Genomic DNA, 72,089 nt, shown 5'->3' on the forward strand with positions numbered 1-72,089 from the left:
GGGGAGTGCATTATACAATATGGAGGGCTGTGGGGCACATTATACAATATGGAGGACTATGGGGAGTATATTATACTATATAGAGGGTTATGGGGAGTGCATTATACAATATGGAGGACTATGGGAAGTATATTATACTATATAGAGGGTTATGGGGAGTGCATTATACTATATGGAGGGCTATCGGGAGTGTATTATACTATATGGAGGACTATGGGGAGTGCATTATACAATATTGAGGGCTATGGGGAGTGCATTATACAATATGGAGGGCTGTGGGGCACATTATACAATATAGAGGACTATGTGGAGTATATTATACTATATAGAGGGTTATGGGGAGTGCATTATACTATATGGAGGGCTATCGGGAGTGTATTATACTATATGGAGGACTGTGGGCCTCATTATACAATATGGGGGGCTGTGGGGCACATTATAAAATATGGAGGACTATGGCATGTATTATACTAAACAAGCAAAATGCTGCCTATTCATCGAGTAATTGGATTGTTTATGCCAGAACAAAAATCCTTGTTCTCAGCAGCACATCGGCCGGTGTAACCTGCAGATGTGCTGCTGATAACATGATGCTGTATGGGGACAGATTGATCTATTAGTGATTGTTCTGTATCCATCATTCTTCCTCAGCTGGTGTAAAGAGGTCGGGAAACAAGCGCCAAACGGCTTCAGTATTGTGGATTGTGCTCGTTTAGCGGCCTGATCTCAGCGCATGTACATACAAGCTAAATGTTTGTGTGGTGCTGTATGTCAGCATTTGGGACCCCACTTTAAACTTTTCTCCAGGGCCCCACTTTATCTAAAATCGGCCCTGCACCCATTTAAATGGTTCCCGTCCGCTGCACAGACTGGGAGAGAGAGGGGAGACTATTTGTGGCTTATGTAGTGGCGCTCAGTTTTGTGGACATCGGAGGGAAAGTTTTCTTTTAATTTATGAAATTCAATTCATGTGCTAAATGTAAAAAAATATTAGTAACAATTCAACTTTATTTTAATCCTTAGGTTATGGGTGAGGATCTTTTGGCAGAAAGAACAGAGGAAGGACAAATGGACACAAAAACCACTCAGACATTGGCCTCTTACATAATGCCGTCTGACGCCGAGTTCAGAGTCAAATGGTTTCAGAAAGCGACCACTTTCCTAATGAGCAGCGAGTAAAGATGATCAGCTCTCCGCCATCACTGACTGTCTGCCAACTGGAGCTTGTCCATCTCTAATCATTCCTGCTCAATGGGGGCCACAATATTTTGACTTCACAGTAATCACTGACATCTTTTCGGAGTATATTGTATACATAGTGATCTTTATACGGCTGGAGCACTTACAGTAGCCAATCAGATGGCATGCAGGTAGCGTTGTGCGAGATCCAGTGTGCCGTCCTGCTTCTATCATTAGAGGGTCCTGCTAGAGAACAGCGGCCACACTATTATACTGTGTCCAGAGTTACAGGAGTCTGTCAGATGGGGACTGCTACGTTGCAAAAAATGCTTAATAAGTTATTTTTTTTCAAACTGGATTGATATGCAAAATATTTTTAATAAAATCATTTTCTTATACTTGCAGGGTTTCTGCTTATTCAGTAATGTTGTAGCTGTTTTCTCTCACGCTGTGGATGATTGTAAATGAATACAGTTTCCTACATAATCATTGCAGCGGATCAGTTAAAAACGGGTGCCGTATGTGTTGTACCCAGGGCCGGCATCACCACCCGGGCAAGTGCCTGGGCCCTGAGCGAGCAGGGGGCCCACTCACCCTCTGGGACACCAGCGCGCTATGGGGCCCATGAGTCAGCGGGGCCTGATGCCAGCGAATGGGCACTTGCACTGGGTCTTCCCCAGTGCTTTAAACTGTTTGCAATACTTACCTCTCCCTGTTCCTCTGCTGCTCCTCTGTCTTCTGCGTCTTCTTACTCTGTGACATCTCAGGGCAGAGGGTGCAATGACGTCACTACAGAGCGCCCTCTGCTGAGCAGTCCCAGTGCAGAGAGTCAGAAGACGCTGATGAGACAGGCCTGCTTCCAGCAAGGAGCGGTGAGTATTTGATTTTTTTTTTTTATGTTATGAGTATTATATGGGGCTCATTATCTATTGAACAATATATGGGGCCCATTATGTATGGAGTATTATATAGGGCTTATTATCTATTGAACAATATATGGGGCTCATTATGTATGTAGTATTATATGGGGCTCATTATCTATTGAACAATATATGGGGCCCATTATGTATGGAGTATTATATAGGGCCCATTATCTATGGAGCATTATATGGGGCCTATTCTTTATGGAGCAATATATTGGTCCCACTATTTATGGAGCAATATATAGGGCCCATACTGTATGGAGCAATATTTGGGCTCCATTATTCTGTATGGAGCATTATATGGTACCCATTATGTATGGAGCAATATATGGGGCTCATTTTACTTTATGGAGCAATATATGGGATCCATTATACTGAATGGAGCAATATATGGGGATCATACTGTATGGAGCATTATATACGGTCCGTTATTCTGTATGGAGCAATATATGGTGCCCATAGTACTGGATGCAGGACCATGTGCTGCCCATAATACTGGATGGAGGACCATGTGGTGTCCATAATACTGTATGGAGGACCACGTGGTGTCCATAATACTGTATATGGAGGACTACGTGGGGCCCATAATACTGTATAGAGGACTATACTGTCTGGTCTGCACTGTGCGCTGGGAGGACTCGCCGGTTTCTGAGCTGTTGTAGACTTTACAATAGATATCACTCATGTAATGTGAGAAGTCAGTGAAATCTTTAGCATTGTACTATACCTATATTTCTGTGCATCATGAATCGTGGTAGGTGTGAAAGGGGCCCACTGAGACTTTTGCCCGGGGCCCATGAAATCCTGGAGCCGGCCCTGGTTGTGGCATCTATTTCTTTTTGTACTGGATGCATGAGTTTTAATGGCGAATTTCTTTAAAAAAACAGTGGGATAAACAGTCATCTGAACTTGTCCCTTAACTTACATTGGTCTGTGAGGTGATCTGAAAGAAGAAAATCCAATGTTGACTTCTAGAACATTTGGGGTAACTTTCCCGCATTGGTCTCTACATAATCTGTGAATTCAGGGAACTGCTAGATCTGCGGCAGATAAAAGAGGGATTATATCAAAATGCCATCATGCAGACCAGCAAGTGACACATCGCTGGGATAAGGTCCTCTGCCCCGACTTGTTGCTTTTAGATTACATAGCATAAACCTGATGACAGTTTCCCTGTAATAAAATCCCAGAGCTTCTCACATGGGAAATCCAGCGGGTGGCAGATACTGGCCTGGAATCCTGCAGATACACAGCACTGCCGTCGCCTATACACTGCATTGTGAAAGGATTTGGCCCCCTTGAACTTTTCTACCTTTTGCCACATTTCTGGCTTTAAACATAAAGATATAAAATTCTATTTTTTGGGGGAAGAATCAACAACAAGTGGGGCACAATCGTGAAGTGGAATGAAATTTATTTGCTATTTTAAACTTTTTTAACAAATTAAAAACTGAAAAGTGGGGCGTGCAATATTATTCGGCCCCCTTGAGTTAATACTTTGTAGCGCCACCTTTTGCTGCGATTACAGCTGCAAGTCGCTTGGGGTATGTCTCTATCAGTTTTGCACATCGAGTGGCTGAAATTCTTGCCCATACTTCCTTGCAAAACAGCTGGAGCTCAGTGAGGTTGGATGGAGGGCGTTTGTGAACAGCAGTTTTCAGCTCTTTCCAAGATTCTCGTTTGGATTCAGGTCTGGACTTTGACTTGGCCATTCTAACACCTGCATATGTTTATTTTTGAACCATTCCATTGTAGATTTTGCTTTATGTTTGGGATCATTGTCTTGTTGGAAGATAAATTTCCGTCTCAGTCTCAGGTCTTTTGCAGACTCCAACAGGTTTTCTTCCAGAATGGTCCTGTATTTGGCTCCATCCATCTTCCCATCAATTTTAACCATCTTCTCTGTCCCTGCTGAAGAAAAGCAGGCCCAAACCATGATGCTGCCACCACCATGTTCGACAGTGGGGATGGTGTTTTGAGGGTGATGAGCTGTGTTGCTTTTACGCCAAACATATCGTTTTGCATTGTGGCCAAAAAGTTTGATTTTGGTTTCATCTGACCAGAGCACCTTATTCCACATGTTTGGTGTGTCTCCCAGATGGCTTGTGGCAAACTTCAAACGAGACTTTTTATAGATATCTTTGAGAAATGGATTTCTTCTTGCCATTCTTCCATAAAGCCCAGATTTGTGCAGTGTATAACTGATTGTTGTCCTATGGACAGACTAACCCACCTCAGCTCTAGATCTCTGCAGTTCATCCAGAGTGATCATGGGCCTTTTGGCGGCATCTCTGATCAGTCTTCTCCTTGTTCGAGATGAAAGTTTAGAGCAGTGTTTCCCATACTCCAGTCCTCACAGACCCCACAGGTCATGTTTTCAGGATTTCCATAGTATTGCACAGGTGAGAAAATTCCTGATGCCTTGATGATACTTCCATCACCTATGCAATACTAAGGAAATCCTGAAAACACGACCTGTGGGGGTCCGTGAGGACTGGAGTTTGGGAAACACTGGTTTAGAGGGACGGCCGGGTCTTGGTAGATTAGCATTGGTCTGATACTCCTTCCATTTCAATATGATCGCTTGCACAGTGCTCCTTGAGATGTTTAAAACTTGGGAAATCTTTTTGTATCCAAATCCGGCTTTGAACTTCGCCACAACAGTATCTCGGACCTGCCTGGTGTGTTCCTTGGTCTTCATGATGCTCTCTGCACTTGAAACAGAACCCTGAGACTATCACACAGCAGGTGCATTTATACAGAGACTTGATTACACACAGGTGGATTCTAGTTATCATTACCAGTCATTTAGGACAACATTGGATCAGTGGATTCTATTTATCATTACCAGTCATTTAGGACAACATTGGATCATTCAGAGATCCTCACTGAACTTCTGGAGTGAGTTTGCTGCACTGAAAGTAAAGGGGCCGAATAATATTGCACGCCCCACTTTTCATTTTTTATTTTTAAGTTTAAAATATCCAATAAATTTCATTCCCACTTGTTGATTCTTCCCAAAAAAATGTGAATTTTATATTTTTATGTTTGAAGCCAGAAATGTGGCAAAAGGTAGAAAAGTTCAAGGGGGCCAAATCCTTTCACAATGCAGTGTATCTACCACTCGCCGACCTCCCTCTGTGAGAAGCTGATGGTTATTAATTCTGGAATACAATGTTTTATTATAGCGGTGAGTGCTGCATTCACTTCTTACACTCATTCATGTGGATTTGTCTGATTAGTGACCTGCACCAGCTTATATCATGGGGCTGCTCAGAGTATAAAAATTTACCAAAAAGGTCTGTTCTGTTTATTTTCTTTCGGTTTCCATTTTTTTTTACTTTTTTTTTTTCTTTACGTGGATCTTTCTGTAAAAGAGAAATAAAAAATAAAATATAGTCAACCTCTGGTATGCTCTACTACCATGAGATCCCCATAATAAAGGCAGAATTTAATAAAGGGTTACACATTTATCCAAGACATTGAAAGTTATGGTTAAAAAGGTAAAAAGACTTTTCTTTTTTTGCAGCAAAATTGGCTACAATTGCCCAGACAGGTTATATTTGCCCACAGCGTCGGACTGGGGAGACTGGGGCCCACCCTACAGCTAGATGCAGATACCTGATAGCCTTTATCCCCGTTATAGTGGAACCTCGACTGTAAAACACAGGCGGCTCCTGCACATCTACTGTGCGCACAGCACAACTGGGATGGACAATTACGGTAGTTTGCATTAAAGGGCTTCTTTGGTGAAAACAAGTTATCACCGATCCATGGGCTCCTCAGGATTGGTGATAACTTAATGATCGTTTGGGTCCGACCATTGGAAACCGCACTGATCAGAATTGGGAAGTTTTATCCCTGACAGGACACTTTTATCCCCATTTTAAAATGCAGCGGCAGGTGGGATGTCTGACCGCAGATCCATTCATTCTCTTTGGGGCTTCCAGAAAAAAACAAGAGCAGCGCTCGCAGCCATTGAGGGAATGAATGGATCAGTGGTGAAGTCGCACATGCTGCTCCAGTCTAGTGGGGATAAAAGCTCCACATTCTACCAATCGGTGCGGGTCCCAGCAGTCAGACCCCCACCAATCAATACCTTATCACTTATCCTTTGGAAAGGTGATTACTTGTTTTCACAGTAGAATTCCTGTAAGTGCATCTTGTTCCAAGTATTTAATCACAAATCTAAATAAAGATTATTCTCCTAATATCAGAGAGAACAATTGACTGCTATACACAACACACTCCACTTTTTCAAGACCAATAATACCACATTCAAGGGAGAACTAACGTGACACTGTGACCAGACCACATATTACCAGCATAAAGCGACCGAATAATCCCACGTAGAAGGGAGAAATACAGCCACACCGTGACCAGACCACATATTACCACCACATAGTGACCGAATAATACCACATATTGTATAAGGGACAAATATCGCCACACCATGATCAGACCAGATTTTAGCAGCATATAGCGACCAAATTATTCCACATAGAAGGGAGAACTACCGTCACACCGTGAGCAGACCACATGACCACCACATAGTGACCGAACAATACCTCATACTGTAAAAGGGACAAATATCGCCACACCATGACCAGACCAGATTTTAGCAGCATATAGCGACCAAATTATTCCACATAGAAGGGAGAACTACCGTCACACCGTGAGCAGACCACATATGACCACCACATAGTGACCGAACAATACCTCATACTGTAAAAGGGACAAATATCGCCACACCATGACCAGACCAGATTTTAGCAGCATATAGCGACCAAATTATTCCACATAGAAGGGAGAACTACTGTCACACCGTGAGCAGACCATATATGACCACCACATAGTGACCGAACAATACCTCATACTGTAAAAGGGAGAAATATCGCCACACCATGACCAGACCAGATATTACCAACATATAGCGACCAAATAATTCCACATACAAGGGAGAAATACCACCACACCATGTCCACACCACATAGTGACCAAATAATAACACATACAGGGATAAATACCACACCATGACCGGACCAGATATTACAACATAGTGACCGAATATTACAATACTGATCATTAATGAAATGTCCTCGGACGCACATTCAGTTGAAACCAGTGGGCCCCCTCTACGTCCTGCTCAGGGTCCTGCCAAGGACCCTGGCCCACCGGATAATCGTCCAGTGTCCCTATAATAATTATAGTCTATGGACCTTTTCTGATGCTGATGGTTCACAAAAGAAATTTGAGACATGTTTGATTGTAATCTGATTTGCAGATAAAACTGGCCCATTCAAATGATTGGATTGCCAAAAAAAGATCCATTTGCATCCTTGTTCTGTATGTTTTTCACTGACTAATGTTAGAAGTTTGTAAATCTTCATCACTTTTTTTCTCTCATCAATAGGTGGCAGAAAATGTCATTTTACAACATGAGGAGAGAAAACTTCATTCCATCACTTTACCTGATGGGCCCATGCAGGGTCGGACTGGCCTGGTGTGATAAATTCCCGGTGGGCCCCGATGAGAGAGTGAGAGAATTGGTAGCGGGGGCTCTTAAAAAGTGCGGACCCTTTAAAAGCGCAGCCGAAGGAAATGTAGCGTCGCGTGCGGCACTCATACTATTCAGTGGTGACAGCGGGTGACGCGAATAGTCACGTGACAGGAGGACGTGATCTTGGTGGGCGGTGACACGCACCGCGCTTTGCTTTCCCGCTGGTGGCTGGCAGTTGTGTGGTGTCAGGTGACACGGTGACGTCACGCTCTCCTCTCTCTGCTCCCCTGCCGGTTTTTGATACGCCGACGACGCGCTCTGCTCTCCAGTCCCGGCTCCTGCTCCCTTGGAATTGGCCTTGTAACACCGGCTCCCGTCCGGGTATGGAACACCGCACCAGCACCGCGCACCGCCCTCTTCTCTCCTGCTCTCTTGCCTTTTAAGCCGGCTCCTGGGCTGAGTATACGGTGACCTGCACTCTGCTCTCTCACCATCACCCTGGAAACAAGGCTGCAGGCCTGGCTACAGCTCTCCCTGCTTCAGCTTCAAGTCAAGTGCAATATCCACGTTTTTCTGGGTGAGTGTTCCCAGCATTGGTCATCATCCATATATGGAGGGGTCGCAGGCTGGTCACATGGGGACACCGAGGGGGACATGGGGCTGAAGGGGGGGCTGGATGGACCCATGGGGACATGGGGCTGAAGGGGGGGCTGGATGGACCCATGGGGACATGGATGGGGACATGGGGCTGAAGGGGGGGCTGGATGGACCCATGGGGACATGGGGCTGAAGGGGGGCTGGATGGACCCATGGGGACATGGGGCTGAAGGGGGGGGCTGGATGGACCCATGGGGACATTGGGCTGAAGGGGGGGGCTGGATGGACCCATGGGGACATGGGGCTGAAGGGGGGGGCTGGATGGACCCATGGGGACATGGGGCTGAAGGGGGGGGGCTGGATGGACCCATGGGGACATGGGGCTGAAGGGGGGGGGCTGGATGGACCCATGGGGACATGGGGCTGAAGGGGGGGGGGCTGCATGGACCCATGGGGACATGGGGCTGAAGGGAGGGGGGCTGGATGGACCCATGGGGACATGGGGCTGAAGGGGGGGGGCTGGATGGACCCATGGGGACATGGGGCTGAAGGGGGGGGGCTGGATGGACCCATGGGGACATGGGGCTGAAGGGGGGGGGCTGGATGGACCCATGGGGACATGGGGCTGAAGGGGGGGGGCTGGATGGACCCATGGGGCTGAAGGGGGGGGGCTGGATGGACCCATGGGGACATGGGGCTGAAGGGGGGGGGCTGGATGGACCCATGGGGACATGGGGCTGAAGGGGGGGGGCTGGATGGACCCATGGGGACATGGGGCTGAAGGGGGGGGGCTGGATGGACCCATGGGGACATGGGGCTGAAGGGGGGGGGCTGGATGGACCCATGGGGACATGGGGCTGAAGGGGGGGGGCTGGATGGACCCATGGGGACATGGGGCTGAAGGGGGGGGGGCTGGATGGACCCATGGGGACATGGGGCTGAAGGGGGGGGGCTGGATGGACCCATGGGGCTGAAGGGGGGGGGGCTGGATGGACCCATGGGGACATGGGGCTGAAGGGGGGGGCTGGATGGACCCATGGGGACATGGGGCTGAAGGGGGGGGGCTGGATGGACCCATGGGGACATGGGGCTGAAGGGGGGGGCTGGATGGACCCATGGGGACATGGGGCTGAAGGGGGGGGGCTGGATGGACCCATGGGGACATGGGGCTGAAGGGGGGGGCTGGATGGACCCATGGGGCTGAAGGGGGGGGCTGGATGGACCCATGGGGACATGGGGCTGAAGGGGGGGCTGGATGGACCCATGGGGACATGGGGCTGAAGGGGGGGGCTGGATGGACCCATGGGGACATGGGGCTGAAGGGGGGGCTGGATGGACCCATGGGGCTGAAGGGGGGGGCTGGATGGACCCATGGGGCTGAAGGGGGGGGCTGGATGGACCCATGGGGCTGAAGGGGGGGGCTGGATGGACCCATGGGGCTGAAGGGGGGGGCTGGATGGACCCATGGGGCTGAAGGGGGGGGCTGGATGGACCCATGGGGCTGAAGGGGGGGGCTGGATGGACCCATGGGGCTGAAGGGGGGGCTGGATGGACCCATGGGGCTGAAGGGGGGGGCTGGATGGACCCATGGGGCTGAAGGGGGGGCTGGATGGACCCATGGGGCTGAAGGGGGGGGCTGGATGGACCCATGGGGCTGAAGGGGGGGGCTGGATGGACCCCATGGGGCTGAAGGGGGGGGCTGGATGGACCATGGGGCTGAAGGGGGGGGCTGGATGGACCCATGGGGCTGAAGGGGGGGGCTGGATGGACCCATGGGGCTGAAGGGGGGGGCTGGATGGACCCATGGGGCTGAAGGGGGGCTGGATGGACCCATGGGGACATGGGGCTGAAGGGGGGGGCTGGATGGACCCATGGGGCTGAAGGGGGGGCTGGATGGACCCATGGGGACATGGGGCTGAAGGGGGGGGCTGGATGGACCCATGGGGACATGGGGCTGAAGGGGGGGGCTGGATGGACCCATGGGGACATGGGGCTGAAGGGGGGGGCTGGATGGACCCATGGGGACATGGGGCTGAAGGGGGGGGCTGGATGGACCCATGGGGACATGGGGCTGAAGGGGGGGCTGGATGGACCCATGGGGACATGGGGCTGAAGGGGGGGGCTGGATGGACCCATGGGGACATGGGGCTGAAGGGGGGGGCTGGATGGACCCATGGGGCTGAAGGGGGGGCTGGATGGACCCATGGGGACATGGGGCTGAAGGGGGGGGCTGGATGGACCCATGGGGACATGGGGCTGAAGGGGGGGGGCTGGATGGACCCATGGGGACATGGGGCTGAAGGGGGGGGCTGGATGGACCCATGGGGACATGGGGCTGAAGGGGGGGGCTGGATGGACCCATGGGGACATGGGGCTGAAGGAGGGGCTGGATGGACCCATGGGGACATGGGGCTGAAGGGGGGGGCTGGATGGACCCATGGGGACATGGGCTGAAGGGGGGGCTGGATGGACCCATGGGGACATGGGGCTGAAGGGGGGGGCTGGATGGACCCATGGGGACATGGGGCTGAGGGGGGGGCTGGATGGACCCATGGGGACATGGGGCTGAAGGGGGGGGCTGGATGGACCCATGGGGACATGGGCTGAAGGGGGGGCTGGATGGACCCATGGGGACATGGGGCTGAAGGGGGGGGCTGGATGGACCCATGGGGCTGAAGGGGGGGGCTGGATGGACCCATGGGGCTGAAGGGGGGGGCTGGATGGACCCATGGGGCTGAAGGGGGGGCTGGATGGACCCATGGGGACATGGGCTGAAGGGGGGGGGGCTGGATGGACCCATGGGGCTGAAGGGGGGGGGCTGGATGGACCCATGGGGACAAGGGGCTGAAGGGGGGGTTGGATGGACCCATGGGGACAATGGGGCTGAAGGGGGGGGGCTGGATGGACCCATGGGGACATGGGGCTGAAGGGGGGGGGCTGGATGGACCCATGGGGACATGGGGCTGAAGGGGGGGGCTGGATGGACCCATGGGGGCTGAAGGGGGGGGGGCTGGATGGACCCATGGGGCTGAAGGGGGGGGGCTGGATGGACCATGGGGCTGAAGGGGGGGGGGCTGGATGGACCCATGGGGCTGAAGGGGGGGGCGGCTGGATGGACCCATGGGGCTGAAGGGGGGGGGCTGGATGGACCATGGGGCTGAAGGGGGGGGCTGGATGGACCCATGGGGCTGAAAGGGGGGGGGGCTGGATGGACCCATGGGGCTGAAGGGGGGGGCTGGATGGACCCATGGGGCTGAAGGGGGGGGCTGGATGGACCCATGGGGCTGAAGGGGGGGCGCTGGATGGACCCATGGGCTGAAGGGGGGTCTGGATGGACCCATGGGGCTGAAGGGGGGGCTGGATGGACCCATGGGGCTGAAGGGGGGGCTGGATGGACCATGGGGACATGGGGCTGAAGGGGGGGCTGGATGGACCCATGGGGACATGGATGGGGACATGGGGCTGAAGGGGGGGGCTGGATGGACCCATGGGGACATGGATGGGGACATGGGGCTGAAGGGGGGGGCTGGATGGACCCATCGGGACATGGATGGGGACATGGGGCTGAAGGGGGGGGCTGGATGGACCCATGGGGACATGGATGGGGACATGGGGCTGAAGGGGGGGGGCTGGATGGACCCATGGGGACATGGATGGGGACATGGGGCTGAAGGGGGGGGGCTGGATGGACCCATGGGGACATGGATGGGGACATGGGGCTGAAGGGGGGGGGCTGGATGGACCATGGGGACATGGATGGGGACATGGGGCTGAAGGGGGGGCTGGATGGACCCATGGGGACATGGATGGGGACATGGGGCTGAAGGATGGACCCATGGGGACATGGATGGGGCTGAAGGGGGGGGCTGGATGGACCCATGGGGACATGGATGGGGCTGAAGGGGGGGGCTGGATGGACCCATGGGGACATACATGGGGCTGAAGGGGGGGGCTGGATGGACCCATGGGGACATGGATGGGGACATGGGGCTGAAGGGGGGGGCTGGATGGACCCATGGGGACATGGATGGGGACATGGGGCTGAAGGGGGGGGCTGGATGGACCCATGGGGACATGGATGGGGACATGGGGCTGAAGGGGGGGCTGGATGGACCCATGGGGCTGAAGGGGGGGGCTGGATGGACCCATGGGGCTGAAGGGGGGCTGGATGGACCCATGGGGCTGAAGGGGGGGGCTGGATGGACCCATGGGGCTGAAGGGGGGGGCTGGATGGACCCATGGGGACATGGGGCTGAAGGGGGGGCTGGATGGACCCATGGGGACATGGGGCTGAAGGGGGGGCTGGATGGACCCATGGGGACAAGGGGCTGAAGGGGGGGGCTGGATGGACCCATGGGGACATGGGGCTGAAGGGGGGGGGCTGGATGGACCCATGGGGACATGGGGCTGAAGGGGGGGGGCTGGATGGACCCATGGGGACATGGGGCTGAAGGGGGGGGCTGGATGGACCCATGGGGACATGGGGCTGAAGGGGGGGGCTGGATGGACCCATGGGGCTGAAGGGGAGGGGGGCTGGATGGACCCATGGGGCTGAAGGGGGGGGGGCTGGATGGACCCATGGGGCTGAAGGGGGGGGCTGGATGGACCCATGGAGCTGAAGGGGGGGGCTGGATGGGGCTGAAGGGGGGGGCTGGATGGACCCATGGGGCTGAAGGGGGGGGCTGGATGGACCCATGGGGCTGAAGGGGGGGGCTGGATGGACCCATGGGGCTGAAGGGGGGGCTGGATGGACCCATGGGGCTGAGGGGGGGCTGGATGGACCACATGGGGCTGAAGGGGGGGCTGGATGGACCCATGGGGACATGGGGCTGAAGGGGGGGCTGGATGGACCCATGGGGACATGGATGGGGACATGGGGCTGAAGGGGGGGGCTGGATGGACCCATGGGGCTGAAGGGGGGGCTGGATGGACCCATGGTGCTGAAGGGGGGCTGGATGGACCCATGGGGCTGAAGGGGGGGCTGGATGGACCCATGGGGACATGGGGCTGAAGGGGGGGCTGGATGGACCCATGGGGACATGGGGCTGAAGGGGGGGGCTGGATGGACCCATGGGGACATGGGGCTGAAGGGGGGGCTGGATGGACCCATGGGGACATGGGGCTGAAGGGGGGGCTGGATGGACCCATGGGGACATGGATGGGGACATGGGGCTGAAGGGGGGGGCTGGATGGACCCATGGGGACATGGATGGGGACATGGGGCTGAAGGGGGGGGCTGGATGGACCCATGGGGACATGGGGCTGAAGGGGGGGCTGGATGGACCCATGGGGACATGGGGCTGAAGGGGGGGCTGGATGGACCCATGGGGACATGGGGCTGAAGGGGGGGGCTGGATGGACCCATGGGGACATGGGGCTGAAGGGGGGGGCTGGATGGACCCATGGGGACATGGGGCTGAAGGGGGGGGCTGGATGGACCCATGGGGACATGGATGGGGACATGGGGCTGAAGGGGGGGGCTGGATGGACCCATGGAATGGATGGGGGACATGGGGCTGAAGGGGGGGGCTGGATGGACCCATGGGGACATGGATGGGGACATGGGGCTGAAGGGGGGGGCTGGATGGACCCATGGGGACATGGATGGGGACATGGGGCTGAAGGGGGGGGCTGGATGGACCCATGGGGACATGGATGGGGACATGGGGCTGAAGGGGGGGGGCTGGATGGACCCATGGGGACATGGATGGGGACATGGGGCTGAAGGGGGGGCTGGATGGACCCATGGGGACATGGATGGGGACATGGGGCTGAAGGGGGCTGAAGGGGGGGGCTGGATGGACCCATGGGGACATGGATGGGACATGGGGCTGAAGGGGGGGCTGGCTGGACCATGGGGACATGGGGCTGAAGAGGGGGCTGGCTGGACCCATGGGGACATGGGGCTGAAGGGGGGGCTGGCTGGACTCATGGGGACATGGGGCTGAAGGGGGGGCTGCTGGACTCATGGGGACATGGGGCTGAAGGGGGGGCTGGCTGGACTCATGGGGACATGGGCTGAAGGGGGGGCTGGCTGGACCCATGGGGACATGGATGGGGAGATGGGGCTGAAGGGGGGGCTGGATAGACCCATGGGGACATGGATGGGGACATGGGGCTGAAGGGGGGCTGGCTGGACCCATGGGGCTGAAGGGGGGGCTGGCTGGACCCATGGGGACATGGGGCTGAAGGGGGGGCTGGCTGGACTCATGACATGGGGCTGAAGAAGGGGCTGGCTGGACTCATGGGGACATGGGGCTGAAGGGGGGCTGGCTGGACTCATGTGGACATGGGGCTGAAGGGGGGGCTGGCTGGACCCATGGGGACATGGGGCTGAAGGGGGGGCTGGCTGGACCCATGGGGACATGGGGCTGAAGGGGGGGGCTGGCTGGACTCATGGGGACATGGGGCTGAAGGGGGGGCTGGCTGGACCCATGAGACATGGATGGGGAGATGGGGCTGAAGGGGGGGCTGGCTGGACCCATGGGGACATGGGGCTGAAGGGGGGCTGGCTGGACCCATGGGGACATGGATGGGGACATGGGGCTGAAGGGGGGGCTGGCTGGACCATGGGGACATGGGGCTGAAGGGGGGGGGCTGGATGGACCCATGGGGTCATGGATGGGGACATGGGGCTGAAGGCGGGGGCTGGCTGGACCCATGGGGACATGGATGGGGACAGGGGGCTGAAGGGGGGGGGCTGGCTGGACCCATGGGGACATGGGGCTGAAGGGGGGGCTGGCTGGACCCATGGGGACATGGGGCTGAAAGGGGGGCTGGCTGGACCCATGGGGACATGGGGCTGAAGGGGGGGGTTGATTGGACCCATGGGGACATGGGGCTGAAGGGGGGGGCTGACTGGACCCATGGGGACATGGATGGTGACATGGGGCTGAAGGGGGGGCTGGCTGGACCCATGGGGACATGGATGGGGACATGGGGCTGAAGGGGGGGGCTGGCTGGACCCATGGGGACATGGATGGGGACATGGGGCTGAAGGGGGGGGCTGGATGGACCCATGGGGACATGGATGGGGACATGGGGCTGAAGGGGGGGACATGGATGGGGACATGGGGCTGAAGGGGGGGGCTGGATGGACCCATGGGGACATGGATGGGGACATGGGGCTGAAGGGGGGGGCTGGATGGACCCATGGGGACATGGATGGGGACATGGGGCTGAAGGGGGGGGCTGGATGGACCCATGGGGACATGGATGGGGACATGGGGCTGAAGGGGGGGGCTGGATGGACCCATGGGGACATGGATGGGGACATGGGGCTGAAGGGGGGGGCTGGATGGGGACATGGATGGGGACATGGGGCTGAAGGGGGGGGCTGGATGGACCCATGGGGACATGGATGGGGACATGGGGCTGAAGGGGGGGGCTGGATGGACCCATGGGGACATGGATGGGGACATGGGGCTGAAGGGGGGGGCTGGATGGACCCATGGCGACATGGATGGGGACATGGGGCTGAAGGGGGGGGCTGGATAGACCCATGGCGACATGGATGGGGACATGGGGCTGAAGGGGGGGGCTGGATGGACCCATGGCGACATGGATGGGGACATGGGGCTGAAGGGGGGGCTGGATGGACCCATGGCGACATGGATGGGGACATGGGGCTGAAGGGGGGGCTGGATGGACCCATGGCGACATGGATGGGGACATGGGGCTGAAGGGGGGGGCTGGATGGACCCATGGCGACATGGATGGGGACATGGGGCTGAAGGGGGGGGCTGGATGGACCCATGGCGACATGGATGGGGACATGGGGCTGAAGGGGGGGGCTGGATGGACCCATGGCGACATGGATGGGGACATGGGGCTGAATGGGGGGGGCTGGATGGACCCATGGCGACATGGATGGGGACATGGGGCTGAATGGGGGGGGCTGGATGGACCCATGGCGACATGGATGGGGACATGGGGCTGAATGGCGGGGGCTGGATGGACCCATGGCGACATGGATGGGGACATGGGGCTGAAGGGGGGCTGGATGGACCCATGGCGACATGGATGGGGACATGGGGCTGAAGGGGGGGCTGGATGGACCCATGGGGACATGGGGCTGATGGGGGGGGCTGGATGGACCCATGGCGACATGGATGGGGACATGGGGCTGAAGGGGGGGGCTGGATGGACCCATGGGGACATGGATGGGGACATGGGGCTGAAGGGTGGGGCTGGATGGACCCATGGCGACATGGATGGGGACATGGGGCTGAAGGGGGGGGCTGGATGGACCCATGGCGACATGGATGGGGACATGGGGCTGAAGGGGGGGGCTGGATGGACCCATGGCGACATGGATGGGGACATGGGGCTGAATGGGGGGGGCTGGATGGACCCATGGCGACATGGATGGGGACATGGGGCTGAATGGCGGGGGCTGGATGGACCCATGGCGACATGGATGGGGACATGGGGCTGAAGGGGGGGCTGGATGGACCCATGGCGACATGGATGGGGACATGGGGCTGAAGGGGGGGCTGGATGGACCCATGGCGATATGGATGGGGACATAGGGCTGAAGGGGGGGCTGGATGGACCCATGGGGACATGGATGGGGACATGGGGCTGAAAGGGGGGGCTGGATGGACCCATGGGGACATGAGGCTGAAGGGGGGGGCTGGATGGACCCATGGGGACATGGATGGGGACATGGGGCTGAAGGGGGGGCTGGATGGACCCATGGGGACATGGGGCTGAAGGGGGGGGCTGGATGGACCCATGGGGACATGGGGCTGAAGGGGGGGGCTGGATGGACCCTTGGGGACATGGGGCTGAAGGGGGGGCTGGATGGACCCATGGGGACATGGATGGGGACATGGGGCTGAAGGGGGGGCTGGATGGACCCATGGGGACATGGATGGGGACATGGGGCTGAAGGGGGGGGCTGGATGGACCCATGGGGACATGGATGGGGACATGGGGCTGAAAGGGGGGGCTGGATGGACCCATGGGGACATGAGGCTGAAGGGGGGGGCTGGATGGACCCATGGGGACATGGATGGGGACATGGGGCTGAAGGGGGGGGGGCTGGATGGACCCATGGGGACATGGGGCTGAAGGGGGGGGCTGGATGGACCCTTGGGGACATGGGGCTGAAGGGGGGGCTGGATGGACCCATGGGGACATGGATGGGGACATGTGGCTGAAGGGGGGGGCTGGATGGACCCATGGGGACATGGATGGGGACATGGGGCTGAAGGGGGGGGCTGGATGGACCCTTGGGGACATGGGGCTGAAGGGGGGGCTGGATGGACCCATGGGGACATGGATGGGGACATGGGGCTGAAGGGGGGGGCTGGATGGACCCATGGGGACATGGATGGGGACATGGGGCTGAAGGGGGGGGCTGGATGGACCCATGGGGACATGGGGCTGAAGGGGGGGGCTGGATGGACCCATGGGGACATGGATGGGGACATGGGGCTGAAGGGGGGGGGCTGGATGGACCCATGGGGACATGGATGGGGACATGGGGCTGAAGGGGGGGGCTGGATGGACCCATGGGGACATGGATGGGGACATGGGGCTGAAGGGGGGGGCTGGATGGACCCATTGGGCTGAAGGGGGGGGCTGGATGGACCCATGGGGACATGGATGGGGACATGGGGCTGAAGGGGGGGCTGGCTGGACCCATGGGGACATGGATGGGGACATGGGGCTGAAGGGGGGGGCTGGCTGGACCCATGGGGACATGGATGGGGACATGGGGCTGAAGGGGGGGCTGGCTGGACCCATGGGGACATGGATGGGGACATGCGGCTGAAGGGGGGGGCTGGCTGGACCCATGGGGACATGGATGGGGACATGGGGCTGAAGGGGGGGGCTGGATGGACCCATGGGGACATGGATGGGGACATGGGGCTGAAGGGGGGGCTGGATGGACCCATGGGGACATGGATGGGGACATGGGGCTGAAGGGGGGGGCTGGATGGACCCATGGGGACATGGATGGGGACATGGGGCTGAAGGGGGGCTGGATGGACCCATGGCGACATGGATGGGGACATGGGGCTGAAGGGGGGGGCTGGATGGACCCATGGCGACATGGATGGGGACATGGGGCTGAAGGGGGGGGCTGGATGAACCCATGGCGACATGGATGGGGACATGGGGCTGAAGGGGGGGGCTGGATGGACCCATGGCGACATGGATGGGGACATGGGGCTGAAGGGGGGGGCTGGATGGACCCATGGTGACATGGATGGGGACATGGGGCTGAAGGGGGGGCTGGATGGACCCATGGCGACATGGATGGGGACATGGGGCTGAAGGGGGGGGCTGGATGGACCCATGGGGACATGGATGGGGACATGGGGCTGAAGGGGGGGGCTGGATTTACCCATGGGGACATGGATGGGGATATGGGGCTGGATGGACCCATGGGGACATGGATGGGGATATGGGGCTGGATGGACCCATGGGGACATGGATGGGGACATGGGGCTGAAGGGGGGGCTGGATGGACCCATGGGGACATGAATGGGGACATGGGGCTGAAGGGGGGGGCTGGATGGACCCATGCGGACATGGATGGGGACATGGGGCTGAAGGGGGGGGCTGGATGGACCCATGGGGACATGGATGGGGACATGGGGCTGAAGGGGGGGGGGCTGGATGGACCCATGGGGACATGGATGGGGACATGGGGCTGAGGGGGGGGCTGGATGGACCCATGGCGACATGGATGTGGACATGGGGCTGAAGGGGGGGGCTGGATGGACCCATGGCGACATGGATGGGGACATGGGGCTGAAGGGGGGGGCTGGATGGACCCATGGCGACATGGATGGGGACATGGGGCTGAAGGGGGGGGCTGGATGGACCCATGGGGCTGAAGGGGGGGGCTGGATGGACCCATGGCGACATGGATGGGGACATGGGGCTGAAAGGGGGGGCTGGATGGACCCATGGGGACATGGATGGGGACATGGGGCTGAAGAGGGGGGCTGGATGGACCCATGGGGACATGGATGGGGACATGGGGCTGAAGGGGGGGCTGGATGGACCCATGGCGACATGGATGGGGACATGGGGCTGAAGGGGGGGGCTGGATGGACCCATGGCGACATTGATGGGGACATGGGGCTGAAGGGGGGGGCTGGATGGACCCATGGGGACATGGATGGGGACATGGGGCTGAAGGGGGGGGCTGGATGGACCCATGGGGACATGGATGGGGACATGGGGCTGAAGGGGGGGCTGGATGGACCCATTGGGACATGGATGGGGACATGAGGCTGAAGGGGGGGCTGGATGGACCCATGGGGACATGGATGGGGACATGGGGCTGAAGGGGGGGGCTGGATGGACCCATGAGGACATGGGGCTGAAGGGGGGCTGGATGGACCCATGGGGACATGGATGGGGACATGGGGCTGAAGGGGGGGGGCTGGATGGACCCATGGGGACATGGGTCTGAAGGGGGGGGCTGGATGGACCCATGGGGACATGGATGGGGACATGGGGCTGAAGGGGGGGGCTGGATGGACCCATGGGGACATGGATGGGGACATGGGGCTGAAGGGGGCGCTGGATGGACCCATGGGGACATGGATGGGGACATGGGGCTGAAGGGGGGGGCTGGATGGACCCATGGGGACATGGATGGGGACATGGGGCTGAAGGGGGGGGCTGGATGGACCCATGGGGACATGGATGGGGACATGGGGCTGAAGGGGGGGGCTGGATGGACCCATGGGGACATGGATGGGGACATGGGGCTGAAGGGGGGGGCTGGATGGACCCATGGGGCTGAAGGGGGGGCTGGATGGACCGATGGGGACATGGGGCTGAAGGGGGGGGGCTGGCTGGACCCATGGGGACATGGATGGGGACATAAGGCTGAAGGGGGGGGCTGGCTGGACCCATGGGGACATGGATGGGGACATGGGGCTGAAGGGGGGGGCTGGCTGGACCCATGGGGACATGGATGGGGACATGGGGCTGAAGGGGGGGGCTGGCTGGACCCATGGGGACATGGATGGGGACATGGGGCTGGCTGGACCCATGGGGACATGGATGGGGACATGGGGCTGAAGGGGGGGCTGGCTGGACCCATGGGGACATGGATGGGGACATGGGGCTGGATGGACCCATGGGGACATGGATGGGGACATGGGGCTGAAGGGGGGGCTGGATGGACCCATGGGGACATGAATGGGGACATGGGGCTGAAGGGGGGGGCTGGATGGACCCATGGGGACATGGATGGGGACATGGGGCTGAAGGGGGGGGCTGGATGGACCCATGGGGACATGGGGCTGAAGGGGGGGGGGGCTGGATGGACCCATGGGGACATGGATGGGGACATGGGGCTGAAGGGGGGGGCTGGATGGACCCATGGCGACATGGATGTGGACATGGGGCTGAAGGGGGGGGCTGGATGGACCCATGGCGACATGGATGGGGACATGGGGCTGAAGGGGGGGGCTGGATGGACCCATGGCGACATGAATGGGGACATGGGGCTGAAGGGGGGGGGCTGGATGGACCCATGGGGCTGAAGGGGGGGCTGGATGGACCCATGGCGACATGGATGGGGACATGGGGCTGAAAGGGGGGGCTGGATGGACCGATGGGGACATGGATGGGGACATGGGGCTGAAGAGGGGGGCTGGATGGACCCATGGGGACATGGATGGGGACATGGGGCTGAAGGGGGGGCTGGATGGACCCATGGGGACATGGGGCTGAAGGGGGGGGCTGGATGGACCCATGGGGACATGGATGGGGACATGGGGCTGAAGGGGGGCTGGATGGACCCATGGGGACATGGATGGGGACATGGGGCTGAAGGGGGGGGCTGGATGGACCCATGGGGACATGGATGGGGACATGAGGCTGAAGGGGGGGCTGGATGGACCCATGGGGACATGAATGGGGACATGGGGCTGAAGGGGGGGGCTGGATGGACCCATGGGGCTGAAGGGGGGGCTGGATGGACCCATGGGGACATGGATGGGGACATGGGGCTGAAGGGGGGGGGCTGGATGGACCCATGGGGACATGGGGCTGAAGGGGGGGGCTGGATGGACCCATGGGGACATGGATGGGGACATGGGGCTGAAGGGGGGGGCTGGATGGACCCATGGGGACATGGATGGGGACATGGGGCTGAAGGGGGCGCTGGATGGACCCATGGGGACATGGATGGGGACATGGGGCTGAAGGGGGGGGCTGGATGGACCCATGGGGACATGGATGGGGACATGGGGCTGAAGGGGGGGGCTGGATGGACCCATGGGGACATGGATGGGGACATGGGGCTGAAGGGGGGGGCTGGATGGACCCATGGGGCTGAAGGGGGGGGCTGGATGGACCGATGGGGACATGGGGCTGAAGGGGGGGGCTGGCTGGACCCATGGGAACATGGATGGGGACATGAGGCTGAAGGGGGGGGCTGGCTGGACCCATGGGGACATGGATGGGGACATGGGGCTGAAGGGGGGGGCTGGCTGGACCCATGGGGACATGGATGGGGACATGGGGCTGAAGGGGGGGGCTGGCTGGACCCATGGGGACATGGATGGGGACATGGGGCTGAAGGGGGGGGCTGGATGGACCCATGGGGACATGGATGGGGACATGGGGCTGAAGGGGGGGCTGGATGGACCCATGGGGACATGGATGGGGACATGGGGCTGAAGGGGGGGACTGGATGGACCCATGGGGACATGGATGAGGACATGGGGCTGAAGGGGGGGGGCTGGCTGGACCCATGGGGACATGGGGCTGAAGGGGGGGGCTGGATGGACCCATGGGGACATGGGGCTGAAGGGGGGGCTGGCTGGACCCATGGGGACATGGGGCTGAAGGGGGGGCTGGCTGGACCCATGGGGACATGGGGCTGAAGGGGGGGCTGGCTGGACCCATGGAGACATGGATGGGGACATGGGGCTGACGGGGGGGCTGGCTGGACCCATGGGGACATGTAGGGGGACATGGGGCTGACGGGGGGGCTGGCTGGACCCATGGGGACATGGAGGGGGACATGGGGCTGATGGGGGGGCTGGCTGGACCCACGGGGAAATGGAGGGGGACATGGGGCGGAAGGGGGGGCTGGATGGACCCATGGGGACATGGAGGGGGACATGGGGCTGATGGGGGGGCTGGCTGGACCCATGGGGACATGGAGGGGGACATGGGGCGGAAGGGGGGGGCTGGATGGACCCATGGGGACATGGAGGGGGACATGGGGCGGAATGGGGGGCTGGATGGACCCATGGGGACATGGGGCTGAAGGGGGGGGAGCTGGCTGGACCCATGGTGACATGGATGGGGACATGGGGCTGGGTGGACGCATGGGGACATGGATGGGGACATGGGGCTGAAGGGGGGGGCTGGGTGGACCCATGGGGACATGGATGGGGACATGGGGCTGAAGGGGGGGGGCTGGCTGGACCCATGGGGACATGGGGCTGAAGGGGGGGCTGGATGGACCCATGGGGACATGGATTGGGACATGGGGCTGAAGGGGGGGCTGGATGGACCCATGGGGACATGGATGGGGACATGGGGCTGAAGGGGGGGGCTGGATGGACCCATGGGGACATGGATGGGGACATGGGGCTGAAGGGGGGGGCTGGATGGACCCATGGGGACATGGATGGGGACATGGGGCTGAAGGGGGGGGCTGGATGGACCCATGGGGACATGGGGCTGAAGGGGGGGGCTGGATGGACCCATGGGGCTGAAGGGGGGGGCTGGATGGACCCATGGGGCTGAAGGGGGGGGCTGGATGGACCCATGGGGACATGGATGGGGACATGGGGCTGAAGGGGGGGCTGGATGGACCCATGGGGACATGGGGCTGAAGGGGGGGGCTGGATGGACCCATGGGGACATGGATGGGGACATGGGGCTGAAGGGGGGGGCTGGATGGGGACATGGGGCTGAAGTGGGGGGCTGGCTGGACCCATGGGGACATGGATGGGGACATGGGGCTGAAGGGGGGGACTGGCTGGACCCATGGGGACATGGATGAGGACATGGGTTTGAAGGGGGGGGCTGGCTGGACCCATGGGGACATGGGGCTGAAGGGGGGGGCTGGCTGGACCCATGGGGCTGAAGGGGGGGCTGGCTGGACCCATGGGGACATGGGGCTGAAGGGGGGGCTGGCTGGACCCATGGGGACATGGATGGGGTCATGGGGCTGAAGGGGGGGCTGGCTGGACCCATGGGGACATGGATGGGGACATGGGGCTGAAGGGGGGGCTGGCTGGACCCATGGGGACATGGAGGGGGACATGGGGCTGACGGGGGGGGCTGGCTGGACCCATGGGGACATGGAGGGGGACATGGGGCTGATGGGGGGGCTGGCTGGACCCACGGGGAAATGGAGGGGGACATGGGGCGGAAGGGGGGTCTGGATGAACCCATGGGGACATGGAGGGGGACATGGGGCTGATGGGGGGGCTGGCTGGACCCATGGGGACATGGAGGGGGACATGGGGCGGAAGGGGGGCTGGATGGACCCATGGGGACATGGAGGGGGACATGGGACGGAAGGGGGGGCTGGATGGACCCATGGGGACATGGGGCTGAAGGGGGGGGCTGGCTGGACCCATGGTGACATGGATGGGGACATGGGGCTGAAGGGGGGGCTGGGTGGACGCATGGGGACATGGATGGGGACATGGGGCTGAAGGGGGGGGCTGGATGGACCCATGGGGACATGGATGGGGACATGGGGCTGAAGGGGGGGGCTGGCTGGACCCATGGGGACATGGGGCTGAAGGGGGGGGCTGGCTGGACCCATGGGGACATGGATGGGGACATGGGGCTGAAGGGGGGGGCTGGCTGGACCCATGGGGACATGGATGGGGACATGGGGCTGAAGGGGGGGGCTGGATGGACCCATGGGGACATGGATGGGGACATGGGGCTGAAGGGGGGGGCTGGCTGGACCCATGGGGACATGGATGGGGACATGGGGCTGAAGGGGGGGCTGGCTGGACCCATGGGGACATGGGGCTGAAGGGGGGGCTGGCTGGACCCATGGGGACATGGGGCTGAAGGGGGGGCTGGCTGGACCCATGGGGACATGGGGCTGAAGGGGGGGCTGGCTGGACCCATGGGGACATGGGGCTGAAGGGGGGGCTGGCTGGACCCATGGGGACATGGGGCTGAAGGGGGGGCTGGCTGGACCCATGGGGACATGGGGCTGAAGGGGGGGCTGGCTGGACCCATGGGGACATGGGACTGAAGGGGGGGCTGGCTGGACCCATGGGGACATGGGGCTGAAGGGGATGCTGGCTGGACCCATGGGGACATGGGGCTGAAGGGGGGGCTGGCTGGACCCATGGGGACATGGGGCTGAAGGGGGGGCTGGCTGGACCCATGGGGACATGGGGCTGAAGGGGGGGCTGGCTGGACCCATGGGGACATGGGGCTGATGGGGGGGCTGGCTGGACCCATGGGGACATGGAGGGGGACATGGGGCAGAAGGGGGGGCTGGCTGGACCCATGGGGACATGGAGGGGGACATGGGGCGGAAGGGGGGGCTGGATGGACCCATGGGGACATGGATGGGGACATGGGGCTGAAGGGGGGGGCTGGCTGGATCCATGGGGACATGGATGGGGACATGGGGCTGAAGGGGGGGGCTGTCTGGGCCCATGGGGACATGGATGGGGACATGGGGCTGAAGGAGGGGCTGGCTGGACCCATGGGGACATGGGGCTGAAGGGGGGTCTGGCTGGACCCATGGGGACATGGATGGGGACATGGGGCTGAAGGGGGGGGCTGGCTGGACCCATGGGGACATGGATGGGGACATGGGGCTGAAGGGGGGGGCTGGATGGACCCATGGCGACATGGATGGGGACATGAGGCTGAAGGGGGGGCTGGATGGACCCATGGGGACATGGGGCTGAAGGGGGGGGCTGGATGGACCCATGGGGACATGGGGCTGAAGGGGGGGCTGGATGGACCCATGGGGACATGGATGGGGACATGGGGCTGAAGGGGGGGGCTGGATGGACCCATGGGGACATGGATGGGGACATGGGGCTGAAGGGGGGGCTGGATGGACCCATGGGGACATGGATGGGGACATGGGCCTGAAGGGGGGGGCTGGATGGACCCATGGGGACATGGATGGGGACATGGGGCTGAAGGGGGGGGCTGGATGGACCCATGGGGACATGGATGGGGACATGGGGCTGAAGGGGGGGGCTGGATGGACCCATGGGGACATGGATGGGGACATGGGGCTGAAGGGGGGGCTGGATGGACCCATGGGGACATGGATGGGGACATGGGGCTGAAGGGGGGGCTGGATGGACCCATGGGGACATGGATGGGGACATGGGGCTGAAGGGGGGGGCTGGCTGGACCCATGGGGACATGGATGGGGACATGGGGCTGAAGGGGGGGCTGGCTGGACCCATGGGGACATGGATGGGGACATGGGGCTGAAGGGGGGGGCTGGCTGGACCCATGGGGACATGGGGCTGAAGGGGGGGGCTGGCTGGACCCATGGGGACATGGATGGGGACATGGGGCTGAAGGGGGGGGCTGGCTGGACCCATGGGGACATGGATGGGGACATGGGGCTGAAGGGGCTGGCTGGACCCATGGGGACATGGATGGGGACATGGGGCTGAAGGGGGGGGCTGGTTGGACCCATGGGGACATGGATGGGGACATGGGCTGAAGGGGGGGGCTGGCTGGACCCATGGGGACATGGATGGGGGACATGGGGCTGAAGGGGGGGGCTGGCTGGACCCATGGGGACATGGATGGGGACATGGGGCTGAAGGGGGGGGCTGGCTGGACCCATGGGGACATGGATGGGGACATGGGGCTGAAGGGGGGGGCTGGCTGGACCCATGGGGACATGGATGGGGACATGGGGCTGAAGGGGGGGGCTGGCTGGACCCATGGGGACATGGATGGGGACATGGGGCTGAAGGGGGGGGCTGGCTGGACCCATGGGGACATGGGGCTGAAGGGGGGCTGGCTGGACCCATGGGGACATGGGGCTGAAGGGGGGGCTGGCTGGACCCATGGGGACATGGGGCTGAAGGGGGGCTGGCTGGACCCATGGGGACATGGATGGGGACATGGGGCTGAAGGGGGGGCTGGCTGGACCCATGGGGACATGGATGGGGACATGGGGCTGAAGGGGGGGCTGGCTGGACCCATGGGGACATGGATGGGGACATGGGGCTGAAGGGGGGGCTGGCTGGACCCATGGGGACATGGAGGGGGACATGGGGCTGACGGGGGGGCTGGCTGGACCCATGGGGACATGGAGGGGGACATGGGGCTGATGGGGGGGCTGGCTGGACCCACGGGGAAATGGAGGGGGACATGGGCGGAAGGGGGGCTGGATGGACCCATGGGGACATGGAGGGGGACATGGGGCTGATGGGGGGGCTGGCTGGACCCATGGGGACATGGAGGGGGACATGGGGCGGAAGGGGGGGCTGGATGGACCCATGGGGACATGGAGGGGGACATGGGGCGGAATGGGGGGCTGGATGGACCCATGGGGACATGGGGCTGAAGGGGGGGGGCTGGCTGGACCCATGGTGACATGGATGGGGACATGGGGCTGAAGGGGGGGCTGGGTGGACGCATGGGGACATGGATGGGGACATGGGGCTGAAGGGGGGCTGGGTGGACGCATGGGGACATGGATGGGGACATGGGGCTGAAGGGGGGGGCTGGATGGACCCATGGGGACATGGATGGGGACATGGGGCTGAAGGGGGGGGGCTGGCTGGACCCATGGGGACATGGGGCTGAAGGGGGGGGCTGGATGGACCCATGGGGACATGGATGGGGACATGGGGCTGAAGGGGGGGGCTGGATGGACCCATGGGGACATGGATGGGGACATGGGGCTGAAGGGGGGGCTGGATGGACCCATGGGGACATGGATGGGGACATGGGGCTGAAGGGGGGGCTGGATGGACCCATGGGGACATGGAGGGGACATGGGGCTGAAGGGGGGGCTGGATGGACCCATGGGGACATGGATGGGGACATGGGGCTGAAGGGGGGGCTGGATGGACCCATGGGGACATGGATGGGGACATGGGGCTGAAGGGGGGGGCTGGATGGACCCATGGGGACATGGATGGGGACATGGGGCTGAAGGGGGGGGCTGGATGGACCCATGGGGACATGGATGGGGACATGGGGCTGAAGGGGGGGGCTGGATGGACCCATGGGGACATGGATGGGGACATGGGGCTGAAGGGGGGGCTGGATGGACCCATGGGGACATGGATGGGGACATGGGGCTGAAGGGGGGGGCTGGATGGACCCATGGGGACATGGATGGGGACATGGGGCTGAAGGGGGGGGCTGGATGGACCCATGGGGACATGGATGGGGACATGGGGCTGAAGGGGGGGGCTGGATGGACCCATGGGGACATGGATGGGGACATGGGGCTGAAGGGGGGGGCTGGATGGACCCATGGGGACATGGATGGGGACATGGGGCTGAAGGGGGGGGCTGGATGGACCCATGGGGACATGGATGGGGACATGGGGCTGAAGGGGGGGGCTGGATGGACCCATGGGGACATGGATGGGGACATGGGGCTGAAGGGGGGGGCTGGATGGACCCATGGGGACATGGATGGGGACATGGGGCTGAAGGGGGGGGCTGGATGGACCCATGGGGACATGGATGGGGACATGGGGCTGAAGGGGGGGGCTGGATGGACCCATGGGGACATGGATGGGGACATGGGCTGAAGGGGGGCTGGATGGACCCATGGGGACATGGATGGGGACATGGAGCTGAAGGGGGGGGGCTGGATGGACCCATGGGGACATGGATGGGGACATGGAGCTGAAGGGGGGGGGCTGGATGGACCCATGGGGACATGGATGGGGACATGGGGCTGAAGGGGGGGCTGGATGGACCCATGGGGACATGGATGGGGACATGGGGCTGAAGGGGGGGCTGGATGGGGACATGGGGCTGAAGTGGGGGGCTGGCTGGACCCATGGGGACATGGATGGGGACATGGAGCTGAAGGGGGGGGCTGGATGGACCCATGGGGACATGGATGGGGACATGGGGCTGAAGGGGGGGGCTGGATGGACCCATGGGGACATGGATGGGGACATGGGGCTGAAGGGGGGGGCTGGATGGACCCATGGGGACATGGATGGGGACATGGGGCTGAAGGGGGGGCTGGATGGGGACATGGGGCTGAAGTGGGGGGCTGGCTGGACCCATGGGGACATGGATGGGGACATGGGGCTGAAGGGGGGGACTGGATGGACCCATGGGGACATGGATGAGGACATGGGGCTGAAGGGGGGGCTGGCTGGACCCATGGGGACATGGGGCTGAAGGGGGGGGCTGGCTGGACCCATGGGGCTGAAGGGGGGGCTGGCTGGACCCATGGGACATGGATGGGGACATGGGGCTGAAGGGGGGGCTGGCTGGACCCATGGGGACATGGATGGGGACATGGGGCTGAAGGGGGGGCTGGCTGGACCCATGGGGACATGGATGGGGACATGGGGCTGAAGGGGGGGCTGGCTGGACCCATGGGGACATGGAGGGGGACTTGGGGCTGACGGGGGGGCTGGCTGGACCCATGGGGACATGGAGGGGGACATGGGGCTGATGGGGGGGCTGGCTGGACCCACGGGGAAATGGAGGGGGACATGGGGCGGAAGGGGGTCTGGATGAACCCATGGGGACATGGAGGGGGACATGGGGCTGATGGGGGCGCTGGCTGGACCCATGGGGACATGTAGGGGGACATGGGGCGGAAGGGGGGGCTGGATGGACCCATGGGGACATGGAGGGGGACATGGGGCGGAAGGGGGGGCTGGATGGACCCATGGGGACATGGGGCTGAAGGGGGGGGCTGGCTGGACCCATGGTGACATGGATGGGGACATGGGGCTGAAGGGGGGGCTGGGTGGACGCATGGGGACATGGATGGGGACATGGGGCTGAAGGGGGGGGCTGGATGGACCCATGGGGACATGGGGCTGAAGGGGGGGGGCTGGATGGACCCATGGGGACATGGGGCTGAAGGGGTGGGCTGGATGGACCCATGGGGACATGGATGGGGACCTGGGGCTGAAGGGGGGGGCTGGATGGACCCATGGGGACATGGATGGGGACATGGGTCTGAAGGGGGGGCTGGCTGGACCCATGGGGACATGGATGGGGACATGGGGCTGAAGGGGGGGGCTGGATGGACCCATGGGGACATGGGGCTGAAGGGGGGGCTGGATGGACCCATGGGGACATGGATGGGGACATGGGGCTGAAGGGGGGGGCTGGATGGACCCATGGGGACATGGATGGGGACATGGGGCTGAAGGGGGGGGCTGGATGGACCCATGGGGACATGGATGGGGACATGGGGCTGAAGGGGGGGGCTGGATGGACCCATGGGGACATGGATGTGGACATGGGGCTGAAGGGGGGGGCTGGATGGACCCATGGGGACATGGATGGGGACATGGGGCTGAAGGGGGGGGCTGGATGGACCCATGGGGACATGGATGGGGACATGGGGCTGAAGGGGGGGCTGGATGGACCCATGGGGACATGGATGGGGACATGGGGCTGAAGGGGGGGGCTGGATGGACCCATGGGGACATGGATGGGGACATGGGGCTGAAGGGGGGGGCTGGATGGACCCATGGGGACATGGATGGGGACATGGGGCTGAAGGGGGGGGCTGGATGGACCCATGGGGACATGGATGGGGACATGGGGCTGAAGGGGGGGGCTGGATGGGGACATGGGGCTGAAGTGGGGGGCTGGCTGGACCCATGGGGACATGGATGGGGACATGGGGCTGAAGGGGGGGACTGGATGGACCCATGGGGACATGGATGAGGACATGGGGCTGAAGGGGGGGCTGGCTAGACCCATGGGGACATGGGGCTGAAGGGGGGGGCTGGCTGGACCCATGGGGCTGAAGGGGGGGCTGGCTGGACCCATGGGGACATGGATGGGGACATGGGGCTGAAGGGGGGGCTGGCTGGACCCATGGGGACATGGATGGGGACATGGGGCTGAAGGGGGGGCTGGCTGGACCCATGGGGACATGGATGGGGACATGGGGCTGAAGGGGGGGCTGGCTGGACCCATGGGGACATGGAGGGGGACTTGGGGCTGACGGGGGGGCTGGCTGGACCCATGGGGACATGGAGGGGGACATGGGGCTGATGGGGGGGCTGGCTGGACCCACGGGGAAATGGAGGGGGACATGGGGCGGAAGGGGGTCTGGATGAACCCATGGGGACATGGAGGGGGACATGGGGCTGATGGGGGCGCTGGCTGGACCCATGGGGACATGTAGGGGGACATGGGGCGGAAGGGGGGGCTGGATGGACCCATGGGGACATGGAGGGGGACATGGGGCGGAAGGGGGGGCTGGATGGACCCATGGGGACATGGGGCTGAAGGGGGGGGCTGGCTGGACCCATGGTGACATGGATGGGGACATGGGGCTGAAGGGGGGGCTGGGTGGACGCATGGGGACATGGATGGGGACATGGGGCTGAAGGGGGGGGCTGGATGGACCCATGGGGACATGGGGCTGAAGGGGGGGGGCTGGCTGGACCCATGGGGACATGGGGCTGAAGGGGTGGGCTGGATGGACCCATGGGGACATGGATGGGGACCTGGGGCTGAAGGGGGGGGCTGGATGGACCCATGGGGACATGGATGGGGACATGGGTCTGAAGGGGGGGGCTGGCTGGACCCATGGGGACATGGATGGGGACATGGGGCTGAAGGGGGGGGCTGGATGGACCCATGGGGACATGGGGCTGAAGGGGGGGCTGGATGGACCCATGGGACATGGATGGGGACATGGGGCTGAAGGGGGGGGCTGGCTGGACCCATGGGGACATGGATGGGGACATGGGGCTGAAGGGGGGGCTGGCTGGACCCATGGGGACATGGATGGGGACATGGGGCTGAAGGGGGGGCTGGCTGGACCCATGGGGACATGGATGGGGACATGGGGCTGAAGGGGGGGGCTGGCTGGACCCATGGGGACATGGATGGGGACATGGGGCTGAAGGGGGGGCTGGATGGACCCATGGGGACATGGATGGGGACATGGGGCTGAAGGGGGGGACTGGATGGACCCATGGGGACATGGATGAGGACATGGGGCTGAAGGGGGGGCTGGCTGGACCCATGGGGACATGGGGCTGAAGGGGGGGCTGGATGGACCCATGGGGACATGGGGCTGAAGGGGGGGCTGGCTGGACCCATGGGGACATGGGGCTGAAGGGGGGGCTGGCTGGACCCATGGGGACATGGGGCTGAAGGGGGGGCTGGCTGGACCCATGGAGACATGGATGGGGACATGGGGCTGACGGGGGGGCTGGCTGGACCCATGGGGACATGTAGGGGGACATGGGCTGACGGGGGGCTGGCTGGACCCATGGGGACATGGAGGGGGACATGGGGCTGATGGGGGGGCTGGCTGGACCCACGGGGAAATGGAGGGGGACATGGGGCGGAAGGGGGGGGGGGGCTGGATGGACCCATGGGGACATGGAGGGGGGACATGGGGCTGATGGGGGGCTGGCTGGACCCATGGGGACATGGAGGGGGACATGGGGCGGAAGGGGGGGGCTGGATGGACCCATGGGGACATGGAGGGGGACATGGGGCGGAATGGGGGGCTGGATGGACCCATGGGGACATGGGGCTGAAGGGGGGGGGCTGGCTGGACCCATGGTGACATGGATGGGGACATGGGGCTGGGTGGACGCATGGGGACATGGATGGGGACATGGGGCTGAAGGGGGGGGCTGGATGGACCCATGGGGACATGGATGGGGACATGGGGCTGAAGGGGGGGGGCTGGCTGGACCCATGGGGACATGGGGCTGAAGGGGGGGCTGGATGGACCCATGGGGACATGGATTGGGACATGGGGCTGAAGGGGGGGCTGGATGGACCCATGGGGACATGGATGGGGACATGGGGCTGAAGGGGGGGGCTGGATGGACCCATGGGGACATGGATGGGGACATGGGGCTGAAGGGGGGGGCTGGATGGACCCATGGGGACATGGATGGGGACATGGGGCTGAAGGGGGGGCTGGATGGACCCATGGGACATGGGGCTGAAGGGGGGGGCTGGATGGACCCATGGGGCTGAAGGGGGGGGGCTGGATGGACCCATGGGGCTGAAGGGGGGGCTGGATGGACCCATGGGGACATGGATGGGGACATGGGGCTGAAGGGGGGGCTGGATGGACCCATGGGGACATGGGGCTGAAGGGGGGGGCTGGATGGACCCATGGGGACATGGATGGGGACATGGGGCTGAAGGGGGGGGCTGGATGGGGACATGGGGCTGAAGTGGGGGGCTGGCTGGACCCATGGGGACATGGATGGGGACATGGGGCTGAAGGGGGGGACTGGCTGGACCCATAGGGACATGGATGAGGACATGGGTTTGAAGGGGGGGCTGGCTGGACCCATGGGGACATGGGGCTGAAGGGGGGGCTGGCTGGACCCATGGGGCTGAAGGGGGGGCTGGCTGGACCCATGGGGACATGGGGCTGAAGGGGGGGCTGGCTGGACCATGGGGACATGGATGGGGTCATGGGGCTGAAGGGGGGGCTGGCTGGACCCATGGGGACATGGATGGGGACATGGGGCTGAAGGGGGGGCTGGCTGGACCCATGGGGACATGGAGGGGGACATGGGGCTGACGGGGGGGCTGGCTGGACCCATGGGGACATGGAGGGGGACATGGGGCTGATGGGGGGGCTGGCTGGACCCACGGGGAAATGGAGGGGGACATGGGGCGGAAGGGGGGTCTGGATGAACCCATGGGGACATGGAGGGGGACATGGGGCTGATGGGGGGGCTGGCTGGACCCATGGGGACATGGAGGGGGACATGGGGCGGAAGGGGGGGCTGGATGGACCCATGGGGACATGGAGGGGGACATGGGACGGAAGGGGGGGCTGGATGGACCCATGGGGACATGGGGCTGAAGGGGGGGGCTGGCTGGACCCATGGTGACATGGATGGGGACATGGGGCTGAAGGGGGGGCTGGGTGGACGCATGGGGACATGGATGGGGACATGGGGCTGAAGGGGGGGGCTGGATGGACCCATGGGGACATGGATGGGGACATGGGGCTGAAGGGGGGGGCTGGCTGGACCCATGGGGACATGGGGCTGAAGGGGGGGGCTGGCTGGACCCATGGGGACATGGATGGGGACATGGGGCTGAAGGGGGGGGCTGGCTGGACCCATGGGGACATGGATGGGGACATGGGGCTGAAGGGGGGGGCTGGATGGACCCATGGGGACATGGATGGGGACATGGGGCTGAAGGGGGGGGCTGGCTGGACCCATGGGGACATGGATGGGGACATGGGGCTGAAGGGGGGGCTGGCTGGACCCATGGGGACATGGGGCTGAAGGGGGGGCTGGCTGGACCCATGGGGACATGGGGCTGAAGGGGGGGCTGGCTGGACCCATGGGGACATGGGGACTGAAGGGGGGGCTGGCTGGACCCATGGGGACATGGGGCTGAAGGGGGGGCTGGCTGGACCCATGGGGACATGGGGCTGAAGGGGGGGCTGGCTGGACCCATCGGGACATGGGGCTGAAGGGGATGCTGGCTGGACCCATGGGGACATGGGGCTGAAGGGGGGGCTGGCTGGACCCATGGGGACATGGGGCTGAAGGGGGGGCTGGCTGGACCCATGGGGACATGGGGCTGAAGGGGGGGCTGGCTGGACCCATGGGGACATGGGGCTGATGGGGGGGCTGGCTGGACCCATGGGGACATGGAGGGGGACATGGGGCAGAAGGGGGGGCTGGCTGGACCCATGGGGACATGGAGGGGGACATGGGGCGGAAGGGGGGGCTGGATGGACCCATGGGGACATGGATGGGGACATGGGGCTGAAGGGGGGGGCTGGCTGGATCCATGGGGACATGGATGGGGACATGGGGCTGAAGGGGGGGGCTGTCTGGGCCCATGGGGACATGGATGGGGACATGGGGCTGAAGGAGGGGCTGGCTGGACCCATGGGGACATGGGGCTGAAGGGGGGGCTGGCTGGACCCATGGGGACATGGATGGGGACATGGCGCTGAAGGGGGGGGCTGGCTGGACCCATGGGGACATGGATGGGGACATGGGGCTGAAGGGGGGGGCTGGATGGACCCATGGCGACATGGATGGGGACATGAGGCTGAAGGGGGGGCTGGATGGACCCATGGGGACATGGGGCTGAAGGGGGGGCTGGATGGACCCATGGGGACATGGGGCTGAAGGGGGGGCTGGATGGACCCATGGGGACATGGATGGGGACATGGGGCTGAAGGGGGGGGCTGGATGGACCCATGGGGACATGGATGGGGACATGGGGCTGAAGGGGGGGGCTGGATGGACCCATGGGGACATGGATGGGGACATGGGCCTGAAGGGGGGGCTGGATGGACCCATGGGGACATGGATGGGGACATGGGGCTGAAGGGGGGGGCTGGATGGACCCATGGGGACATGGATGGGGACATGGGGCTGAAGGGGGGGCTGGATGGACCCATGGGGACATGGATGGGGACATGGGGCTGAAGGGGGGGCTGGATGGACCCATGGGGACATGGATGGGGACATGGGGCTGAAGGGGGGGCTGGATGGACCCATGGGGACATGGATGGGGACATGGGGCTGAAGGGGGGGCTGGCTGGACCCATGGGGACATGGATGGGGACATGGGGCTGAAGGGGGGGCTGGCTGGACCCATGGGGACATGGATGGGGACATGGGGCTGAAGGGGGGGGCTGGCTGGACCCATGGGGACATGGATGGGGACATGGGGCTGAAGGGGGGGGCTGGCTGGACCCATGGGGACATGGATGGGGACATGGGGCTGAAGGGGGGGGCTGGCTGGACCCATGGGGACATGGATGGGGACATGGGGCTGAAGGGGGGGGCTGGCTGGACCCATGGGGACATGGATGGGGACATGGGGCTGAAGGGGCTGGCTGGACCCATGGGGACATGGATGGGGACATGGGGCTGAAGGGGGGGGCTGGCTGGACCCATGGGGACATGGATGGGGACATGGGGCTGAAGGGGGGGGCTGGCTGGACCCATGGGGACATGGATGGGGACATGGGGCTGAAGGGGGGGGCTGGCTGGACCCATGGGGACATGGATGGGGACATGGGGCTGAAGGGGGGGGCTGGCTGGACCCATGGGGACATGGATGGGGACATGGGGCTGAAGGGGGGGGCTGGCTGGACCCATGGGGACATGGATGGGGACATGGGGCTGAAGGGGGGGCTGGCTGGACCCATGGGGACATGGGGCTGAAGGGGGGGCTGGCTGGACCCATGGGGACATGGGGCTGAAGGGGGGCTGGCTGGACCCATGGGGACATGGATGGGGACATGGGGCTGAAGGGGGGGCTGGCTGGACCCATGGGGACATGGATGGGGACATGGGGCTGAAGGGGGGGCTGGCTGGACCCATGGGGACATGGAGGGGGACATGGGGCTGACGGGGGGGCTGGCTGGACCCATGGGGACATGGAGGGGGACATGGGGCTGATGGGGGGGCTGGCTGGACCCACGGGGAAATGGAGGGGGACATGGGGCGGAAGGGGGGGCTGGATGGACCCATGGGGACATGGAGGGGGACATGGGGCTGATGGGGGGGCTGGCTGGACCCATGGGGACATGGAGGGGGACATGGGGCGGAAGGGGGGGCTGGATGGACCCATGGGGACATGGAGGGGGACATGGGGCGGAATGGGGGGCTGGATGGACCCATGGGGACATGGGGCTGAAGGGGGGGGCTGGCTGGACCCATGGTGACATGGATGGGGACATGGGGCTGAAGGGGGGGCTGGGTGGACGCATGGGGACATGGATGGGGACATGGGGCTGAAGGGGGGGCTGGATGGACCCATGGGGACATGGATGGGGACATGGGGCTGAAGGGGGGGGGCTGGCTGGACCCATGGGGACATGGGGCTGAAGGGGGGGGCTGGATGGACCCATGGGGACATGGATGGGGACATGGGGCTGAAGGGGGGGGCTGGATGGACCCATGGGGACATGGATGGGGACATGGGGCTGAAGGGGGGGGCTGGATGGACCCATGGGGACATGGATGGGGACATGGGGCTGAAGGGGGGGGCTGGATGGACCCATGGGGACATGGATGGGGACATGGGGCTGAAGGGGGGGGCTGGATGGACCCATGGGGACATGGATGGGGACATGGGGCTGAAGGGGGGGGCTGGATGGACCCATGGGGACATGGATGGGGACATGGGGCTGAAGGGGGGGGCTGGATGGACCCATGGGGACATGGATGGGGACATGGGGCTGAAGGGGGGGGCTGGATGGACCCATGGGGACATGGATGGGGACATGGGGCTGAAGGGGGGGGCTGGATGGACCCATGGGGACATGGATGGGGACATGGGGCTGAAGGGGGGGGCTGGATGGACCCATGGGGACATGGATGGGGACATGGGGCTGAAGGGGGGGGCTGGATGGACCCATGGGGACATGGATGGGGACATGGGGCTGAAGGGGGGGGCTGGATGGACCCATGGGGACATGGATGGGGACATGGGGCTGAAGGGGGGGGCTGGATGGATCCATGGGGACATGGATGGGGACATGGGGCTGAAGGGGGGGGCTGGCTGGACCCATGGGGACATGGATGGGGACATGGGGCTGAAGGGGGGGGCTGGATGGACCCATGGGGACATGGATGGGGACATGGGGCTGAAGGGGGGGGCTGGCTGGACCCATGGGGACATGGATGGGGACATGGGGCTGAAGGGGGGGGCTGGATGGACCCATGGGGACATGGATGGGGACATGGGGCTGAAGGGGGGGGCTGGCTGGACCCATGGGGACATGGATGGGGACATGGGGCTGAAGGGGGGGCTGGCTGGACCCATGGGGACATGGGGCTGAAGGGGGGGCTGGCTGGACCCATGGGGACATGGGGCTGAAGGGGGGGCTGGCTGGACCCATGGGGACATGGGGCTGAAGGGGGGGCTGGCTGGACCCATGGGGACATGGGGCTGAAGGGGGGGCTGGCTGGACCCATGGGGACATGGGGCTGAAGGGGGGGCTGGCTGGACCCATCGGGACATGGGGCTGAAGGGGATGCTGGCTGGACCCATGGGGACTTGGGGCTGAAGGGGGGGCTGGCTGGACCCATGGGGACATGGGGCTGAAGGGGGGGCTGGCTGGACCCATGGGGACATGGGGCTGAAGGGGGGGCTGGCTGGACCCATGGGGACATGGGGCTGATGGGGGGGCTGGCTGGACCCATGGGGACATGGAGGGGGACATGGGGCAGAAGGGGGGGCTGGCTGGACCCATGGGGACATGGAGGGGGACATGGGGCGGAAGGGGGGGCTGGATGGACCCATGGGGACATGGATGGGGACATGGGGCTGAAGGGGGGGGCTGGCTGGATCCATGGGGACATGGATGGGGACATGGGGCTGAAGGGGGGGGCTGTCTGGGCCCATGGGGACATGGATGGGGACATGGGGCTGAAGGAGGGGCTGGCTGGACCCATGGGGACATGGGGCTGAAGGGGGGGCTGGCTGGACCCATGGGGACATGGATGGGGACATGGGGCTGAAGGGGGGGGCTGGCTGGACCCATGGGGACATGGATGGGGACATGGGGCTGAAGGGGGGGGCTGGATGGACCCATGGCGACATGGATGGGGACATGAGGCTGAAGGGGGGGCTGGATGGACCCATGGGGACATGGATGGGGACATGGGCCTGAAGGGGGGGGCTGGATGGACCCATGGGGACATGGATGGGGACATGGGGCTGAAGGGGGGGGCTGGATGGACCCATGGGGACATGGATGGGGACATGGGGCTGAAGGGGGGGCTGGATGGACCCATGGGGACATGGATGGGGACATGGGGCTGAAGGGGGGGCTGGATGGACCCATGGGGACATGGATGGGGACATGGGGCTGAAGGGGGGGGCTGGCTGGACCCATGGGGACATGGATGGGGACATGGGGCTGAAGGGGGGGCTGGCTGGACCCATGGGGACATGGATGGGGACATGGGGCTGAAGGGGGGGGCTGGCTGGACCCATGGGGACATGGATGGGGACATGGGGCTGAAGGGGGGGCTGGCTGGACCCATGGGGACATGGATGGGGACATGGGGCTGAAGGGGGGGGCTGGCTGGACCCATGGGGACATGGATGGGGACATGGGGCTGAAGGGGGGGGCTGGCTGGACCCATGGGGACATGGATGGGGACATGGGGCTGAAGGGGGGGGCTGGCTGGACCCATGGGGACATGGATGGGGACATGGGGCTGAAGGGGCTGGCTGGACCCATGGGGACATGGATGGGGACATGGGGCTGAAGGGGGGGCTGGCTGGACCCATGGGGACATGGATGGGGACATGGGGCTGAAGGGGGGGGGCTGGCTGGACCCATGGGGACATGGATGGGGACATGGGGCTGAAGGGGGGGGCTGGCTGGACCCATGGGGACATGGATGGGGACATGGGGCTGAAGGGGGGGGCTGGCTGGACCCATGGGGACATGGATGGGGACATGGGGCTGAAGGGGGGGGCTGGCTGGACCCATGGGGACATGGATGGGGACATGGGGCTGAAGGGGGGGGCTGGGCTGGACCCATGGGGACATGGGGCTGAAGGGGGGGCTGGCTGGACCCATGGGGACATGGGGCTGAAGGGGGGCTGGCTGGACCCATGGGGACATGGATGGGCACATGGGGCTGAAGGGGGGGCTGGCTGGACCCATGGGGACATGGATGGGGACATGGGGCTGAAGGGGGGGGCTGGCTGGACCCATGGGGACATGGATGGGGACATGGGCTGAAGGGGGGGGCTGGCTGGACCCATGGGGACATGGATGGGGACATGGGGCTGAAGGGGCTGGCTGGACCCATGGGGACATGGATGGGGACATGGGGCTGAAGGGGGGGGCTGGCTGGACCCATGGGGACATGGATGGGGACATGGGGCTGAAGGGGGGGGCTGGCTGGACCCATGGGGACATGGATGGGGACATGGGGCTGAAGGGGGGGGCTGGCTGGACCCATGGGGACATGGATGGGGACATGGGGCTGAAGGGGGGGGCTGGCTGGACCCATGGGGACATGGATGGGGACATGGGGCTGAAGGGGGGGGCTGGCTGGACCCATGGGGACATGGATGGGGACATGGGGCTGAAGGGGGGGGCTGGCTGGACCCATGGGGACATGGGGCTGAAGGGGGGGCTGGCTGGACCCATGGGGACATGGGGCTGAAGGGGGGCTGGCTGGACCCATGGGGACATGGATGGGGACATGGGGCTGAAGGGGGGGCTGGCTGGACCCATGGGGACATGGATGGGGACATGGGGCTGAAGGGGGGGCTGGCTGGACCCATGGGGACATGGATGGGGACATGGGGCTGAAGGGGGGGCTGGCTGGACCCATGGGGACATGGAGGGGGACATGGGGCTGACGGGGGGGCTGGCTGGACCCATGGGGACATGGAGGGGGACATGGGGCTGATGGGGGGGCTGGCTGGACCCACGGGGAAATGGAGGGGGACATGGGGCGGAAGGGGGGGCTGGATGGACCCATGGGGACATGGAGGGGGACATGGGGCGGAAGGGGGGGCTGGATGGACCCATGGGGACATGGAGGGGGACATGGGGCGGAATGGGGGGCTGGATGGACCCATGGGGACATGGGGCTGAAGGGGGGGGCTGGCTGGACCCATGGTGACATGGATGGGGACATGGGGCTGAAGGGGGGGCTGGGTGGACGCATGGGGACATGGATGGGGACATGGGGCTGAAGGGGGGGGCTGGATGGACCCATGGGGACATGGATGGGGACATGGGGCTGAAGGGGGGGGCTGGCTGGACCCATGGGGACATGGGGCTGAAGGGGGGGGCTGGATGGATGGGGCTGAAGGGGGGGGCTGGATGGACCCATGGGGACATGGATGGGGACATGGGGCTGAAGGGGGGGGCTGGATGGACCCATGGGGACATGGATGGGGACATGGGGCTGAAGGGGGGGGCTGGATGGACCCATGGGGACATGGATGGGGACATGGGGCTGAAGGGGGGGGCTGGATGGACCCATGGGGACATGGATGGGGACATGGGGCTGAAGGGGGGGGCTGGATGGACCCATGGGGACATGGATGGGGACATGGGGCTGAAGGGGGGGGCTGGATGGACCCATGGGGACATGGATGGGGACATGGGGCTGAAGGGGGGGGCTGGATGGACCCATGGGGACATGGATGGGGACATGGGGCTGAAGGGGGGGGCTGGATGGACCCATGGGGACATGGATGGGGACATGGGGCTGAAGGGGGGGGCTGGATGGACCCATGGGGACATGGATGGGGACATGGGGCTGAAGGGGGGGGCTGGATGGACCCATGGGGACATGGATGGGGACATGGGGCTGAAGGGGGGGGCTGGATGGACCCATGGGGACATGGATGGGGACATGGGGCTGAAGGGGGGGGCTGGATGGACCCATGGGGACATGGATGGGGACATGGGGCTGAAGGGGGGGGCTGGATGGACCCATGGGGACATGGATGGGGACATGGGGCTGAAGGGGGGGGCTGGATGGACCCATGGGGACATGGATGGGGACATGGGGCTGAAGGGGGGGCTGGATGGACCCATGGGGACATGGATGGGGACATGGAGCTGAAGGGGGGGGGCTGGATGGACCCATGGGGACATGGATGGGGACATGGAGCTGAAGGGGGGGGGCTGGATGGACCCATGGGGACATGGATGGGGACATGGGGCTGAAGGGGGGGGCTGGATGGACCCATGGGGACATGGATGGGGACATGGGGCTGAAGGGGGGGGCTGGATGGACCCATGGGGACATGGATGGGGACATGGGGCTGAAGGGGGGGGCTGGATGGGGACATGGGGCTGAAGTGGGGGGCTGGCTGGACCCATGGGGACATGGATGGGGACATGGAGCTGAAGGGGGGGGGCTGGATGGACCCATGGGGACATGGATGGGGACATGGGGCTGAAGGGGGGGGCTGGATGGACCCATGGGGACATGGATGGGGACATGGGGCTGAAGGGGGGGGCTGGATGGACCCATGGGGACATGGATGGGGACATGGGGCTGAAGGGGGGGGCTGGATGGGGACATGGGGCTGAAGTGGGGGGCTGGCTGGACCCATGGGGACATGGATGGGGACATGGGGCTGAAGGGGGGGACTGGATGGACCCATGGGGACATGGATGAGGACATGGGGCTGAAGGGGGGGCTGGCTGGACCCATGGGGACATGGGGCTGAAGAGGGGGGCTGGCTGGACCCATGGGGCTGAAGGGGGGGCTGGCTGGACCCATGGGGACATGGATGGGGACATGGGGCTGAAGGGGGGGCTGGCTGGACCCATGGGGACATGGATGGGGACATGGGGCTGAAGGGGGGGCTGGCTGGACCCATGGGGACATGGATGGGGACATGGGGCTGAAGGGGGGGCTGGCTGGACCCATGGGGACATGGAGGGGGACTTGGGGCTGACGGGGGGGCTGGCTGGACCCATGGGGACATGGAGGGGGACATGGGGCTGATGGGGGGGCTGGCTGGACCCACGGGGAAATGGAGGGGGACATGGGGCGGAAGGGGGTCTGGATGAACCCATGGGGACATGGAGGGGGACATGGGGCTGATGGGGGCGCTGGCTGGACCCATGGGGACATGTAGGGGGACATGGGGCGGAAGGGGGGGCTGGATGGACCCATGGGGACATGGAGGGGGACATGGGGCGGAAGGGGGGGCTGGATGGACCCATGGGGACATGGGGCTGAAGGGGGGGGGCTGGCTGTACCCATGGTGACATGGATGGGGACATGGGGCTGAAGGGGGGGCTGGGTGGACGCATGGGGACATGGATGGGGACATGGGGCTGAAGGGGGGGGCTGGATGGACCCATGGGGACATGGGGCTGAAGGGGGGGGGCTGGCTGGACCCATGGGGACATGGGGCTGAAGGGGTGGGCTGGATGGACCCATGGGGACATGGATGGGGACCTGGGGCTGAAGGGGGGGGCTGGATGGACCCATGGGGACATGGATGGGGACATGGGTCTGAAGGGGGGGGCTGGCTGGACCCATGGGGACATGGATGGGGACATGGGGCTGAAGGGGGGGCTGGATGGACCCATGGGGACATGGGGCTGAAGGGGGGGCTGGATGGACCCATGGGGACATGGATGGGGACATGGGGCTGAAGGGGGGGGCTGGATGGACCCATGGGGACATGGATGGGGACATGGGGCTGAAGGGGGGGGCTGGATGGACCCATGGGGACATGGATGGGGACATGGGGCTGAAGGGGGGGGCTGGATGGACCCATGGGGACATGGATGGGGACATGGGGCTGAAGGGGGGGGCTGGATGGACCCATGGGGACATGGATGGGGACATGGGGCTGAAGGGGGGGGCTGGATGGACCCATGGGGACATGGATGGGGACATGGGGCTGAAGGGGGGGCTGGATGGACCCATGGGGACATGGATGGGGACATGGGGCTGAAGGGGGGGGCTGGATGGACCCATGGGGACATGGATGGGGACATGGGGCTGAAGGGGGGGGCTGGATGGACCCATGGGGACATGGATGGGGACATGGGGCTGAAGGGGGGGGCTGGATGGGGACATGGGGCCGAAGTGGGGGGCTGGCTGGATCCATGGGGACATGGATGGGGACATGGGGCCGAAGGGGGGGACTGGCTGGACCCATGGGGACATGGATGAGGACATGGGGCTGAAGGGGGGGGCTGGCTGGACCCATGGGGACATGGGGCTGAAGGGGGGGGCTGGCTGGACCCATGGGGCTGAAGGGGGGGCTGGCTGGACCCATGGGGACATGGATGGGGACATGGGGCTGAAGGGGGGGCTGGCTGGACCCATGGGGACATGGATGGGGACATGGGGCTGAAGGGGGGGCTGGCTGGACCCATGGGGACATGGAGGGGGACATGGGGCTGACGGGGGGGCTGGCTGGACCCATGGGGACATGGAGGGGGATATGGGGCTGATGGGGGGGCTGGCTGGACCCACGGGGAAATGGAGGGGGACATGGGGCGGAAGGGGGGTCTGGATGAACCCATGGGGACATGGAGGGGGACATGGGGCTGATGGGGGGGCTGGCTGGACCCATGGGGACATGGAGGGGGACATGGGGCGGAAGGGGGGGCTGGATGGACCCATGGGGACATGGAGGGGGACATGGGGCAGAAGGGGGGGCTGGATGGACCCATGGGGACATGGGGCTGAAGGGGGGGGCTGGCTGGACCCATGGTGACATGGATGGGGACATGGGGCTGAAGGGGGGGCTGGGTGGACGCATGGGGACATGGATGGGGACATGGGGCTGAAGGGGGGGCTGGATGGACCCATGGGGCTGAAGGGGGGGGCTGGCTGGACCCATGGGGACATGGGGCTGAAGGGGGGGGCTGGATGGACCCATGGGGACATGGATGGGGACATGGGGCTGAAGGGGGGGGCTGGATGGACCCATGGGGACATGGGGCTGAAGGGGGGGGCTGGATGGACCCATGGGGACATGGATGGGGACATGGGGCTGAAGGGGGGGGCTGGCTGGACCCATGGGGACATGGATGGGGACATGGGGCTGAAGGGGGGGGCTGGATGGACCCATGGGGACATGGATGGGGACATGGGGCTGAAGGGGGGGGGCTGGATGGACCCATGGGGACATGGGGCTGAAGGGGGGGGCTGGATGGACCCATGGGGACATGGGGCTGAAGGGGGGGGGCTGGATGGACCCATGGGGACATGGGGCTGAAGGGGGGGGCTGGATGGACCCATGGGGACATGGGGCTGAAGGGGGGGGGCTGGATGGACCCATGGGGACATGGGGCTGAAGGGGGGGGCTGGATGGACCCATGGGGCTGAAGGGGGGGGCTGGATGGACCCATGGGGACATGGGGCTGAAGGGGGGGCTGGATGGACCCATGGGGACATGGGGCTGAAGGGGGGGGCTGGATGGACCCATGGGGACATGGGGCTGAAGGGGGGGCTGGATGGACCCATGGGGCTGAAGGGGGGGCTGGATGGACCCATGGGGCTGAAGGGGGGGCTGGATGGACCCATGGGGCTGAAGGGGGGGGCTGGATGGACCCATGGGGCTGAAGGGGGGGGCTGGATGGACCCATGGGGCTGAAGGGGGGGGCTGGATGGACCCATGGGGCTGAAGGGGGGCTGGATGGACCCATGGGGCTGAAGGGGGGGGCTGGATGGACCCATGGGGCTGAAGGGGGGGCTGGATGGACCCATGGGGCTGAAGGGGGGGCTGGATGGACCCATGGGGCTGAAGGGGGGGGCTGGATGGACCCTGGGGCTGAAGGGGGGGCTGGATGGACCCATGGGGCTGAAGGGGGGGGCTGGATGGACCCATGGGGCTGAAGGGGGGGGCTGGATGGACCCATGGGCTGAAGGGGGGGCTGGATGGACCCATGGGGCTGAAGGGGGGGGCTGGATGGACCCATGGGGCTGAAGGGGGGGGCTGGATGGACCCATGGGGACATGGGGCTGAAGGGGGGGCTGGATGGACCCATGGGGACATGGGGCTGAAGGGGGGGGCTGGATGGACCCATGGGGACATGGGGCTGAGGGGGGGGCTGGATGGACCCATGGGGACATGGGGCTGAAGGGGGGGGCTGGATGGACCCATGGGGACATGGGGCTGAAGGGGGGGGCTGGATGGACCCATGGGGACATGGGGCTGAAGGGGGGGGCTGGATGGACCCATGGGGACATGGGGCTGAAGGGGGGGCTGGATGGACCCATGGGGACATGGGGCTGAAGGGGGGGCTGGATGGACCCATGGGGCTGAAGGGGGGGGGCTGGATGAACCCATGGGGACATGGGGCTGAAGGGGGGGGCTGGATGGACCCATGGGGACATGGGGCTGAAGGGGGGGGGCTGGATGGACCCATGGGGACATGGGGCTGAAGGGGGGGCTGGATGGACCCATGGGGACATGGGGCTGAAGGGGGGGGCTGGATGGACCCATGGGGACATGGGGCTGAAGGAGGGGGCTGGATGGACCCATGGGGACATGGGGCTGAAGGGGGGGCTGGATGGACCCATGGGGACATGGGGCTGAAGGGGGGGGCTGGATGGACCCATGGGGACATGGGGCTGAAGGGGGGGGCTGGATGGACCCATGGGGACATGGGGCTGAAGGGGGGGGCTGGATGGACCCATGGGGACATGGGGCTGAAGGGGGGGGCTGGATGGACCCATGGGACATGGGGCTGAAGGGGGGGGCTGGATGGACCCATGGGGACATGGGGCTGAAGGGGGGGGCTGGATGGACCCATGGGGACATGGGGCTGAAGGGGGGGGCTGGATGGACCCATGGGGCTGAAGGGGGGGGCTGGATGGACCCATGGGGCTGAAGGGGGGGGCTGGATGGACCCATGGGGCTGAAGGGGGGGCTGGATGGACCCATGGGGACATGGGGCTGAAGGGGGGGGCTGGATGGACCCATGGGGCTGAAGGGGGGGGGCTGGATGGACCCATGGGGACAAGGGGCTGAAGGGGGGGGCTGGATGGACCCATGGGGACATGGGGCTGAAGGGGGGGGGCTGGATGGACCCATGGGGACATGGGGCTGAAGGGGGGGGCTGGATGGACCCATGGGGACATGGGGCTGAAGGGGGGGCTGGATGGACCCATGGGGCTGAAGGGGGGGGCTGGATGGACCCATGGGGCTGAAGGGGGGGGCTGGATGGACCCATGGGGCTGAAGGGGGGGGGCTGGATGGACCCATGGGGCTGAAGGGGGGGGGCTGGATGGACCCATGGGGCTGAAGGGGGGGGCTGGATGGACCCATGGGGCTGAAGGGGGGGGCTGGATGGACCCATGGGGCTGAAGGGGGGGGGCTGGATGGACCCATGGGGCTGAAGGGGGGGGCTGGATGGACCCATGGGGCTGAAGGGGGGGGCTGGATGGACCCATGGGGCTGAAGGGGGGGCGCTGGATGGACCCATGGGGCTGAAGGGGGGTCTGGATGGACCCATGGGGCTGAAGGGGGGTCTGGATGGACCCATGGGGCTGAAGGGGGGGCTGGATGGACCCATGGGGCTGAAGGGGGGGCTGGATGGACCCATGGGGACATGGGGCTGAAGGGGGGGCTGGATGGACCCATGGGGACATGGATGGGGACATGGGGCTGAAGGGGGGGCTGGATGGACCCATGGGGACATGGATGGGGACATGGGGCTGAAGGGGGGGGCTGGATGGACCCATCGGGACATGGATGGGGACATGGGGCTGAAGGGGGGGGCTGGATGGACCCATGGGGACATGGATGGGGACATGGGGCTGAAGGGGGGGGCTGGATGGACCCATGGGGACATGGATGGGGACATGGGCTGAAGGGGGGGCTGGATGGACCCATGGGGACATGGATGGGGACATGGGGCTGAAGGGGGGGGCTGGATGGACCCATGGGGACATGGATGGGGACATGGGGCTGAAGGGGGGGCTGGATGGACCCATGGGGACATGGATGGGGACATGGGGCTGAAGGGGGGGGCTGGATGGACCCATGGGGGACATGGATGGGGCTGAAGGGGGGGGCTGGATGGACCCATGGGGACATGGATGGGGCTGAAGGGGGGGGCTGGATGGACCCATGGGGACATACATGGGGCTGAAGGGGGGGGCTGGATGGACCCATGGGGACATGGATGGGGACATGGGGCTGAAGGGGGGGGCTGGATGGACCCATGGGGACATGGATGGGGACATGGGGCTGAAGGGGGGGGCTGGATGGACCCATGGGGACATGGATGGGGACATGGGGCTGAAGGGGGGGGCTGGATGGACCCATGGGGCTGAAGGGGGGGGCTGGATGGACCCATGGGGCTGAAGGGGGGGCTGGATGGACCCATGGGGCTGAAGGGGGGGGCTGGATGGACCCATGGGGCTGAAGGGGGGGGCTGGATGGACCCATGGGGACATGGGGCTGAAGGGGGGGGCTGGATGGACCCATGGGGACATGGGGCTGAAGGGGGGGGCTGGATGGACCCATGGGGACAAGGGGCTGAAGGGGGGGGCTGGATGGACCCATGGGGACATGGGGCTGAAGGGGGGGGGCTGGATGGACCCATGGGGACATGGGGCTGAAGGGGGGGGGCTGGATGGACCCATGGGGACATGGGGCTGAAGGGGGGGGCTGGATGGACCCATGGGGACATGGGGCTGAAGGGGGGGGCTGGATGGACCCATGGGGCTGAAGGGGAGGGGGGCTGGATGGACCCATGGGGCTGAAGGGGGGGGGGCTGGATGGACCCATGGGGCTGAAGGGGGGGGGCTGGATGGACCCATGGAGCTGAAGGGGGGGGGCTGGATGGACCCATGGGGCTGAAGGGGGGGGGCTGGATGGACCCATGGGGCTGAAGGGGGGGGCTGGATGGACCCATGGGGCTGAAGGGGGGGGCTGGATGGACCCATGGGGCTGAAGGGGGGGCTGGATGGACCCATGGGGCTGAAGGGGGGGCTGGATGGACCCATGGGGCTGAAGGGGGGGCTGGATGGACCCATGGGGACATGGGGCTGAAGGGGGGGCTGGATGGACCCATGGGGACATGGATGGGGACATGGGGCTGAAGGGGGGGGCTGGATGGACCCATGGGGCTGAAGGGGGGGCTGGATGGACCCATGGTGCTGAAGGGGGGGCTGGATGGACCCATGGGGCTGAAGGGGGGGCTGGATGGACCCATGGGGACATGGGGCTGAAGGGGGGGCTGGATGGACCCATGGGGACATGGGGCTGAAGGGGGGGGCTGGATGGACCCATGGGGACATGGGGCTGAAGGGGGGGGCTGGATGGACCCATGGGGACATGGGGCTGAAGGGGGGGGCTGGATGGACCCATGGGGACATGGGGCTGAAGGGGGGGGCTGGATGGACCCATGGGGACATGGATGGGGACATGGGGCTGAAGGGGGGGGCTGGATGGACCCATGGGGACATGGGGCTGAAGGGGGGGGCTGGATGGACCCATGGGGACATGGGGCTGAAGGGGGGGGCTGGATGGACCCATGGGGACATGGGGCTGAAGGGGGGGGCTGGATGGACCCATGGGGACATGGGGCTGAAGGGGGGGGCTGGATGGACCCATGGGGACATGGATGGGGACATGGGGCTGAAGGGGGGGGCTGGATGGACCCATGGGGACATGGGGCTGAAGGGGGGGGCTGGATGGACCCATGGGGACATGGATGGGGACATGGGGCTGAAGGGGGGGGCTGGATGGACCCATGGGGACATGGATGGGGACATGGGGCTGAAGGGGGGGGCTGGATGGACCCATGGGGACATGGATGGGGACATGGGGCTGAAGGGGGGGGGCTGGATGGACCCATGGGGACATGGATGGGGACATGGGGCTGAAGGGGGGGGCTGGATGGACCCATGGGGACATGGATGGGGACATGGGGCTGAAGGGGGGGGCTGGATGGACCCATGGGGACATGGATGGGGACATGGGGCTGAAGGGGGGGCTGGCTGGACCCATGGGGACATGGGGCTGAAGGGGGGGCTGGCTGGACCCATGGGGACATGGGGCTGAAGGGGGGGCTGGCTGGACTCATGGGGACATGGGGCTGAAGGGGGGGCTGGCTGGACTCATGGGGACATGGGGCTGAAGGGGGGGCTGGCTGGACTCATGGGGACATGGGGCTGAAGGGGGGGCTGGCTGGACCCATGGGGACATGGATGGGGAGATGGGGCTGAAGGGGGGGGCTGGATGGACCCATGGGGACATGGATGGGGACATGGGGCTGAAGGGGGGGCTGGCTGGACCCATGGGGCTGAAGGGGGGGCTGGCTGGACCCATGGGGACATGGGGCTGAAGGGGGGGCTGGCTGGACTCATGACATGGGGCTGAAGGGGGGGCTGGCTGGACTCATGGGGACATGGGGCTGAAGGGGGGGCTGGCTGGACTCATGTGGACATGGGGCTGAAGGGGGGGCTGGCTGGACCCATGGGGACATGGGGCTGAAGGGGGGGCTGGCTGGACCCATGGGGACATGGGGCTGAAGGGGGGGCTGGCTGGACTCATGGGGACATGGGGCTGAAGGGGGGGCTGGCTGGACCCATGGGGACATGGATGGGGAGATGGGGCTGAAGGGGGGGCTGGCTGGACCCATGGGGACATGGGGCTGAAGGGGGGGCTGGCTGGACCCATGGGGACATGGATGGGGACATGGGGCTGAAGGGGGGGCTGGCTGGACCCATGGGGACATGGGGCTGAAGGGGGGGGGCTGGATGGACCCATGGGGTCATGGATGGGGACATGGGGCTGAAGGGGGGGGCTGGCTGGACCCATGGGGACATGGATGGGGACATGGGGCTGAAGGGGGGGGGCTGGCTGGACCCATGGGGACATGGGGCTGAAGGGGGGGGCTGGCTGGACCCATGGGGACATGGGGCTGAAAGGGGGGGCTGGCTGGACCCATGGGGACATGGGGCTGAAGGGGGGGGTTGATTGGACCCATGGGGACATGGGGCTGAAGGGGGGGGCTGACTGGACCCATGGGGACATGGATGGTGACATGGGGCTGAAGGGGGGGCTGGCTGGACCCATGGGGACATGGATGGGGACATGGGGCTGAAGGGGGGGGCTGGCTGGACCCATGGGGACATGGATGGGGACATGGGGCTGAAGGGGGGGGCTGGATGGACCCATGGGGACATGGATGGGGACATGGGGCTGAAGGGGGGGGCTGGATGGACCCATGGGGACATGGATGGGGACATGGGGCTGAAGGGGGGGGCTGGATGGACCCATGGGGACATGGATGGGGACATGGGGCTGAAGGGGGGGCTGGATGGACCCATGGGGACATGGATGGGGACATGGGGCTGAAGGGGGGGGCTGGATGGACCCATGGGGACATGGATGGGGACATGGGGCTGAAGGGGGGGGCTGGATGGGGACATGGATGGGGACATGGGGCTGAAGGGGGGGGCTGGATGGACCCTTGGGGACATGGATGGGGACATGGGGCTGAAGGGGGGGGCTGGATGGACCCATGGGGACATGGATGGGGACATGGGGCTGAAGGGGGGGGCTGGATGGACCCATGGCGACATGGATGGGGACATGGGGCTGAAGGGGGGGGCTGGATAGACCCATGGCGACATGGATGGGGACATGGGGCTGAAGGGGGGGGCTGGATGGACCCATGGCGACATGGATGGGGACATGGGGCTGAAGGGGGGGCTGGATGGACCCATGGCGACATGGATGGGGACATGGGGCTGAAGGGGGGGCTGGATGGACCCATGGCGACATGGATGGGGACATGGGGCTGAAGGGGGGGGCTGGATGGACCCATGGCGACATGGATGGGGACATGGGGCTGAAGGGGGGGGGCTGGATGGACCCATGGCGACATGAATGGGGACATGGGGCTGAAGGGGGGGGCTGGATGGACCCATGGCGACATGGATGGGGACATGGGGCTGAATGGGGGGGGCTGGATGGACCCATGGCGACATGGATGGGGACATGGGGCTGAATGGGGGGGGCTGGATGGACCCATGGCGACATGGATGGGGACATGGGGCTGAATGGCGGGGGCTGGATGGACCCATGGCGACATGGATGGGGACATGGGGCTGAAGGGGGGGCTGGATGGACCCATGGCGACATGGATGGGGACATGGGGCTGAAGGGGGGGGCTGGATGGACCCATGGGGACATGGATGGGGACATGGGGCTGATGGGGGGGGCTGGATGGACCCATGGCGACATGGATGGGGACATGGGGCTGAAGGGGGGGGCTGGATGGACCCATGGGGACATGGATGGGGACATGGGGCTGAAGGGTGGGGCTGGATGGACCCATGGCGACATGGATGGGGACATGGGGCTGAAGGGGGGGGCTGGATGGACCCATGGCGACATGGATGGGGACATGGGGCTGAAGGGGGGGGCTGGATGGACCCATGGCGACATGGATGGGGACATGGGGCTGAATGGGGGGGGCTGGATGGACCCATGGCGACATGGATGGGGACATGGGGCTGAATGGTGGGGGCTGGATGGACCCATGGCGACATGGATGGGGACATGGGGCTGAAGGGGGGGCTGGATGGACCCATGGCGACATGGATGGGGACATGGGGCTGAAGGGGGGGCTGGATGGACCCATGGCGACATGGATGGGGACATAGGGCTGAAGGGGGGGCTGGATGGACCCATGGGGACATGGATGGGGACATGGGGCTGAAAGGGGGGGCTGGATGGACCCATGGGGACATGAGGCTGAAGGGGGGGGCTGGATGGACCCATGGGGACATGGATGGGGACATGGGGCTGAAGGGGGGGCTGGATGGACCCATGGGGACATGGGGCTGAAGGGGGGGCTGGATGGACCCTTGGGGACATGGGGCTGAAGGGGGGGCTGGATGGACCCATGGGGACATGGATGGGGACATGGGGCTGAAGGGGGGGCTGGATGGACCCATGGGGACATGGATGGGGACATGGGGCTGAAGGGGGGGGCTGGATGGACCCATGGGGACATGGATGGGGACATGGGGCTGAAAGGGGGGGCTGGATGGACCCATGGGGACATGAGGCTGAAGGGGGGGGCTGGATGGACCCATGGGGACATGGATGGGGACATGGGGCTGAAGGGGGGGGGGCTGGATGGACCCATGGGGACATGGGGCTGAAGGGGGGGGCTGGATGGACCCTTGGGGACATGGGGCTGAAGGGGGGGCTGGATGGACCCATGGGGACATGGATGGGGACATGTGGCTGAAGGGGGGGGCTGGATGGACCCATGGGGACATGGATGGGGACATGGGGCTGAAGGGGGGGGCTGGATGGACCCTTGGGGACATGGGGCTGAAGGGGGGGCTGGATGGACCCATGGGGACATGGATGGGGACATGGGGCTGAAGGGGGGGGCTGGATGGACCCATGGGGACATGGATGGGGACATGGGGCTGAAGGGGGGGGCTGGATGGACCCATGGGGACATGGGGCTGAAGGGGGGGGCTGGATGGACCCATGGGGACATGGATGGGGACATGGGGCTGAAGGGGGGGGGCTGGATGGACCCATGGGGACATGGATGGGGACATGGGGCTGAAGGGGGGGGCTGGATGGACCCATGGGGACATGGATGGGGACATGGGGCTGAAGGGGGGGGCTGGATGGACCCATTGGGCTGAAGGGGGGGGCTGGATGGACCCATGGGGACATGGATGGGGACATGGGGCTGAAGGGGGGGGCTGGCTGGACCCATGGGGACATGGATGGGGACATGGGGCTGAAGGGGGGGGCTGGCTGGACCCATGGGGACATGGATGGGGACATGGGGCTGAAGGGGGGGCTGGCTGGACCCATGGGGACATGGATGGGGACATACGGCTGAAGGGGGGGGCTGGCTGGACCCATGGGGACATGGATGGGGACATGGGGCTGAAGGGGGGGGCTGGATGGACCCATGGGGACATGGATGGGGACATGGGGCTGAAGGGGGGGCTGGATGGACCCATGGGGACATGGATGGGGACATGGGGCTGAAGGGGGGGGCTGGATGGACCCATGGGGACATGGATGGGGACATGGGGCTGAAGGGGGGCTGGATGGACCCATGGCGACATGGATGGGGACATGGGGCTGAAGGGGGGTGCTGGATGGACCCATGGCGACATGGATGGGGACATGGGGCTGAAGGGGGGGGCTGGATGAACCCATGGCGACATGGATGGGGACATGGGGCTGAAGGGGGGGGCTGGATGGACCCATGGCGACATGGATGGGGACATGGGGCTGAAGGGGGGGGCTGGATGGACCCATGGTGACATGGATGGGGACATGGGGCTGAAGGGGGGGGCTGGATGGACCCATGGCGACATGGATGGGGACATGGGGCTGAAGGGGGGGGCTGGATGGACCCATGGGGACATGGATGGGGACATGGGGCTGAAGGGGGGGCTGGATTTACCCATGGGGACATGGATGGGGATATGGGGCTGGATGGACCCATGGGGACATGGATGGGGATATGGGGCTGGATGGACCCATGGGGACATGGATGGGGACATGGGGCTGAAGGGGGGGCTGGATGGACCCATGGGGACATGAATGGGGACATGGGGCTGAAGGGGGGGGCTGGATGGACCCATGCGGACATGGATGGGGACATGGGGCTGAAGGGGGGGGCTGGATGGACCCATGGGGACATGGATGGGGACATGGGGCTGAAGGGGGGGGGCTGGATGGACCCATGGGGACATGGATGGGGACATGGGGCTGAGGGGGGGGCTGGATGGACCCATGGCGACATGGATGTGGACATGGGGCTGAAGGGGGGGGCTGGATGGACCCATGGCGACATGGATGGGGACATGGGGCTGAAGGGGGGGGCTGGATGGACCCATGGCGACATGGATGGGGACATGGGGCTGAAGGGGGGGGCTGGATGGACCCATGGGGCTGAAGGGGGGGGCTGGATGGACCCATGGCGACATGGATGGGGACATGGGGCTGAAAGGGGGGGCTGGATGGACCCATGGGGACATGGATGGGGACATGGGGCTGAAGAGGGGGGCTGGATGGACCCATGGGGACATGGATGGGGACATGGGGCTGAAGGGGGGGCTGGATGGACCCATGGCGACATGGATGGGGACATGGGGCTGAAGGGGGGGGCTGGATGGACCCATGGCGACATTGATGGGGACATGGGGCTGAAGGGGGGGGCTGGATGGACCCATGGGGACATGGATGGGGACATGGGGCTGAAGGGGGGGGCTGGATGGACCCATGGGGACATGGATGGGGACATGGGGCTGAAGGGGGGGGCTGGATGGACCCATTGGGACATGGATGGGGACATGAGGCTGAAGGGGGGGCTGGATGGACCCATGGGGACATGGATGGGGACATGGGGCTGAAGGGGGGGGCTGGATGGACCCATGAGGACATGGGGCTGAAGGGGGGGCTGGATGGACCCATGGGGACATGGATGGGGACATGGGGCTGAAGGGGGGGGGCTGGATGGACCCATGGGGACATGGGTCTGAAGGGGGGGGCTGGATGGACCCATGGGGACATGGATGGGGACATGGGGCTGAAGGGGGGGGCTGGATGGACCCATGGGGACATGGATGGGGACATGGGGCTGAAGGGGGCGCTGGATGGACCCATGGGGACATGGATGGGGACATGGGGCTGAAGGGGGGGGCTGGATGGACCCATGGGGACATGGATGGGGACATGGGGCTGAAGGGGGGGGCTGGATGGACCCATGGGGACATGGATGGGGACATGGGGCTGAAGGGGGGGGCTGGATGGACCCATGGGGACATGGATGGGGACATGGGGCTGAAGGGGGGGGCTGGATGGACCCATGGGGCTGAAGGGGGGGCTGGATGGACCGATGGGGACATGGGGCTGAAGGGGGGGGGGCTGGCTGGACCCATGGGGACATGGATGGGGACATAAGGCTGAAGGGGGGGGCTGGCTGGACCCATGGGGACATGGATGGGGACATGGGGCTGAAGGGGGGGGCTGGCTGGACCCATGGGGACATGGATGGGGACATGGGGCTGAAGGGGGGGGCTGGCTGGACCCATGGGGACATGGATGGGGACATGGGGCTGGCTGGACCCATGGGGACATGGATGGGGACATGGGGCTGAAGGGGGGCTGGCTGGACCCATGGGGACATGGATGGGGACATGGGGCTGGATGGACCCATGGGGACATGGATGGGGACATGGGGCTGAAGGGGGGGCTGGATGGACCCATGGGGACATGAATGGGGACATGGGGCTGAAGGGGGGGGCTGGATGGACCCATGGGGACATGGATGGGGACATGGGGCTGAAGGGGGGGGCTGGATGGACCCATGGGGACATGGGGCTGAAGGGGGGGGGGGCTGGATGGACCCATGGGGACATGGATGGGGACATGGGGCTGAAGGGGGGGGCTGGATGGACCCATGGCGACATGGATGTGGACATGGGGCTGAAGGGGGGGGCTGGATGGACCCATGGCGACATGGATGGGGACATGGGGCTGAAGGGGGGGGCTGGATGGACCCATGGCGACATGAATGGGGACATGGGGCTGAAGGGGGGGGGCTGGATGGACCCATGGGGCTGAAGGGGGGGCTGGATGGACCCATGGCGACATGGATGGGGACATGGGGCTGAAAGGGGGGGCTGGATGGACCGATGGGGACATGGATGGGGACATGGGGCTGAAGAGGGGGGCTGGATGGACCCATGGGGACATGGATGGGGACATGGGGCTGAAGGGGGGGCTGGATGGACCCATGGGGACATGGGGCTGAAGGGGGGGGCTGGATGGACCCATGGGGACATGGATGGGGACATGGGGCTGAAGGGGGGGCTGGATGGACCCATGGGGACATGGATGGGGACATGGGGCTGAAGGGGGGGGCTGGATGGACCCATGGGGACATGGATGGGGACATGAGGCTGAAGGGGGGGCTGGATGGACCCATGGGGACATGAATGGGGACATGGGGCTGAAGGGGGGGGCTGGATGGACCCATGGGGCTGAAGGGGGGGCTGGATGGACCCATGGGGACATGGATGGGGACATGGGGCTGAAGGGGGGGGGCTGGATGGACCCATGGGGACATGGGGCTGAAGGGGGGGGCTGGATGGACCCATGGGGACATGGATGGGGACATGGGGCTGAAGGGGGGGGCTGGATGGACCCATGGGGACATGGATGGGGACATGGGGCTGAAGGGGGCGCTGGATGGACCCATGGGGACATGGATGGGGACATGGGGCTGAAGGGGGGGGCTGGATGGACCCATGGGGACATGGATGGGGACATGGGGCTGAAGGGGGGGGCTGGATGGACCCATGGGGACATGGATGGGGACATGGGGCTGAAGGGGGGGGCTGGATGGACCCATGGGGCTGAAGGGGGGGGCTGGATGGACCGATGGGGACATGGGGCTGAAGGGGGGGGCTGGCTGGACCCATGGGGACATGGATGGGGACATGAGGCTGAAGGGGGGGGCTGGCTGGACCCATGGGGACATGGATGGGGACATGGGGCTGAAGGGGGGGGCTGGCTGGACCCATGGGGACATGGATGGGGACATGGGGCTGAAGGGGGGGGCTGGCTGGACCCATGGGGACATGGATGGGGACATGGGGCTGAAGGGGGGGGCTGGCTGGACCCATGGGGACATGGATGGGGACATGGGGCTGAAGGGGGGGCTGGATGGACCCATGGGGACATGGATGGGGACATGGGGCTGAAGGGGGGGACTGGATGGACCCATGGGGACATGGATGAGGACATGGGGCTGAAGGGGGGGGGCTGGCTGGACCCATGGGGACATGGGGCTGAAGGGGGGGGCTGGATGGACCCATGGGGACATGGGGCTGAAGGGGGGGCTGGCTGGACCCATGGGGACATGGGGCTGAAGGGGGGGCTGGCTGGACCCATGGGGACATGGGGCTGAAGGGGGGGCTGGCTGGACCCATGGAGACATGGATGGGGACATGGGGCTGACGGGGGGGCTGGCTGGACCCATGGGGACATGTAGGGGGACATGGGGCTGACGGGGGGGCTGGCTGGACCCATGGGGACATGGAGGGGGACATGGGGCTGATGGGGGGGCTGGCTGGACCCACGGGGAAATGGAGGGGGACATGGGGCGGAAGGGGGGGCTGGATGGACCCATGGGGACATGGAGGGGGACATGGGGCTGATGGGGGGGCTGGCTGGACCCATGGGGACATGGAGGGGGACATGGGGCGGAAGGGGGGGGCTGGATGGACCCATGGGGACATGGAGGGGGACATGGGGCGGAATGGGGGGCTGGATGGACCCATGGGGACATGGGGCTGAAGGGGGGGGAGCTGGCTGGACCCATGGTGACATGGATGGGGACATGGGGCTGGGTGGACGCATGGGGACATGGATGGGGACATGGGGCTGAAGGGGGGGGCTGGATGGACCCATGGGGACATGGATGGGGACATGGGGCTGAAGGGGGGGGGCTGGCTGGACCCATGGGGACATGGGGCTGAAGGGGGGGCTGGATGGACCCATGGGGACATGGATTGGGACATGGGGCTGAAGGGGGGGCTGGATGGACCCATGGGGACATGGATGGGGACATGGGGCTGAAGGGGGGGGCTGGATGGACCCATGGGGACATGGATGGGGACATGGGGCTGAAGGGGGGGGCTGGATGGACCCATGGGGACATGGATGGGGACATGGGGCTGAAGGGGGGGGCTGGATGGACCCATGGGGACATGGGGCTGAAGGGGGGGGCTGGATGGACCCATGGGGCTGAAGGGGGGGGCTGGATGGACCCATGGGGCTGAAGGGGGGGGCTGGATGGACCCATGGGGACATGGATGGGGACATGGGGCTGAAGGGGGGGCTGGATGGACCCATGGGGACATGGGGCTGAAGGGGGGGGCTGGATGGACCCATGGGGACATGGATGGGGACATGGGGCTGAAGGGGGGGGCTGGATGGGGACATGGGGCTGAAGTGGGGGGCTGGCTGGACCCATGGGGACATGGATGGGGACATGGGGCTGAAGGGGGGGACTGGCTGGACCCATGGGGACATGGATGAGGACATGGGTTTGAAGGGGGGGGCTGGCTGGACCCATGGGGACATGGGGCTGAAGGGGGGGGCTGGCTGGACCCATGGGGCTGAAGGGGGGGCTGGCTGGACCCATGGGGACATGGGGCTGAAGGGGGGGCTGGCTGGACCCATGGGGACATGGATGGGGTCATGGGGCTGAAGGGGGGGCTGGCTGGACCCATGGGGACATGGATGGGGACATGGGGCTGAAGGGGGGGCTGGCTGGACCCATGGGGACATGGAGGGGGACATGGGGCTGACGGGGGGGGCTGGCTGGACCCATGGGGACATGGAGGGGGACATGGGGCTGATGGGGGGGCTGGCTGGACCCACGGGGAAATGGAGGGGGACATGGGGCGGAAGGGGGGTCTGGATGAACCCATGGGGACATGGAGGGGGACATGGGGCTGATGGGGGGGCTGGCTGGACCCATGGGGACATGGAGGGGGACATGGGGCGGAAGGGGGGGCTGGATGGACCCATGGGGACATGGAGGGGGACATGGGACGGAAGGGGGGGCTGGATGGACCCATGGGGACATGGGGCTGAAGGGGGGGGCTGGCTGGACCCATGGTGACATGGATGGGGACATGGGGCTGAAGGGGGGGCTGGGTGGACGCATGGGGACATGGATGGGGACATGGGGCTGAAGGGGGGGGCTGGATGGACCCATGGGGACATGGATGGGGACATGGGGCTGAAGGGGGGGGCTGGCTGGACCCATGGGGACATGGGGCTGAAGGGGGGGGCTGGCTGGACCCATGGGGACATGGATGGGGACATGGGGCTGAAGGGGGGGGCTGGCTGGACCCATGGGGACATGGATGGGGACATGGGGCTGAAGGGGGGGGCTGGATGGACCCATGGGGACATGGATGGGGACATGGGGCTGAAGGGGGGGGCTGGCTGGACCCATGGGGACATGGATGGGGACATGGGGCTGAAGGGGGGGCTGGCTGGACCCATGGGGACATGGGGCTGAAGGGGGGGCTGGCTGGACCCATGGGGACATGGGGCTGAAGGGGGGGCTGGCTGGACCCATGGGGACATGGGGCTGAAGGGGGGGCTGGCTGGACCCATGGGGACATGGGGCTGAAGGGGGGGCTGGCTGGACCCATGGGGACATGGGGCTGAAGGGGGGGCTGGCTGGACCCATGGGGACATGGGGCTGAAGGGGGGGCTGGCTGGACCCATGGGGACATGGGACTGAAGGGGGGGCTGGCTGGACCCATGGGGACATGGGGCTGAAGGGGATGCTGGCTGGACCCATGGGGACATGGGGCTGAAGGGGGGGCTGGCTGGACCCATGGGGACATGGGGCTGAAGGGGGGGCTGGCTGGACCCATGGGGACATGGGGCTGAAGGGGGGGCTGGCTGGACCCATGGGGACATGGGGCTGATGGGGGGGCTGGCTGGACCCATGGGGACATGGAGGGGGACATGGGGCAGAAGGGGGGGCTGGCTGGACCCATGGGGACATGGAGGGGGACATGGGGCGGAAGGGGGGGCTGGATGGACCCATGGGGACATGGATGGGGACATGGGGCTGAAGGGGGGGGCTGGCTGGATCCATGGGGACATGGATGGGGACATGGGGCTGAAGGGGGGGGCTGTCTGGGCCCATGGGGACATGGATGGGGACATGGGGCTGAAGGAGGGGCTGGCTGGACCCATGGGGACATGGGGCTGAAGGGGGGTCTGGCTGGACCCATGGGGACATGGATGGGGACATGGGGCTGAAGGGGGGGGCTGGCTGGACCCATGGGGACATGGATGGGGACATGGGGCTGAAGGGGGGGGCTGGATGGACCCATGGCGACATGGATGGGGACATGAGGCTGAAGGGGGGGCTGGATGGACCCATGGGGACATGGGGCTGAAGGGGGGGGCTGGATGGACCCATGGGGACATGGGGCTGAAGGGGGGGCTGGATGGACCCATGGGGACATGGATGGGGACATGGGGCTGAAGGGGGGGGCTGGATGGACCCATGGGGACATGGATGGGGACATGGGGCTGAAGGGGGGGGCTGGATGGACCCATGGGGACACGGATGGGGACATGGGCCTGAAGGGGGGGGCTGGATGGACCCATGGGGACATGGATGGGGACATGGGGCTGAAGGGGGGGGCTGGATGGACCCATGGGGACATGGATGGGGACATGGGGCTGAAGGGGGGGCTGGATGGACCCATGGGGACATGGATGGGGACATGGGGCTGAAGGGGGGGCTGGATGGACCCATGGGGACATGGATGGGGACATGGGGCTGAAGGGGGGGGCTGGCTGGACCCATGGGGACATGGATGGGGACATGGGGCTGAAGGGGGGGCTGGCTGGACCCATGGGGACATGGATGGGGACATGGGGCTGAAGGGGGGGGCTGGCTGGACCCATGGGGACATGGGGCTGAAGGGGGGGGCTGGCTGGACCCATGGGGACATGGATGGGGACATGGGGCTGAAGGGGGGGGCTGGCTGGACCCATGGGGACATGGATGGGGACATGGGGCTGAAGGGGGGGGCTGGCTGGACCCATGGGGACATGGGGCTGAAGGGGGGGCTGGCTGGACCCATGGGGACATGGGGCTGAAGGGGGGCTGGCTGGACCCATGGGGACATGGATGGGGACATGGGGCTGAAGGGGGGGCTGGCTGGACCCATGGGGACATGGATGGGGACATGGGGCTGAAGGGGGGGCTGGCTGGACCCATGGGGACATGGATGGGGACATGGGGCTGAAGGGGTGGCTGGCTGGACCCATGGGGACATGGAGGGGGACATGGGGCTGACGGGGGGGCTGGCTGGACCCATGGGGACATGGAGGGGGACATGGGGCTGATGGGGGGGCTGGCTGGACCCACGGGGAAATGGAGGGGGACATGGGGCGGAAGGGGGGGCTGGATGGACCCATGGGGACATGGAGGGGGACATGGGGCTGATGGGGGGGCTGGCTGGACCCATGGGGACATGGAGGGGGACATGGGGCGGAAGGGGGGGCTGGATGGACCCATGGGGACATGGAGGGGGACATGGGGCGGAATGGGGGGCTGGATGGACCCATGGGGACATGGGGCTGAAGGGGGGGGGCTGGCTGGACCCATGGTGACATGGATGGGGACATGGGGCTGAAGGGGGGGCTGGGTGGACGCATGGGGACATGGATGGGGACATGGGGCTGAAGGGGGGGCTGGGTGGACGCATGGGGACATGGATGGGGACATGGGGCTGAAGGGGGGGGCTGGATGGACCCATGGGGACATGGATGGGGACATGGTGCTGAAGGGGGGGGCTGGCTGGACCCATGGGGACATGGGGCTGAAGGGGGGGGCTGGATGGACCCATGGGGACATGGATGGGGACATGGGGCTGAAGGGGGGGCTGGATGGACCCATGGGGACATGGATGGGGACATGGGGCTGAAGGGGGGGGCTGGATGGACCCATGGGGACATGGATGGGGACATGGGGCTGAAGGGGGGGGCTGGATGGACCCATGGGGACATGGATGGGGACATGGGGCTGAAGGGGGGGGCTGGATGGACCCATGGGGACATGGATGGGGACATGGGGCTGAAGGGGGGGGCTGGATGGACCCATGGGGACATGGATGGGGACATGGGGCTGAAGGGGGGGGCTGGATGGACCCATGGGGACATGGATGGGGACATGGGGCTGAAGGGGGGGGCTGGATGGACCCATGGGGACATGGATGGGGACATGGGGCTGAAGGGGGGGGCTGGATGGACCCATGGGGACATGGATGGGGACATGGGGCTGAAGGGGGGGGCTGGATGGACCCATGGGGACATGGATGGGGACATGGGGCTGAAGGGGGGGGCTGGATGGACCCATGGGGACATGGATGGGGACATGGGGCTGAAGGGGGGGGCTGGATGGACCCATGGGGACATGGATGGGGACATGGGGCTGAAGGGGGGGGCTGGATGGACCCATGGGGACATGGATGGGGACATGGGGCTGAAGGGGGGGGCTGGATGGACCCATGGGGACATGGATGGGGACATGGGGCTGAAGGGGGGGGCTGGATGGACCCATGGGGACATGGATGGGGACATGGGGCTGAAGGGGGGGGCTGGATGGACCCATGGGGACATGGATGGGGACATGGGGCTGAAGGGGGGGGCTGGATGGACCCATGGGGACATGGATGGGGACATGGGGCTGAAGGGGGGGGCTGGATGGACCCATGGGGACATGGATGGGGACATGGGGCTGAAGGGGGGGGCTGGATGGACCCATGGGGACATGGATGGGGACATGGGGCTGAAGGGGGGGGCTGGATGGACCCATGGGGACATGGATGGGGACATGGGGCTGAAGGGGGGGGCTGGATGGACCCATGGGGACATGGATGGGGACATGGGGCTGAAGGGGGGGGCTGGATGGACCCATGGGGACATGGATGGGGACATGGGGCTGAAGGGGGGGCTGGATGGACCCATGGGGACATGGATGGGGACATGGAGCTGAAGGGGGGGGCTGGATGGACCCATGGGGACATGGATGGGGACATGGAGCTGAAGGGGGGGGGCTGGATGGACCCATGGGGACATGGATGGGGACATGGGGCTGAAGGGGGGGGCTGGATGGACCCATGGGGACATGGATGGGGACATGGGGCTGAAGGGGGGGGCTGGATGGACCCATGGGGACATGGATGGGGACATGGGGCTGAAGGGGGGGGCTGGATGGGGACATGGGGCTGAAGTGGGGGGCTGGCTGGACCCATGGGGACATGGATGGGGACATGGAGCTGAAGGGGGGGGGCTGGATGGACCCATGGGGACATGGATGGGGACATGGGGCTGAAGGGGGGGGCTGGATGGACCCATGGGGACATGGATGGGGACATGGGGCTGAAGGGGGGGGCTGGATGGACCCATGGGGACATGGATGGGGACATGGGGCTGAAGGGGGGGGCTGGATGGGGACATGGGGCTGAAGTGGGGGGCTGGCTGGACCCATGGGGACATGGATGGGGACATGGCGCTGAAGGGGGGGACTGGATGGACCCATGGGGACATGGATGAGGACATGGGGCTGAAGGGGGGGGCTGGCTGGACCCATGGGGCTGAAGGGGGGGCTGGCTGGACCCATGGGGACATGGATGGGGACATGGGGCTGAAGGGGGGGCTGGCTGGACCCATGGGGACATGGATGGGGACATGGGGCTGAAGGGGGGGCTGGCTGGACCCATGGGGACATGGATGGGGACATGGGGCTGAAGGGGGGGCTGGCTGGACCCATGGGGACATGGAGGGGGACTTGGGGCTGACGGGGGGGCTGGCTGGACCCACGGGGACATGGAGGGGGACATGGGGCTGATGGGGGGGCTGGCTGGACCCACGGGGAAATGGAGGGGGACATGGGGCGGAAGGGGGTCTGGATGAACCCATGGGGACATGGAGGGGGACATGGGGCTGATGGGGGCGCTGGCTGGACCCATGGGGACATGTAGGGGGACATGGGGCGGAAGGGGGGGCTGGATGGACCCATGGGGACATGGAGGGGGACATGGGGCGGAAGGGGGGGCTGGATGGACCCATGGGGACATGGGGCTGAAGGGGGGGGCTGGCTGGACCCATGGTGACATGGATGGGGACATGGGGCTGAAGGGGGGGCTGGGTGGACGCATGGGGACATGGATGGGGACATGGGGCTGAAGGGGGGGGCTGGATGGACCCATGGGGACATGGGGCTGAAGGGGGGGGGCTGGCTGGACCCATGGGGACATGGGGCTGAAGGGGTGGGCTGGATGGACCCATGGGGACATGGATGGGGACCTGGGGCTGAAGGGGGGGGCTGGATGGACCCATGGGGACATGGATGGGGACATGGGTCTGAAGGGGGGGCTGGCTGGACCCATGGGGACATGGATGGGGACATGGGGCTGAAGGGGGGGGCTGGATGGACCCATGGGGACATGGGGCTGAAGGGGGGGCTGGATGGACCCATGGGGACATGGATGGGGACATGGGGCTGAAGGGGGGGGCTGGATGGACCCATGGGGACATGGATGGGGACATGGGGCTGAAGGGGGGGGCTGGATGGACCCATGGGGACATGGATGGGGACATGGGGCTGAAGGGGGGGGCTGGATGGACCCATGGGGACATGGATGGGGACATGGGGCTGAAGGGGGGGGCTGGATGGACCCATGGGGACATGGATGGGGACATGGGGCTGAAGGGGGGGGCTGGATGGACCCATGGGGACATGGATGGGGACATGGGGCTGAAGGGGGGGCTGGATGGACCCATGGGGACATGGATGGGGACATGGGGCTGAAGGGGGGGGCTGGATGGACCCATGGGGACATGGATGGGGACATGGGGCTGAAGGGGGGGGCTGGATGGGGACATGGGGCTGAAGGGGGGGGCTGGATGGACCCATGGGGACATGGATGGGGACATGGGGCTGAAGGGGGGGGCTGGATGGACCCATGGGGACATGGATGGGGACATGGGGCTGAAGGGGGGGGCTGGATGGGGACATGGGGCTGAAGTGGGGGGCTGGCTGGACCCATGGGGACATGGATGGGGACATGGGGCTGAAGGGGGGGACTGGATGGACCCATGGGGACATGGATGAGGACATGGGGCTGAAGGGGGGGCTGGCTAGACCCATGGGGACATGGGGCTGAAGGGGGGGGCTGGCTGGACCCATGGGGCTGAAGGGGGGGCTGGCTGGACCCATGGGGACATGGATGGGGACATGGGGCTGAAGGGGGGGCTGGCTGGACCCATGGGGACATGGATGGGGACATGGGGCTGAAGGGGGGGCTGGCTGGACCCATGGGGACATGGATGGGGACATGGGGCTGAAGGGGGGGCTGGCTGGACCCATGGGGACATGGAGGGGGACTTGGGGCTGACGGGGGGGCTGGCTGGACCCATGGGGACATGGAGGGGGACATGGGGCTGATGGGGGGGCTGGCTGGACCCACGGGGAAATGGAGGGGGACATGGGGCGGAAGGGGGTCTGGATGAACCCATGGGGACATGGAGGGGGACATGGGGCTGATGGGGGCGCTGGCTGGACCCATGGGGACATGTAGGGGGACATGGGGCAGAAGGGGGGGCTGGATGGACCCATGGGGACATGGAGGGGGACATGGGGCGGAAGGGGGGGCTGGATGGACCCATGGGGACATGGGGCTGAAGGGGGGGGCTGGCTGGACCCATGGTGACATGGATGGGGACATGGGGCTGAAGGGGGGGCTGGGTGGACGCATGGGGACATGGATGGGGACATGGGGCTGAAGGGGGGGGCTGGATGGACCCATGGGGACATGGGGCTGAAGGGGGGGGGCTGGCTGGACCCATGGGGACATGGGGCTGAAGGGGTGGGCTGGATGGACCCATGGGGACATGGATGGGGACCTGGGGCTGAAGGGGGGGGCTGGATGGACCCATGGGGACATGGATGGGGACATGGGTCTGAAGGGGGGGGCTGGCTGGACCCATGGGGACATGGATGGGGACATGGGGCTGAAGGGGGGGGCTGGATGGACCCATGGGGACATGGGGCTGAAGGGGGGGCTGGATGGACCCATGGGGACATGGATGGGGACATGGGGCTGAAGGGGGGGGCTGGCTGGACCCATGGGGACATGGATGGGGACATGGGGCTGAAGGGGGGGGCTGGCTGGACCCATGGGGACATGGATGGGGACATGGGGCTGAAGGGGGGGGCTGGCTGGACCCATGGGGACATGGATGGGGACATGGGGCTGAAGGGGGGGGCTGGCTGGACCCATGGGGACATGGATGGGGACATGGGGCTGAAGGGGGGGCTGGATGGACCCATGGGGACATGGATGGGGACATGGGGCTGAAGGGGGGGACTGGATGGACCCATGGGGACATGGATGAGGACATGGGGCTGAAGGGGGGGGCTGGCTGGACCCATGGGGACATGGGGCTGAAGGGGGGGCTGGATGGACCCATGGGGACATGGGGCTGAAGGGGGGGCTGGCTGGACCCATGGGGACATGGGGCTGAAGGGGGGGCTGGCTGGACCCATGGGGACATGGGGCTGAAGGGGGGGCTGGCTGGACCCATGGAGACATGGATGGGGACATGGGGCTGACGGGGGGGCTGGCTGGACCCATGGGGACATGTAGGGGGACATGGGGCTGACGGGGGGGCTGGCTGGACCCATGGGGACATGGAGGGGGACATGGGGCTGATGGGGGGGCTGGCTGGACCCACGGGGAAATGGAGGGGGACATGGGGCGGAAGGGGGGGCTGGATGGACCCATGGGGACATGGAGGGGGACATGGGGCTGATGGGGGGGCTGGCTGGACCCATGGGGACATGGAGGGGGACATGGGGCGGAAGGGGGGGGCTGGATGGACCCATGGGGACATGGAGGGGGACATGGGGCGGAATGGGGGGCTGGATGGACCCATGGGGACATGGGGCTGAAGGGGGGGGGCTGGCTGGACCCATGGTGACATGGATGGGGACATGGGGCTGGGTGGACGCATGGGGACATGGATGGGGACATGGGGCTGAAGGGGGGGGCTGGATGGACCCATGGGGACATGGATGGGGACATGGGGCTGAAGGGGGGGGGCTGGCTGGACCCATGGGGACATGGGGCTGAAGGGGGGGCTGGATGGACCCATGGGGACATGGATTGGGACATGGGGCTGAAGGGGGGGCTGGATGGACCCATGGGGACATGGATGGGGACATGGGGCTGAAGGGGGGGGCTGGATGGACCCATGGGGACATGGATGGGGACATGGGGCTGAAGGGGGGGGCTGGATGGACCCATGGGGACATGGATGGGGACATGGGGCTGAAGGGGGGGGCTGGATGGACCCATGGGGACATGGGGCTGAAGGGGGGGGCTGGATGGACCCATGGGGCTGAAGGGGGGGGCTGGATGGACCCATGGGGCTGAAGGGGGGGGCTGGATGGACCCATGGGGACATGGATGGGGACATGGGGCTGAAGGGGGGGCTGGATGGACCCATGGGGACATGGGGCTGAAGGGGGGGGCTGGATGGACCCATGGGGACATGGATGGGGACATGGGGCTGAAGGGGGGGGCTGGATGGGGACATGGGGCTGAAGTGGGGGGCTGGCTGGACCCATGGGGACATGGATGGGGACATGGGGCTGAAGGGGGGGACTGGCTGGACCCATGGGGACATGGATGAGGACATGGGTTTGAAGGGGGGGGCTGGCTGGACCCATGGTGACATGGGGCTGAAGGGGGGGGCTGGCTGGACCCATGGGGCTGAAGGGGGGGCTGGCTGGACCCATGGGGACATGGGGCTGAAGGGGGGGCTGGCTGGACCCATGGGGACATGGATGGGGTCATGGGGCTGAAGGGGGGGCTGGCTGGACCCATGGGGACATGGATGGGGACATGGGGCTGAAGGGGGGGCTGGCTGGACCCATGGGGACATGGAGGGGGACATGGGGCTGACGGGGGGGCTGGCTGGACCCATGGGGACATGGAGGGGGACATGGGGCTGATGGGGGGGCTGGCTGGACCCACGGGGAAATGGAGGGGGACATGGGGCGGAAGGGGGGTCTGGATGAACCCATGGGGACATGGAGGGGGACATGGGGCTGATGGGGGGGCTGGCTGGACCCATGGGGACATGGAGGGGGACATGGGGCGGAAGGGGGGGCTGGATGGACCCATGGGGACATGGAGGGGGACATGGGACGGAAGGGGGGGCTGGATGGACCCATGGGGACATGGGGCTGAAGGGGGGGGCTGGCTGGACCCATGGTGACATGGATGGGGACATGGGGCTGAAGGGGGGGCTGGGTGGACGCATGGGGACATGGATGGGGACATGGGGCTGAAGGGGGGGGCTGGATGGACCCATGGGGACATGGATGGGGACATGGGGCTGAAGGGGGGGGCTGGCTGGACCCATGGGGACATGGGGCTGAAGGGGGGGGCTGGCTGGACCCATGGGGACATGGATGGGGACATGGGGCTGAAGGGGGGGGCTGGCTGGACCCATGGGGACATGGATGGGGACATGGGGCTGAAGGGGGGGGCTGGATGGACCCATGGGGACATGGATGGGGACATGGGGCTGAAGGGGGGGGCTGGATGGACCCATGGGGACATGGATGGGGACATGGGGCTGAAGGGGGGGCTGGCTGGACCCATGGGGACATGGGGCTGAAGGGGGGGCTGGCTGGACCCATGGGGACATGGGGCTGAAGGGGGGGCTGGCTGGACCCATGGGGACATGGGGCTGAAGGGGGGGCTGGCTGGACCCATGGGGACATGGGGCTGAAGGGGGGGCTGGCTGGACCCATGGGGACATGGGGCTGAAGGGGGGGCTGGCTGGACCCATCGGGACATGGGGCTGAAGGGGATGCTGGCTGGACCCATGGGGACATGGGGCTGAAGGGGGGGCTGGCTGGACCCATGGGGACATGGGGCTGAAGGGGGGGCTGGCTGGACCCATGGGGACATGGGGCTGAAGGGGGGGCTGGCTGGACCCATGGGGACATGGGGCTGATGGGGGGGCTGGCTGGACCCATGGGGACATGGAGGGGGACATGGGGCAGAAGGGGGGGCTGGCTGGACCCATGGGGACATGGAGGGGGACATGGGGCGGAAGGGGGGGCTGGATGGACCCATGGGGACATGGATGGGGACATGGGGCTGAAGGGGGGGGCTGGCTGGATCCATGGGGACATGGATGGGGACATGGGGCTGAAGGGGGGGGCTGTCTGGGCCCATGGGGACATGGATGGGGACATGGGGCTGAAGGAGGGGCTGGCTGGACCCATGGGGACATGGGGCTGAAGGGGGGGCTGGCTGGACCCATGGGGACATGGATGGGGACATGGGGCTGAAGGGGGGGGCTGGCTGGACCCATGGGGACATGGATGGGGACATGGGGCTGAAGGGGGGGGCTGGATGGACCCATGGCGACATGGATGGGGACATGAGGCTGAAGGGGGGGCTGGATGGACCCATGGGGACATGGGGCTGAAGGGGGGGGCTGGATGGACCCATGGGGACATGGGGCTGAAGGGGGGGCTGGATGGACCCATGGGGACATGGATGGGGACATGGGGCTGAAGGGGGGGGCTGGATGGACCCATGGGGACATGGATGGGGACATGGGGCTGAAGGGGGGGGCTGGATGGACCCATGGGGACATGGATGGGGACATGGGCCTGAAGGGGGGGGCTGGATGGACCCATGGGGACATGGATGGGGACATGGGGCTGAAGGGGGGGGCTGGATGGACCCATGGGGACATGGATGGGGACATGGGGCTGAAGGGGGGGCTGGATGGACCCATGGGGACATGGATGGGGACATGGGGCTGAAGGGGGGGCTGGATGGACCCATGGGGACATGGATGGGGACATGGGGCTGAAGGGGGGGGCTGGCTGGACCCATGGGGACATGGATGGGGACATGGGGCTGAAGGGGGGGCTGGCTGGACCCATGGGGACATGGATGGGGACATGGGGCTGAAGGGGGGGGCTGGCTGGACCCATGGGGACATGGATGGGGACATGGGGCTGAAGGGGGGGGCTGGCTGGACCCATGGGGACATGGATGGGGACATGGGGCTGAAGGGGGGGGCTGGCTGGACCCATGGGGACATGGATGGGGACATGGGGCTGAAGGGGGGGGCTGGCTGGACCCATGGGGACATGGATGGGGACATGGGGCTGAAGGGGCTGGCTGGACCCATGGGGACATGGATGGGGACATGGGGCTGAAGGGGGGGGCTGGCTGGACCCATGGGGACATGGATGGGGACATGGGGCTGAAGGGGGGGGCTGGCTGGACCCATGGGGACATGGATGGGGACATGGGGCTGAAGGGGGGGGCTGGCTGGACCCATGGGGACATGGATGGGGACATGGGGCTGAAGGGGGGGGCTGGCTGGACCCATGGGGACATGGATGGGGACATGGGGCTGAAGGGGGGGGCTGGCTGGACCCATGGGGACATGGATGGGGACATGGGGCTGAAGGGGGGGGCTGGCTGGACCCATGGGGACATGGGGCTGAAGGGGGGGCTGGCTGGACCCATGGGGACATGGGGCTGAAGGGGGGCTGGCTGGACCCATGGGGACATGGATGGGGACATGGGGCTGAAGGGGGGGCTGGCTGGACCCATGGGGACATGGATGGGGACATGGGGCTGAAGGGGGGGCTGGCTGGACCCATGGGGACATGGATGGGGACATGGGGCTGAAGGGGGGGCTGGCTGGACCCATGGGGACATGGAGGGGGACATGGGGCTGACGGGGGGGCTGGCTGGACCCATGGGGACATGGAGGGGGACATGGGGCTGATGGGGGGGCTGGCTGGACCCACGGGGAAATGGAGGGGGACATGGGGCGGAAGGGGGGGCTGGATGGACCCATGGGGACATGGAGGGGGACATGGGGCTGATGGGGGGGCTGGCTGGACCCATGGGGACATGGAGGGGGACATGGGGCGGAAGGGGGGGCTGGATGGACCCATGGGGACATGGAGGGGGACATGGGGCGGAATGGGGGGCTGGATGGACCCATGGGGACATGGGGCTGAAGGGGGGGCTGGCTGGACCCATGGTGACATGGATGGGGACATGGGGCTGAAGGGGGGGCTGGGTGGACGCATGGGGACATGGATGGGGACATGGGGCTGAAGGGGGGGGCTGGATGGACCCATGGGGACATGGATGGGGACATGGGGCTGAAGGGGGGGGGCTGGCTGGACCCATGGGGACATGGGGCTGAAGGGGGGGGCTGGATGGACCCATGGGGACATGGATGGGGACATGGGGCTGAAGGGGGGGGCTGGATGGACCCATGGGGACATGGATGGGGACATGGGGCTGAAGGGGGGGGCTGGATGGACCCATGGGGACATGGATGGGGACATGGGGCTGAAGGGGGGGGCTGGATGGACCCATGGGGACATGGATGGGGACATGGGGCTGAAGGGGGGGGCTGGATGGACCCATGGGGACATGGATGGGGACATGGGGCTGAAGGGGGGGGCTGGATGGACCCATGGGGACATGGATGGGGACATGGGGCTGAAGGGGGGGGCTGGATGGACCCATGGGGACATGGATGGGGACATGGGGCTGAAGGGGGGGGCTGGATGGACCCATGGGGACATGGATGGGGACATGGGGCTGAAGGGGGGGGCTGGATGGACCCATGGGGACATGGATGGGGACATGGGGCTGAAGGGGGGGGCTGGATGGACCCATGGGGACATGGATGGGGACATGGGGCTGAAGGGGGGGGCTGGATGGACCCATGGGGACATGGATGGGGACATGGGGCTGAAGGGGGGGGCTGGATGGACCCATGGGGACATGGATGGGGACATGGGGCTGAAGGGGGGGGCTGAATGGACCCATGGGGACATGGATGGGGACATGGGGCTGAAGGGGGGGGCTGGCTGGACCCATGGGGACATGGATGGGGACATGGGGCTGAAGGGGGGGGCTGGATGGACCCATGGGGACATGGATGGGGACATGGGGCTGAAGGGGGGGGCTGGCTGGACCCATGGGGACATGGATGGGGACATGGGGCTGAAGGGGGGGGCTGGATGGACCCATGGGGACATGGATGGGGACATGGGGCTGAAGGGGGGGGCTGGCTGGACCCATGGGGACATGGATGGGGACATGGGGCTGAAGGGGGGGGCTGGCTGGACCCATGGGGACATGGGGCTGAAGGGGGGGCTGGCTGGACCCATGGGGACATGGGGCTGAAGGGGGGGCTGGCTGGACCCATGGGGACATGGGGCTGAAGGGGGGGCTGGCTGGACCCATGGGGACATGGGGCTGAAGGGGGGGCTGGCTGGACCCATGGGGACATGGGGCTGAAGGGGGGGCTGGCTGGACCCATGGGGACATGGGGCTGAAGGGGGGGCTGGCTGGACCCATCGGGACATGGGGCTGAAGGGGATGCTGGCTGGACCCATGGGGACATGGGGCTGAAGGGGGGGCTGGCTGGACCCATGGGGACATGGGGCTGAAGGGGGGGCTGGCTGGACCCATGGGGACATGGGGCTGAAGGGGGGGCTGGCTGGACCCATGGGGACATGGGGCTGATGGGGGGGCTGGCTGGACCCATGGGGACATGGGGCTGAAGGGGGGGCTGGCTGGACCCATGGGGACATGGAGGGG

Source organism: Phyllobates terribilis, unplaced genomic scaffold (assembly GCF_046119375.1).
Source record: "Phyllobates terribilis strain yellow unplaced genomic scaffold, ASM4611937v1 Scaffold_175__1_contigs__length_3988992, whole genome shotgun sequence".
NCBI lineage: Eukaryota > Metazoa > Chordata > Amphibia > Anura > Dendrobatidae > Phyllobates > Phyllobates terribilis.